The sequence below is a fragment of the Oncorhynchus gorbuscha genome, linkage group LG04 (assembly GCF_021184085.1).
Source record: "Oncorhynchus gorbuscha isolate QuinsamMale2020 ecotype Even-year linkage group LG04, OgorEven_v1.0, whole genome shotgun sequence".
Lineage (NCBI taxonomy): Eukaryota > Metazoa > Chordata > Actinopteri > Salmoniformes > Salmonidae > Oncorhynchus > Oncorhynchus gorbuscha.
The window spans coordinates 7,342,310-7,414,398 of record NC_060176.1 but is presented as its reverse complement, the minus strand read 5'-3'; the positions used below and the strand labels follow the sequence as shown (position 1 = coordinate 7,414,398).

The 72,089-nt window shown below is 43.3% G+C and overlaps 1 long non-coding RNA gene across 3 annotated transcripts; it reads left to right on the top strand.

Annotated features, from left to right (window-relative positions):
- The first annotated feature begins 28,808 nt into the window (after positions 1–28,808).
- LOC124033581 lies at positions 28,809–51,160 on the top strand. Of its 3 annotated transcripts, XR_006838417.1 has the most exons (4): positions 28,809–28,991; positions 29,294–29,336; positions 29,641–30,327; positions 50,450–51,160. It is a non-coding gene; the product is annotated as an uncharacterized LOC124033581 (long non-coding RNA). The 3 variants fall into 3 exon arrangements; XR_006838416.1 differs by having other exon boundaries at positions 28,987–29,336; positions 30,276–30,327; XR_006838415.1 differs by having other exon boundaries at positions 28,987–29,336.
- Positions 51,161–72,089: the final 20,929 nt, after the last annotated feature.

Genomic DNA, 72,089 nt, shown 5'->3' with positions numbered 1-72,089 from the left:
TGCATGTCATACACACACTCAAAAGATGTAGAACAATTTTTTTATCATGAGATTCATGATCAGTCATTAAATTACATTGTTTTTCTTATGAAAAATACAAAACTCAGAATATGATAGATATGAAACTGAGTAAACCCAAATTACAATTTTACAGCTACATTTAAAATGTTTACTATTCAGGAGCTCCTAAATATTCCCTTGAGTTATTGTCCCCACGTGTTACAGAACATATTGCACTGTATGTAAAAAATGAACAAACATGTTCTTTGTGTCAGCCATAGGAGGAGACGGTTTTGTTTTATCGTCTGTGCTTTATTACAGCTTGCCATCTGCACAGAGGTATGTTAATAGCTCGCTGTGACTATTTACACATATGAAAAAGCCCATCCATCCATCTGCTGCGTTGTTGTCGTCGGTCCCACGTGGATCCATCCCACCTCTTATACCAAACAACTGCTGTTTATGTCACAGGGTGACAGAGAGAGCGAGAGACTAGATGACACCTGCACCTTACATCCTGGTTAGTGTTGTATTGTACTGTACATATGCATCTTACGAACCTCACCTCAACATATTGTTTCATCCTCAACACAGCAGTAGGTTCAAATATGCAGTGCATTTGATATACACCCAATGGGAGATTGCCACTTTGTTTAATACTATGTCAGATTGTGTATTTGAATGTGTGAAAAGAAAGCTAGGGTTTATTTTGTAATGGATCAAAAATAGATATCTGGCATAGACCTTGGACTGAGAACAAAAACTAAATTTACTCAAACTCTGCAAGCAACTTATCATTTAAACATTGATGAATGACTACACATTCCTCCACACCATGGTCTAAGTGCATTACCATACAGATACAGTACAGTCAGAGAGAATTTACAGAGTCGGGACAATGCAGTTTCTGCATTATGATGCCTTTCCATGACACCTCAACATTCTATAGCAGCCATGTTCCCATGAACATTACATGGGGAATATTTCAACAATGCTTTGTAACTCAATGTCTAGAATTAGAACAATATAGAACATTGTAAAGGTTGGTCCAACTCTCTAAATATATGGCTCTGAGTACAGTACACTGCCCATAGTGTGGCAGAAGGAAGCATTATCCTCTGAGGGAGAATAACATGCTTAAACTCCAACAATAATAGGATGAAATGTGGTTATGCCTAGCTGTTATTCTCTACATACAACTATTGCTGCTCAGGCATATTCATATCTATAAATTACTGGAGTATACAAGTACATATCTATGAATGACTAATAAATGTAGAACAAGGTGCTTCATATCAGAGGTGAAACTAGAGTAAATGTTGATTACAGACATGGGATAATAAATCAGACAGCAGTGTACTATAAAGCCCTGTGTTTGGCTGCTGTATGTGAAGTCTAAATCAACCAGAGAGAGAATGTATGGGTCAGTCAACCATAGTAATAACCCTGCCAGACAGCAACAACAGCATTAACAACAACACAAGCAACAAACAGGAAGACTTAACCACGGTGTCAGCCTGGTAAACAGTAAACAGCCAGGCCAGAGACACATTATAGCTGCATGTTCTACTCTGAGCTCTGCAGTGATTGGTCCAGATCTAGCTCCAGACCAGGAAGGAATGCCCTGGTGCAGTGGAGGGCGGGTGGAAGGCAGTGTGCCAAATCCCCAGCCCAGGTACTGTAACTGTACAGCCATGTTGTGTCTGAGGTGAAGGAACATTGAAGCATTAATCCCCACTTGACACTAATACCTGATGTATGATTGACCTTAAAGCAGCAGAACACTAGACTAGCTACAGGACATGACAGTTAGAGCTAGTCTCAGTCAGTCTGGGCCATATGGCCAGGACATTAGCCCTTTAACCTCTACAGGGATAATCTCCCTACTCTGGCAATGCTTTTTCTTCACAGATTTCTTCTGGCAATAACTGCATGACAGCATTACCGTATTGAGAAAGATTTAGAAGGAGCCTTCGTCACAGGGATGAATGGGGGAGGAGCTTTTCTGCAGGAAGTAAGGAAGAATAATCTACTGTAATCTAGGAACAGTCGTACCAGGCAAGGGAGGGAGGGCCCTGATGGTCTGATGGTATGAAAACCTTATGCTATTTTATTTGTGTCTCTTTGATTCACACATGCAAACACGTCTGACCTAAATAAATGTTTAATGCTGCTGTAATACTAATATTAATATTGACATAATCAGATTAAGACATTAAAATTGATACCAGGCATATGGAGTTTTAATTCAAATGTGTAACTGTCTCTGTCCAGTAAACTGTATGCATGTGCTGTAGTAATGTAGATCATGTACACTAATAACATAATTGTCAAGACAAGATTCTTGACCACTTGAAGCAAGGTTATTCGTTAGAATGTTGTCTGTGAAGATGTCTGGAAAAGCAGAATCTCACCTGGGATACTCAGTGGGTCCATTGTCTGCCTACTGCCTACCTTTTAACAAGACCAAGAAACTCCAAACAAAGACTGGGAGAGTGTACAATCTCAGCCTGTGTGAACAGACTAGACTGAGTAATGACTAGTTTAGAGAGCATAGACGTCTTGTCCTGGCTGCTGCTTGAAATAATCCAATCTGCCTTAGCCTCCCATGACAGTTTCTCAGGGCAGAAACCAAACGGTGCCCTAACACAAAGCCAACTGACTGCTCTGCTCTCCAAGCTCCTTCAACCTCCTTGATTTGCAACCCCCCCCCCCCCATCAACACACACAAATACTGTTAAACCCTGTTCTCCAACAGCAGTGATAGTGGTGAAACCAACCCCACACCTCTCCTCTCCGCTCCTCTGCTTGGCTGGGTCCGGCTTGGTCACGTAATGAACAAATTCACTGCACATTACTCTGGACTTGATCTCTGGCAAAATAGTGCTGGAACAAACAATTTGGTTTGTCAACACCTTTCTCTGGACTCCTCCATCAATGTCAGGGGTCCAAATCTAAAAAGCAAAGTGCATTTGACTGCAGGACCCCAGGCTGATTAGACATCCCAGCTCAGCAGATTGTCTCAGACAGGACAGGCAGCTCTGATTGCTAACCCGGCCTGAAAATAGTCTGTGCTGCCCCGGGATTAGCATGAATATTTTGATATAAATCGATAAGCAATCTCCACTCCATAAGAAATGCCAGCAGCCTTCATTTGGCTGATCAAAGGTACATCAGCAGGCGGGCGACAGCTAGCTATTGTTTTCAGGCAGGGGCTGTGCGAAGGTGTGTGAGGGGGGATTCCATAGGAGGGATGGAGATAGATCCATGGCTCCACGGCTCTGGTTCTCTCCACTCCACCTAATCGTGGAAACAATCACTGCTTCACAGGATCCCATCTCACAGGGATGGACTGACTTAAATGAGGGTGGCAGAGGGCCGAACCACAGGGGGAACGAGTTAATTTGTTAACCATTACTGCTGTGGCCTGACTGGCCTTGACGCTGGCTGCTGAGGTGGCCGCCGCTGACCCGGAAGTAAAGGGCCAGGTCAGTGTATCTAGCCTATCTGTTTATACCTTCTTTGGACTTAAACAGATTTGATTGGATTTGACACGGCTTTACCAGTGGGTCTGATCTGATCACATTCTGAATGGTAATAAGGCAAGGAGTCACACAAACCGTTATAAATCCTTTTCATTTTCAATGTCAGGGGCTCAAATATATACTTTTTGTTGTGCACATACTCTGACTACTAAATGTTTCCTCCTCAAGAGCAAAGACTTGGGAAGTCTGGGAAAAGAAGAAAAGCAGACACTGTAGTTCTGATACATTACATGAAATCACTTAGACAAGCTGTCTTCATCAGGGTTTCACAATATCTAGCAAACAGCATATTACTATTTCACATTTGACACCTTCATTTCCACCTTTATAGTTCATTCATCTAACTGCAGGACTGACCACTCCCCTTCCTGCACACCCCTACCTCACCACCATCATGTCCCAGTCCCTATAAAAGGGTGCAGGTGTCATGCAAATGCTGAGCAGTTAACTAGCACGGAGTGAAGTGAGACCACACCATACACCACTGAACTAAACTAACTGTCTAACTGACTGACTGGGGGGGCTGCTACTATTAACGTTGGCCACATGGGACCAATGTTAACACACAGGGCTGTGGGAACCAGTGGAGGGAATAGTGGAGCAATTGTAAATTGCAGGTTTAATTCATTAGCAAGTGTCACTTTATTTCAGGGCAGGCCGAGCAGGGCGGTTAAAAAGTGGTAATCAGGATTAATTAGGAGAATATATATGTGAGGATTAGCAGGCCTAACCGTTGCACTGCCTTGGCTGCCTGCAGCTAACTCCCTCCCTCCCTCCCTCCCTCTCTCCCCACCTCCTTCTCTCTCTTTCTCCCTCTCTCCCTCCATTCATCCTTCTCTCATCACAGCTCTCCCACCCATATCTCCCTCTCTCTCTGGCCCTCCCTCCCTCTTTTCCTGCTACAACTCAGCTCCTGGACTAGGCTTTTGGCAATAGGCAATAGCCCTAGACATGCCTCTCTAAACTGACATGACTGGAAGACACGGGGACTGTCCACACAGAATAGAGCCAAGCTGACGATTCTGCTTAGTAGATGAACAGTTATACACAGACTTGAGGGAGACATAAGAGACACATGAGTATGTGGTTTAAGTTATGGAGACATTACAAATTAGGTTACGATGATCTATTTACAGTGGTGGAGAGGGGGTCTTCATAAATGAGGAATTACATGTGCAGCACTTGTGTTTATAGGCAGAGAGTAATTGTTTTGCCCAATCCTATGTCATCACACATTTCAGTCAGGCCTTCTATGGTCTCTGATTTATTATTGAAATCTTCCAAACTGCCGGTTATCACTGTGTTTATATTATTACTTCAACATGTTTCAGTTAACATAACCTTGAAACACTCCAGTTCAAGTGCAGGGATGGGGTTGTTTTGCTTGCAGTGCAGAGCACAGCATTGAAGTTAGCAGATGACGCATTGCCTCGTTCCCTGGCAAAGACTCAGACCAAATCGTTTATCCTGCCCGTCTCTCCAGTGCGGTCGGGATGGCCTCTTAATGTTGGAGCTCAAATATAAATTCAACAGCTGGGCTTTATTTTCATTTTGCTTCAATGAGAAAATAATACAGCACTGGCAGCCTTCAATGTTTCTGGAAAATCTATAAACAAAAGATAAGATTATATCATTTTTGTGGGCAGAATTTATCTGCTGACTTTCAGGTGGCCTCCTCTCAAAGCACAAAGGGTGAAATATAGGCAAGGCCACAGCATAAAAATAGCCTTATGATGGTATACTTAAGATTGACAGACACCCTGTAGAGGTTTTGAGATATAACTGCATTTCTATCAGTTATGAGTAAAAAGACGGCACGTTAGATTTACCACAGCTAAGAAAATATTTCTGTTTTATAAATGGTATATGAGAAACTTCTTAGAACACACCAAGCACAGACTATGCAGCACTCTGCCGAGTGGTTGAATAAAATGTGACTCAATAGTGTTTTCATATGCATTTTACATTACCCGGTTGGTCCATTAGGCAGATATTAGGTGGTCTGTTTTTGTCAAGGAAATTACAAACTAGAAAATGTAGATAATAATGAGGACACGGGCAATATTTTTACCCAAATGGCCAAGGTATAAAAAGAAAAGAGAGGAATATCCAGAGACCAGGAAGTATCCAGTAGATGCATACATCAGGGATACATTATAACCTGTTAAAATACTTCCTCCTCTCATCAGATACTTACAAACACAGTTCACTCTGTCGCCACTATCTAACGATTTCTGTGGATCTGAAAACAGGTTTGGGTGAAGCTGAGGACTTAAATAATAGCAGGAGTGGTATTGAACCTCTTCGGAGAAGATCAAATGCGGCTTTCATTAGTTTAGTATAGCGCCAGGGCTCATTGATGACTTGTCAGACAGTCTTTCCTTCAATACGCAGCGAGAGGCTCTAAAAATCATCCTTTTACTGAGCCCTCTCGGCTGTAAATTCAACACAGTTCGATACTCCCTCTCCCCTACCTCTCCCTCTCCGATAGCTCCATTATTTCTTCCCATGGATTAACCCCATGCTGCTGATCAAAAGGAGAGCTTCCCTGTATGTCTGGTCAGGCCGAGTCCACTAGCTCCATTAGACACTCATAATGAACACTTCCACATTATTATTATGGAAAAATCTATTGTTTGTCCACAGGTACCATATTTAGTGGGACAGCATGGTCTTCTGGAGGATTAAGGAAATGCTTTAGGGGTTTTCACTACTCTTCCACAAGAGAGAAGAAGAGAAGGAGGGAATGAGGAAGGGAAGGAGGGAGGAGGGGTGAGATTGCCTTACAAAAATCAAGGGCCTTGTGCACCTTTTGTGGGGAGACTGTTTCCAATTAAGACAGCATAAGGAGCACAATATCACATTGTCACGCAATAAACAGACCTCTGCTGCTTCCCACAGAAATACAAATTGTATCACTTCTTAAAGGGCTAATCAGTATCATTGTCCCAGTGCTCTACACTGGCCTGTGCAGCAGAATACAAACAAGTGAATTTGTATCTAGGACTAGCAAGATAACAATCATATTTATTTCTATGCACTTTATTGAAAAAGATGACCTGTTCATGACTACAATCCTTACTAATTCATGCTGCATTAACTTGTCTTTGTACTTGAAGTGTACTTACAGTAAATATGATATACACTCCTTGCCTAAAAGCCTTTACATAAAACTGTCATCAAAGAACATATTAACCCATCTTTGTTTACACGAGGCGAGTCACAGAGAAAAAGACAATTTGGCCGCAGCGGTCGTAAAGCACCCGGCTCGATCGTCTCCGTGGCAAGCATACACACTGACACTGGGCAGACAGAACGCAGGCCCGGGGCTAAATCACTGGGGACAGGAGCATTTAAGAAGGAGTGTCACATTTCTATGTAATAAATAGCAGAGATTGATTTGACCTCCCAGCCAGGTCTTATACCAGCCAGTTTACTTATACACAAGTTAAGAAAAATGGAAGCTGCCACTCTCTCTGGGGATCCATTGCAGGGAAATCAGATAGCCCCCATAGTGGTTTTAAAGGGATACAGTGGTCCACCAGCAGTGTCAATATGGGCCTACTCTGCTCTCAGTCCAGCCCAGCCCACACTCCTTCCACAACACAGTCAGAGGAACGGTGGGGGAATCAGAAAGAAAAGAGCCCAGCCACAAACATTTCCAGCTGTTACTATCTCAGGGTTGGATTCAGAGATGGGTCTGAGAGGGCAGGAGGGAAGGCTAGAGGGTTTCTGTTACTATCTCAGGGTTGGATTCAGAGATGGGTCTGAGAGGGGAGGAGGGAAGGTTAGAGGGTTTCTGTTACTATCTCAGGGTTGGATTCAGAGATGGGTCTGAGAGGGGAGGAGGGAAGGCTAGAGGGTTTCTGTTACTATCTCAGGGTTGGATTCAGAGATGGGTCTGAGAGGGGAGGAGGGAAGGCTAGAGGGTTTCTGTTACTATCTCAGGGTTGGATTCAGAGATGGGTCTGAGATGGGTCTGAGGGAGGAGGGAAGGCTAGAGGGTTTCTGTTACTATCTCAGGGTTGGATTCAGAGATGGGTCTGAGAGGGGAGGAGGGAAGGCTAGAGGGTTTCTGTTACTATCTCAGGGTTGGATTCAGAGATGGGTCTGAGAGGGGAGGAGGAGGGAAGGTCTAGAGGGTTTCTGTTACTATCTCAGGGTTGGATTCAGAGATGGGTCTGAGAGGGGAGGAGGGAAGGTTAGAGGGTTTCTGTTACTATCTCAGGGTTGGATTCAGAGATGGGTCTGAGGGGAGGGGAGGGAGGGAAGGATTCAGAGGGTTTCTGTTACTATCTCAGGGTTGGATTCAGAGATGGGTCTGAGAGGGGAGGAGGGAAGGTTAGAGGGTTTCTGTTACTATCTCAGGGTTGGATTCAGAGATGGGTCTGAGAGGGAGGAGGGAAGGTTAGAGGGTTTTGTTTCAGAGATGGGTCTACTAGGGTTTCTGTTACTATCTCAGGGTTGGATTCAGAGATGGGTCAGGGGGTTGGATTCAGAGATGGGTCTGAGATGGGGAGGAGGGAAGGTTAGAGGGTTTCTGTTACTATCTCAGGGTTGGATTTGGGTCTGAGAGGGGAGGAGGGAAGGCTAGAGGTTTTCTGTTACTATCTCAGGGTTGGATTCAGAGATGGGTCTGAGAGGGGAGGAGGGAAGGTTAGAGGGTTTCTGTTACTGAGAGGGGAGGAGGGAAGGTTAGAGGGTTTCTGTTACTATCTCAGGGTTGGATTCAGAGATGGGTCTGAGAGGGGAGGAGGGAAGGCTAGAGGGTTTCTGTTACTATCTCAGGGTTGGATTGGATTCAGAGATGGGTCTGATGGGTCTGAGAGGGGGGAGGAGGGAAGGTTAGAGGGTTTCTGTTACTATCTCAGGGTTGGATTCAGAGATGGGTCTGAGAGGGGAGGAGGGAAGGTTAGAGGGTTTCTGTTACTATCTCAGGGTTGGATTCAGAGATGGGAGGGAGAGATAGAGGGGTCAGGGTTGGATTCAGAGATGGGTCTGAGAGGGGAGGAGGGAAGGTTAGAGGGTTTTACTATCTCAGGGTTGGATTCAGAGATGGGTCTGAGAGGGGAGGAGGGAAGGTTAGAGGGTTTCTGTTACTATCTCAGGGTTGGATTCAGAGATGGGTCTGAGAGAGGGAGGAGGGAAGGTTAGAGGGTTTCTGTTACTATCAGGGTTGGATTCAGAGATGGGTCTGAGAGGGGAGGAGGGAAGGGAGGGTTTCTGTTACTATCTCAGGGTTGGATTCAGAGATGGGTCTGAGAGGGGAGGAGGGAAGGTTAGAGGGTTTCTGTTACTATCTCAGGGTTGGATTCAGAGATGGGTCTGAGAGGGGAGGAGGGAAGGTTAGAGGGTTTCTGATTTACTATCTCAGGGTTGGATTCAGAGATGGGTCTGAGGGGGAGGAGGGAAGGTTAGAGGGTTTCTGTTACTATCTCAGGGTTGGATTCAGAGATGGGTCTGAGAGGGGAGGAGGGAACTAGAGGGTTTCTGTTACTATCTCAGGGTTGTTACTATCTCAGGGTTGGATTCAGAGATGGGTCTGAGAGGGGAGGAGGGAAGGTTAGAGGGTTTCTGTTACTATCTCAGGGTTGGATTCAGAGATGGGTCTGAGAGGGGAGAGGGGGAGGGTTTCTGTTACTATCTCAGGGATTCAGAGATGGGTCTGAGAGGGGAGGGAAGGTTAGAGGGTTTCTGTTACTATCTCAGGGTTGGATTCAGAGATTCAGAGATGGGTCTGAGAGATGGGGAGGAGGGAAGGTTAGAGGGTTTCTGTTACTATCTCAGGGTTGGATTCAGAGATGGGTCTCAGGGTTGGATTCAGAGATGGGGAGGAGGGAAGGTTAGAGGGTTTCTGTTACTATCTCAGGGTTGGATTCAGAGATGGGTCTGAGAGGGGAGGAGGGAAGGTTAGAGGGTTTCTGTTACTATCTCAGGGTTGGATTCAGAGATGGGTCTGAGAGGGGAGGAGGGAAGGTTAGAGGGTTTCTGTTACTATCTCAGGGTTGGATTCAGAGATGGGTCTGAGGGGAGGGGAGGTTAGAGGGTTTCTGTTACTATCTCAGGGTTGGATTCAGAGGGTTTCTGTTACTATCTCAGGGTTGGATTCAGAGATGGGTCTGAGAGGGGAGGAGGGAAGGTTAGAGGGTTTCTGTTACTATCTCAGGGTTGGATTCAGAGATGGGTCTGAGAGGGGAGGAGGGAAGGTTAGAGGGTTTCTGTTACTATCTCAGGGTTGGATTCAGAGATGGGTCTGAGAGGGGAGGAGGGAAGGTTAGAGGGTTTCTGTTACTATCTCAGGGTTGGATTCAGAGATGGGTCTGAGAGGGGAGGAGGGAAGGTTAGAGGGTTTCTGTTACTATCTCAGGGTTGGATTCAGAGATGGGTCTCAGAGATGGGTCTGAGGGGAGGAGGGAAGGTTAGAGGGTTTCTGTTACTATCTCAGGGTTGGATTCAGAGATATCTCAGGGGGTCTGAGATGGGGAGGGGAGGGAAGGTTAGAGGGTTTCTGTTACAGGGTTATCTCTGAGAGGGGAGGAGGGAAGGTTAGAGGGGTTACTATTCAGGGTTGGATTCAGAGATGGGTCTGAGAGGGGAGGAGGGAAGGTAGAGGGTTTCTGTTACTATCTCAGGGTTTTCAGAGATGGGTCTGAGAGGGGAGGAGGGAAGGTTAGGGTTTCTGTTACTATCTCAGGGTTGGATTCAGAGATGGGTCTGAGAGGGGAGGAGGGAAGGTTAGAGGGTTTCTGTTACTATCTCAGGGTTGGATTCAGAGATGGGTCTGAGAGGGGAGGAGGGAAGGTTAGAGGGTTTCTGTTACTTATGGGCAAACATATCTGTTTCTGCATTATTCAAGAACAGACACTCGCTCACCATAAATACTAAATGTTGAATTTTTTGCCACTAGCTTAACATGTGAAAACGTAACAATCTCTCTCATCTAGGTGAAAAACAAAATGAAATCACTACATGAAAAAAATCATAAACATTTTTATATATGCATCGGTTCAGCAAAATTTCAATAACCCTAATCATTTAAACCATGGATAGACTACTAGCCGTAAATATAGGACAAGAGAACAGGAAACTAGCAGGTGTACAAAAGACTGAGAATCTCACTATAAGGCACTATAAGGCACAGATCCCTTGCCTCTCCTACAGCACAGCCCTGCAACCTGAAACAGGGGGTGGTGTTTCTGTGAGCATTAACAGTGACAGAGGGAGAGGAAATTGCCTGAGACACAGGGCGAAAATGTATGTAGAAGTCTGGCTTCCAGCTGCAAAACAGGGCTTAGAAACCCCTAGCCCGACGATGCAAACTAAGTTCTTCAGCTGCTCTGTCGTTCGCTACATACTTTAGTCTGAGACTTCCACCATTGAACTCGTTACTAGGTTCTGGCCTTTCTAGAGAGTTTTTCCTAGCCCCCGTGCTTCTACACCTGCATTGCTTGCTGTTTGGGGTTTTAGGCTGGGTTTCTGTACAGCACTTTGTGACATCAGTTGATATAAGAAGGGTTTTATAAATACATTTGATTGATTGATGGTTTGTGGTGACGAGGCCGTATAAGGGGCATTGTACAAAACAAAGTAATCAGCAATTGGATTGTCTCTAACCAATCGGAGTATCAAAGCCAATGACGAATTTTCAAATCGCTGCTTTACCCACGTGTGTTCTAGCTCTGCCTCAACCCATCGGTTTCTGGACCAATCAGACGTCACCGTACGTGTTCACATTTGGTGAAGGGTCGGGGAGGTACTCAGATTCAGACTCATTAATCTAACGTTCGTGGGTGTGGCACAATGTTTGCCAGATCAAGGAGTGTGGGTAAGTAGGCAAAGAAACCACAATGGCATACTGTCTAATACATAAAAGGGCTCACTTCCAAACTGCATATCCTTTCCTAACCTGCTCCAGTTCCTGTCATACAATGAAGCAGGGTGACAATGACAAGGTTGGGTATCTAAGGTATAGAAGAGGCTCACCTCTCCATGAGAGAGGAAATGATAATCCTTCACACTAAACCCAGGGAATAAACAGAAGCTGGTCTCAGTGGACTACATGTGGTGCCCATAAACACACTACCTATTTACTGTCATTCTGTTTTCAAGCCACATGAATGATCACTGACTCAACACGCCATGGCAGTGCCTTCAAATATGTCACTATACCAAACAACACAACAAAAATATGTAATTACACCAAATAGGAGCTACTCTTTGAAGATGATTCCATCTTTATGATGAAATGGTTCATGAGAATATTGTGAGGCTGTCGTGGCTGAGGCCTGAGCAGGCAGAACAGAAGTAAGCTGCAGTATGTGGAGAGGAAGTGCAGTTAATAAAGCATGATCATTTTTTGGAGGACCACATTGGGGCCCGGTAATTCTTTATCAATAAACGCATAATCAATTCAAGAGGGGGAGATGGAACCTTTTTAACCTCATTTAGGAAAATGAGTAGTGCAGAGCAGCACTGTCATTTATCCTCCTTCAGGTTGTCAAGGTAGCACCTTCTGGACATAGAGTAGGTTGGCGGGGTCAGTGAAACACAAGCATTGGGTCAACAGAACTAGATACTGTCATTCTGTATGTGGATCTGTCCTCTGTGGGTCAATCTACATGCCATCTCTGTAATTCAATGATGACCTCATAATAATACATGTATTTTGACCCCTCTGAGTATTTCTAGTTGCTTCCTCTCACTGTTACTGAATAAAACATGTATTTTTTTAAATAGTATACATAGTGATTGTACTGCAGAAAGAAACTGTGAATGCAGTGAAAACAGTGGGGATGAATATTGACTACCTAGCCTGGTTCCTCTCTCCTCAGTCAGATAGTCGTAGTGGAGAGTGGAGAGAAACAGGCCGGTGATGAACGATGGCAGCAGAGTCACTGAAAAATCAGCTGGGAAGCACAAAGCTCTTAATGCTTCAGCCATATTGGTTGCTGACTGGAGCAAATAACATCAGCATAGCACTTATAGAGACCAATCATACATTTCAACCAACCAACAACACACACTCCCAGGCTACGGAGGAACCGCAATAAATTCTTTAGCCTGATTAAACAGTAAATTCTGCATGCCTATCAGCCTCCCATTAAGCGTGGGAGCTGCTTTCAAAAACAACATTTATCAACGTGGAGATATGGCGCGAAATATCAGTCATCGATTGTAACTGCTTATGACAGTTTACACAGCTTTATATCTGCGGGGAACGAGCGCTGATCTATCAATTACAAGCAGACCTTGCAGCATGCTAATTGTGCATTTTCCCCTCTAATGCATTTCCAGTGTTATCACAAAGGCTAATGAAACCAAACAGATCAATAAATATAAATTATACATGCAGAGATGTACTGCTGTGAACATAAAGCCTCTAATTAATTGCACTTGATTAATTTATATTCTTTAATTATCTCTCCCAGCTGCAGATGGCATAAATATCTGTACAATCTGTGTATTGCCATGTCAGTCATAAAATGGCAGACACAGTGCAACTATTAGCGCTGGACTAGCTTTGTCCCTGGAAAACACACAGTATGCTGAATAAGAAGACTTACCTCTGAATCAGGGGAAAGACTTGATCACTATTTCTACTTTGCTTGTTGTTGTAATATGGTGAGTGGTCTGTCTGATGACCTTCCACGCACAAAGCAAAATTACCACTGCACTTACAATGCCCATTTTTTAGGACCTTTCTGTAAACATTTGGAGTAAAACATTCAAACATCACTCTCTATATGTACATTCCTGCAAACCATACACAGCTCTGTAGGGGCAGAGCAAAAATCAAATGAAAAAAATATGATATCGATATCTCATTTCTTGAACAATGCATTTACAAATTAATTTCTGGCTGCAAGTACTTGTTTTTGCATCATTAAATCTAATATATTTTAAGAACACAATTTGCTTTAGTTAAGTTTAACTCTACTAACCTCAGGCAACTCAATGTATTATTATTGTACACCTCAGTACACTGCAAGGTAAGGTATGAAATTAAAATGGCCAGAAAAGTACATCTCTGAAACAAAGGTGAGGTGAGGAAAGAGGAGGATGCTGGGGCTTTAAGGGTTTACATCTTGGTGCAGCGGCTAATTAGGGTTTTAGTATAATCACCCCAACAGGGTGCTTGGCAGAATAATTACCACAAAGACATTATAGTGGAACATTATCGTGTCCAGGTACAGTAAATATGTCGAGAAACAAGGTGACGACTCTCTCTTCAGTCAGATCTTTACTAAATAAGGTGTTCTACACCCCACATGTGCCAAATCCAACTCTGGAAAATTACAGTGCCCATTTTGTAACAATTGCAGCAATCACTGATAAAAAGCTACTTTCAAAGTTTCAGGATGTAGTAATTGCACGTTGGATGAATGTTTGTAACTTGGAACAGATAATGTGTTCTGTCCAGCTGTTTCGATGTGATGACACAGTGCCCTAGGCATACAGTACTGTACACAACTGGGGAGTTCTGAACAATCAACATGTTATATAAGTGACTCAAACTGAACCAATTCAGCTGCCTGCCGTTTCACTCTACTTTATGAAGTAAGTAATATCTGGCATGGGGTTGTGTGTAGCAGCATTGTGTAGGCGACTCCAGACATATAGTTTAGACCGCATAAATGCCTCAGTGTCTATAAAAACACCTGAACCTTTTGGCCACGACTTCAAACATACCCTGTGCACTATGTTTACCCTTACAGACCCTTTCATGTTACCAGATTCCTCAAACAAATGATCGTTCCAGCGGTCTGTTAACTGAATGTGTGGTGTCTGAATCTGGTATGGAGTTGTTAAATGCGTACTGCTTTCAGATTATGCGCTGGCTAGACGGATGGCGTCCATGTTTAGAATGGAACACCATTCAGACTGGGCATGGCTCAGAGCGTTTAGCAGTGTCCAGTCTGAGGCCTCAAAGGGCAGGGCAGTTTATTGGGAAACAGGAAAATATACATGAAGATCAAGTAGAGAAACAGGGGACAGACCACACAGGTAGTGAGATGGACGTTTACCTGAATACCAAAGGTTTGACAAGGTCTACTGTACTGTATCTCTACAAAGCAGATGTTTAACATTGGTAGATAAACAGCCATCACTCCTGCCTCTGTTCAGCTCTTCATTGTAGAACAACTGGAACTGGGAATACATTGTAGCTTCTAGCCAATACCAGACAAATCATTCAAATACTGAGTCAAATTTCCTAATTCATGTTTCTTTTTTCTCCCTCTCCCTCCAGAGGCTGGTTTTTAATCATCCTGATATGATATAGTCACTTTTAAACAATAATGATCACGGGAGGAGCCTCATTTGGGAGTATGTGATCAATCAGCCGCTCATTCAGATTTAATTCATGTAGATGCACACCTAATACTCATTACAAAGATGCAATTTCCAGCCAGTCAGCCCAGATTAATGGGATGCAATCTCTCTCCAGTGTTTCCTCCACACAGTGGCATGCCTTCAGAACGATAGATGGCTTTCATACAGACAACACTCAGTCCAAAAGACTCATTTATTCTGAGGACATGTTTATGACAAACTGCTTAGCTGACACTTTATTAATCGGAGATAGTTTAAAAACGATGAGGAGGACTATAGGAAAGTCAGAATGTAGTGGTTCGTTTTCACATTTCAAACTCTGTTACACCGACTTAAAACCGCAATGAACTGCAGTAAAACTGCAATGATGTGTCAATTAACCATTCTACCGACACAAGTACCTTCAGATGCACTGTTACTGTATAGAAAACAACATCTACAAATAATCAGTACATTTTGGGGACTAAGGACGTGACACACTGGATCGATGAGAGCTTCTCATTCATACCCATCCTGCCACCAGTTGTATGGAGCTTGACTGTTGCAGCATTCTATGTGACAGCTGAGGCACACATGTTGGGCTACATGTGTACTGTCTTGTGTGTGTGTGTGTGTCCTGTATATGTGTGAGCCCATGTCCTGTGTGTGTGTGTGTCCTGTATGTGTGTGAGCCTGTGTGTGTGTGTGTCCTGTAAGTGTGTGTGTGTCCTGTATGTTGGGCACACATGTTAGGCTACATGTGTACTGTCGAGTGTGTGTGTGTGTGTGTGTGTGTGTGTGTGTGTGTGTGTGTGTGTGTGTGTGTGTGTGTGTGTGTGTGTGTGTGTGTGTGTGTGTGTGTGTGTGTGTGTGTGTGTGTGTGTGTGTGTGTGTGTGTGTGTGTGTGTGTGTGTGTGTGTGTGTGTGTGTGTGTGTGTGTGTGTGTGTGTGTGTGTGTGTGTGTGTGTGTGTGTGTGTGTGTGTGTGTCCTGTATGTGTGTGAGCCTGTGTGTGTGTTTGTGTGTGTCCTGTAAGTGTGTGTGTGTGTGTGTGTCCTGTATGTTGGGCACACATGTTAGGCTACATGTGTACTGTCGAGTGTGTGTGTGTGTGTGTGTGTGTGTGTGTGTGTGTGTGTGTGTGTGTGTGTGTGTGTGTGTGTGTGTGTGTGTGTGTGTGTGTGTGTGTGTGTGTGTGTGTGTGTGTGTGTGTGTGTGTGTGTGTGTGTGTGTGTGTGTGTGTGTGTCCTGTATGTGTGTGAGCCTGTGTGTGTGTTTGTGTGTGTCCTGTAAGTGTGTGTGTGTCCTGTATGTTGGGCACACATGTTGGGCTACATGTGTACTGTCGAGTGTGTGTGCGTGTGTGTGTGTGTGTGTCCTGTATGTGTGTGAGCCTGTGTGTGTGTGTCCTGTAAGTGTGTGTGTGTGTGTCCTGTATGCTGAGGCACACATGTGTGTGTTTGTGTGAGCACGTGTCCTGTGTGTGTGTGTGTGTGTGTGTGTGTGTGTGTGTGTGTGTGTGTGTGTGTGTGTGTGTGTGTGTGTGTGTGTGTGTGTGTGTGTGTGTGTGTGTGTGTGTGTGTGTGTGTGTGTGTGTGTGTGTGTGTGAGCCCGTGAGTCTGTGAGCCCTCCCCTGTTTAACAGGACTGGCTACAGTGTGTAATCACATGGACAGGCACACTTCTGCCTGAGTTTGACTTTCGGGAACCGTGAGTGCTAAGAGTTCCACATACCGATGTGCTGAAATCACATCTACCCTACTGATCCTATAACAAAGCAGAAGGCTTGTGTGTGCCGTGTCCCCTCCTCTCCAGCTGACTGACATGAGGGGATGTTGCCCAAACTATTCACAGTGGGGGTACAGCTGGGTGGCATGAGGGGATGTTGCCCACACTATTCACAGTGGGTGTATAGCTGGGTGGCATGAGGGGATGTCTCCCACACTATTCACAGTGGGGGTACAGCTGGGTGGCATGAGGGGATGTCTCCCACACTATTCACAGTGGGTGTATAGCTGGGTGGCATGAGGGGATGTCTCCCACACTATTCACAGTGGGGGTACAGCTGGGTGGCATGAGGGGATGTCGCCCACACTATTCACAGTGGGGGTACAGCTGGGTGGCATGAGGGGATGTCTCCCACACTATTCACAGTGGGGGTACAGCTGGGTGGCATGAGGGGATGTCTCCCACACTATTCACAGTGGGGGTACAGCTGGGTGGCATGAGGGGATGTCTCCCACACTATTCACAGTGGGGGTACAGCTGGGTGGCATGAGGGGATGTCTCCCACACTATTCACAGTGGGGGTACAGCTGGGTAGCATGAGGGGATGTCTCCCACACTATTCACAGTGGGGGTACAGCTGGGTGGCATGAGGGGATGTCTCCCACACTATTCACAGTGGGGGTACAGCTGGGTGGCATGAGGGGATGTCTCCCACACTATTCACAGTGGGGGTACAGCTGGGTGGCATGAGGGGATGTCTCCCACACTATTCACAGTGGGGGTACAGCTGGGTGGCATGAGGGGATGTCTCCCACACTATTCACAGTGGGGGTACAGCTGGGTGGCATGAGGGGATGTCTCCCACACTATTCACAGTGGGGGTACAGCTGGGTGGCATGAGGGGATGTCTCCCACACTATTCACAGTGGGGTACAGCTGGGTGGCATGAGGGGATGTCTCCCACACTATTCACAGTGGGGGTACAGCTGGGTGGCATGAGGGGATGTCTCCCACACTATTCACAGTGGGGGTACAGCTGGGTGGCATGAGGGGATGTCTCCCACACTATTCACAGTGGGGTACAGCTGGGTGGCATGAGGGGATGTCTCCCACACTATTCACAGTGGGGGTACAGCTGGGTGGCATGAGGGGATGTCTCCCACACTATTCACAGTGGGGGTACAGCTGGGTGGCATGAGGGGATGTCTCCCACACTATTCACAGAGGGGGAACAGCTGGGCGGCATGAGGGGATGTCTCCCACACTATTCACAGTGGGGGTACAGCTGGGTAACATCCTGACTATGTCAGTTTCAGTTAGAAGGTATACAGTAAGCTAAATGATCATTTCCTGTATACCTTTAACACACAGGTATATTTTTTATGAAACATTGTTAAGTAAATAAAATATATAAAATAATTATTTATTATTATTACATATTACATATTAAAATATGTATTAATTCAAGCACAAGTAATAATTTCACAACAATAATTTAAAAAAACAGAATTTGATGTGTTAATGCCAAATCCTGTCTTTATTTCCATATCACTGCAAGGGAAACATAAGGCTTACAGAAATATTTAAGACAAATACAGGACAGAGAAAGAGATCGAGATGAAGAGATTGACGAAGAGACAGACGAGGAAGGTGACCAAGAGACAGCGAGAGAGAGAGAGGCAGCGGTGAGGAAGCAGAGAATGCGAGTTGAGGCAGGATGAACTGTGCAGTCAGGCAGTCAGTCAGGCAGTCAGGCAGTCAGTCAGGCAGTCAGGTAGTAAGTCAGTCAGGCAGGCCCACTCTGGCGGCCTGGAGAACATCTATAAGCTGTGCATTTTAATAGAGATATTTTTAGTCCCTAATAGTCATTTTCCTTGTGATGTGCAGCTTTGATTTCACTCTTATCAGCCGAGGCTCTTGGCGTAGCTGAGAAGGGTATTACTGAGTGTGTCCTCTAGAGCTCCAGGTAGCTCCAGGAGGTACAGTGGAGGAGGTATAGTAGAGAGACTGGAGAGAGACTCTGGAGCACAGCGCTAATAGTGGGCAGGAACAGGCGAGGCCAACCCAGCCTCGGCCCTCCATAGGCCCTCCCCTCCCCTCTGCAGCCCAGCCGTCCGTTTTGAGCATTAATTGGGTTTGGTGCTGGAATCCCCTTCTCAAGGACCACGTAGTTAGGCTCACTCACACCCAAACAGCCGGCATCCAGTCAACCAGGCAGGCAGCCGTAAAGACAAGCGTGTTTAGCAGCAACAATTATGATAATTGCTGGGGAGCACTCAGCTGAGGGAATAAGCAGATCTGATTAAGGGCCCTTCTGCATGATCAAATATTAATCTGATGTGTCTTCACCCCGACCTGCCTGGAACATAAGAGGCTCTTATGGTCTTATGCATTAACAGATTTAGCACAGGCTGAACTCATAGCACCTAATAATATTGGACAGGGCAAGTCAGAGGCAGTAAAGAGATCTTCCAGGAACTGAATCTACTTACAATAAACAACAGAGTAAAAATAGCACTGGAAAATAATGAGGATAAGCTTTATATGACAGTTCAATTATTTTAAACTAGCTATGACAGTAAATACCTATTAAAAAATATTCCCAGAAGGACCTGTTGGAATCTGTACAGATAGTTTGGCTAAACTTTTTACTGAACGATACGTCCTAAAAGGTTCCCCAAGCAGGTGCTGCCCTCTGCAACACTCATAGTTCATGGCTTAGGTTGTATGCTCTTCCCGATTATCCTCCTGGATAAGAGATAAGAATAAGACTTAGCTATGCATGTACCTCATAGACTTTTAATACACATTAATGACAAGACTCATTCTATAGAAATCATTTATGAAATAAAAAATGATGATTAATAATCAGCAGCATCATCAAAGGATGACAGAAAGAAGAAGAAGAAACACGGAGTGTTCAGAAGACATTTGAATATATTGTCACCTGATTACAATGCAAGTGGCGTGTTTCAGTCAGCATCCACAATTCTCAACATTCATGCATCACATCACACAGCATAATAACCAAACAGGATAATAACAAACCTTTCATGTAAAACATCCAGATTTGAAATGCACACGATAAATCTACAGTATTGTAACACAGATTAGTTCCCTAATAATTACTGAGCACTTCATGGTTTACGACACTAGCATTTAAGTTTATGTTAGCAATTCAAGAGCTTGGGACTATAATGTTCTATTTGCAAATAAAATATGATTCTGAGATCATTTGGTTTAAAGTGCCGATCCCTCACAGCGATTTGTATCTTGTATTCTTTTGAACTGAACATGAATTGTGTTTTTGGAGTATTATATAGGTAGAGAACAGTGAACAGAACAATGCTATGTCAGTAACAACATTTTGACAAAAAGCAGAAAGAACCTTACAGCGACCGACTGGCTGCTAAAGCAGATTAGGATGATATTAAATCAAAACAAATGCCTGGCATTTAACAACACAAAAAAGCTTGAAAGAATCATAGGATTATATCTCTGGATTATTATAACTCCTCTCCCCCTCGCAGCTCAGAGACAACATGGGAGAGACAAGCAGATTAACTCATCTACTTTAATCTACAAAGCATATTTAAATCAATATAGATTTTGTAAATAAGAAAGATAAGGCTTAATCAACACACATGATCTTAATTCAAAACATATTGTTTGCTCTGTTGAGCATCAGAACGACAGATGTCCCTGACCTCGTCATACATGGGATGAACATGCTTTAACCAATGGCCTCATATGACTCTGCTAGACAGTACATGTAATGCAATGTATCACTGAACACATGTCAACCACGGGATGAGCCAAATACAATCTCTTGCTTATCATCAATAAAAAAATATATATCTCTAGTTTGGATCTGCGAGGGACATTTGAAAGTTCTCATAGAAAAGAAACACAAAATGAGTCGATCAAAAAATCACTTTGTGTTCATCATTTTCAAAACCTCTATTTGTGACTTTAATAAGCTTCACAATCAATTGCCCATAGACTGCTTGCATGGTAAGGAAACTGATAATTTTGTCATCTGAGTTACCTATCCCTTTAATAAAATACAGTACCAGTCAAAATTTTGGACACACCTACTCATTCCAGGGTTTTTCTTTATTTTTACTATTTTCTACATTGTAGAATGATGACCTGGCCTCCACAATCACCTTACCTCAACCCAATTGTGATTTTTTGGGATGAGTTAGACCACAGAGTGAAGGAAAACAGCCAACAAGTGCTCAGCATATGTGGGAACTCCTTCAAGACCATTGGAAAAGCATTCCAGGTGAAGGTTGGAGCGAGTGGTCGCATCTGCACGTCGCTCCAACGGGTAGTATAACTTTTTCATTATATTTCATTATATCACAACGGTTTGATTTGTCTTATCTTAGCAATTTCTTCTCAGCTAGCTACATAGCCGTCTTTGTATCAAAGATAATTGCGTAATTATCGTATTTCGCCGTCCTAACGTAGTCTTCACTAGCCAGCTAGCTAACGTCCACTGATTAGCTGCACTGAGAAACTATTACTATTACACTCAACTGAACGACTTGATTAGTTTAGTGTTAGCTACCTACATAGCTGTCTTTGCTGTCTTCGTATCATCGTATCCAAGATAATTGTGTTGTTTAGGTTTAGAGTGTGTAGTCTTAGAGTGATTATCTTAACTTACCGAGGTTAGCTAGCCAGCTATTTGTCGTCCTTAACGTAGGTGACTCTGCTAGCTAGCCAACTCTGCTAGCTAGCCAACAGCTAGCCAACGCTAGCCAACGTCTTCTGTATAGAACTCAACTACCCGGTCGCATTCACAGGTTGTATCACTTTTTCACTTCATTTCATTACAGTACAACGGTTTGATTTGTTTGATCGTAGCTAGCTACTTAGCTAGCTACATAGCCGTCTTTGTATCAAAGATAATTGGGTAGTCTAGAGCGATTTTCTAGGTTCGCTAGCCATCTATTGTCGTTCTTTTAACGCAACGTAACGTAAACAACACTGCTAGCTAGCCTGCTAGCCCCGAATAGCAACACTGCAGAAACTATTACACTCAACGGAACGACTTGATTAGTGTAGTGTCAACAACGCACCCACTGCCAGCTGGCCTACTTCAGCAGTACTGTATCATTTTAATCATTTTAGTCAATAAGATTCTTGCTACGTAGCTTAACTTTCTGAACATTCGAGACGTGTAGTCCACTTGTCATTCCAATCTCCTTTGCATTAGCGTAGCCTCTTCTGTAGCCTGTCAACTATGTGTCTGTTTATCCCTGTTCTCTCCTCTCTGCACAGACCATACAAACGCTCCACACCGCGTGGCCGCGGCCACCCTACTCTGGTGGTCCCAGCGCGCACGACCCACGTGGAGTTCCAGGTCTCCGGTAGCCTCTGGAACTGCCAATCTGCGGTCAACAAGGCAGAGTTCATCTCAGCCTATGCCTCCCTCCAGTCCCTCGACTTCTTGGCACTGACGGAAACATGGATCACCACAGACAACACTGCTACTCCTACTGCTCTCTCTTCGTCCGCCCACGTGTTCTCGCACACCCCGAGAGCGTCTGGTCAGCGGGGTGGTGGCACCGGGATCCTCATCTCTCCCAAGTGGTCATTCTCTCTTTCTCCCCTTACCCATCTGTCTATCGCCTCCTTTGAATTCCATGCTGTCACAGTTACTAGCCCTTTCAAGCTTAACATCCTTATCATTTATCGCCCTCCAGGTTCCCTCGGAGAGTTCATCAATGAGCTTGATGCCTTGATAAGCTCCTTTCCTGAGGACGGCTCACCTCTCACAGTTCTGGGCGACTTTAACCTCCCCACGTCTACCTTTGACTCTTTCCTCTCTGCCTCCTTCTTTCCACTCCTCTCCTCTTTTGACCTCACCCTCTCACCTTCCCCCCTACTCACAAGGCAGGCAATACGCTCGACCTCATCTTTACTAGATGCTGTTCTTCCACTAACCTCACTGCAACTCCCCTCCAAGTCTCCGACCACTGCCTTGTATCCTTTTCCCTCTCGCTCTCATCCAACACCTCCCACACTGCCCCTACTCGGATGGTATCGCGCCGTCCCAACCTTCGCTCTCTCTCCCCCGCTACTCTCTCCTCTTCCATCCTATCATCTCTTCCCTCCGCTCAAACCTTCTCCCACCTATCTCCTGATTCTGCCTCCTCAACCCTCCTCTCCTCCCTCTCTGCATCCCTTGACTCTCTATGTCCCCTATCCTCCAGGCCGGCTCGGTCCTCCCCTCCCGCTCCGTGGCTCGATGACTCATTGCGAGCTCACAGAACAGGGCTCCGGGCAGCCGAGCGGAAATGGAGGAAAACTCGCCTCCCTGCGGACCTGGCATCCTTTCACTCCCTCCTCTCTACATTTTCCTCCTCTGTCTCTGCTGCTAAAGCCACTTTCTACCACGCTAAATTCCAAGCATCTGCCTCTAACCCTAGGAAGCTCTTTGCCACCTTCTCCTCCCTCCTGAATCCTCCGCCCCCTCCCCCCCCTCCTCCCTCTCTGCAGATGACTTCGTCAACCATTTTGAAAAGAAGGTCGACGACATCCGATCCTCGTTTGCTAAGTCAAACGACACCGCTGGTTCTGCTCACACTGCCCTACCCTGTGCTCTGACCTCTTTCTCCCCTCTCTCTCCAGATGAAATCTCGCGTCTTGTGACGGCCGGCCGCCCAACAACCTGCCCGCTTGACCCTATCCCCTCCTCTCTTCTCCAGACCATTTCCGGAGACCTTCTCCCTTACCTCACCTCGCTCATCAACTCATCCCTGACCGTTGGCTACGTCCCTTCCGTCTTCAAGAGAGCGAGAGTTGCACCCCTTCTGAAAAAACCTACACTCGATCCCTCCGATGTCAACAATTACAGACCAGTATCCCTTCTTTCTTTTCTCTCCAAAACTCTTGAACGTGCCGTCCTTGGCCAGCTCTCCCGCTATCTCTCTCTGAATGACCTTCTTGATCCAAATCAGTCAGGTTTCAAGACTAGTCATTCAACTGAGACTGCTCTCCTCTGTATCACGGAGGCGCTCCGCACTGCTAAAGCTAACTCTCTCTCCTCTGCTCTCATCCTTCTAGATCTATCGGCTGCCTTCGATACTGTGAACCATCAGATCCTCCTCTCCACCCTCTCCGAGTTGGGCATCTCCGGCGCGGCCCACGCTTGGATTGCGTCCTACCTGACAGGTCGCTCCTACCAGGTGGCGTGGCGAGAATCTGTCTCCTCACCACGCGCTCTCACCACTGGTGTCCCCCAGGGCTCTGTTCTTGGCCCTCTTCTATTCTCGCTATACACCAAGTCACTTGGCTCTGTCATAACCTCACATGGTCTCTCTTATCATTGCTATGCAGACGACACACAATTAATCTTCTCCTTTCCCCCTTCTGATGACCAGGTGGCGAATCGCATCTCTGCATGTCTGGCAGACATATCAGTGTGGATGACGGATCACCACCTCAAGCTGAACCTCGGCAAGACGGAGCTGCTCTTCCTCCCGGGAAGGACTGCCCGTTCCATGATCTCGCCATCACGGTCGACAACTCCATTGTGTCCTCCTCCCAGAGCGCCAAGAACCTTGGCGTGATCCTGGACAACACCCTGTCGTTCTCAACTAACATCAAGGCGGTGGCCCGTTCCTGTAGGTTCATGCTCTACAACATCCGCAGAGTACGACCCTGCCTCACACAGGAAGCGGCGCAGGTCCTAATCCAGGCACTTGTCATCTCCCGTCTGGATTACTGCAACTCGCTGTTGGCTGGGCTCCCTGCCTGTGCCATTAAACCCCTTCAACTCATCCAGAACGCCGCAGCCCGTCTGGTGTTCAACCTTCCCAAGTTCTCTCACGTCACCCCGCTCCTCCGTTCTCTCCACTGGCTTCCAGTTGAAGCTCGCATCCGCTACAAGACCATGGTGCTTGCCTACGGAGCTGTGAGGGGAACGGCACCTCAGTACCTCCAGGCTCTGATCAGGCCCTACACCCAAACAAGGGCACTGCGTTCATCTACCTCTGGCCTGCTCGCCTCCCTACCACTGAGGAAGTACAGCTCCCGCTCAGCCCAGTCTAAACTGTTCGCTGCCCTGGCCCCCCAATGGTGGAACAAACTCCCTCACGACGCCAGGACAGCGGAGTCAATCACCACCTTCCGGAGACACCTGAAACCCCACCTCTTTAAGGAATACCTAGGATAGGTTAAGTAATCCCTCTCACCCCACCCCCCCTAAGTTTTAGATGCACTATTGTTAAGTGACTGTCCCACTGGATGTCATAAGGTGAATGCACCAATTTGTAAGTCGCTCTGGATAAGAGCGTCTGCTAAATGACTTAAATGTAATGTAAATGTAAGCTGGTTGAGAGAATGCCAAGAGTGTGCAAAGCTGTCAGCAAGGCAAGGGGTGGCTACTTTCAAGAATCTCAAATCTCAAATATATTTAGATTTTTTTAACACTTTTTTGGTTACGACATGATTCCATATGTGTTATTTCACAGTTTTGATGTGTTCACTGTTATTTTACAATGTAAAAAATAGTACAAATAAAGACAAACCCCTGTATGAGTAGGTGTGTGCAAACTGGTAGTGATACTGGTACTGAACATGTACGCAACTTTATATATACATATATATATACAGTTGAAGTCAGAAGTTTACAGACACCTTAGCCAAATAAATTTAAACTCAGTTTTCACAAGTCCTGACATTTAATCCTAGTAAAAATTCCCTGTCTTAGGTTAGTTAGGATGACCACTTTATTTTAAGAATGTGAAATGTCAGAATAATAGTAGAGAGAATTATTTTTTCTGCTTTTATTCTTTCATCACATCCCAGCGGTTCAGAAGTTAACATACACTCAATTAGTATTTGGTAGCATTGCCTTCAAATTGTTTAACTTGGGTCAAACGTTTTGGGTAGCATTCCACAAGCTTACCACAATAAGTTGGGTGAATTTTGGCACATTCCTGACAGAGCTGGTGTAACTGAGTCAGGTTTGTAGGCCTCCTTGCTCGCACACGCTTTTTCAGTTCTGCTACACACATTTTCTAAAGGATTGAGGTCAGGACTTTGTGATGGCCACTACAATCCCTTGACTTGGCTGTCCACAACTTTGGAAGTATGCTTGGGGTCATTGTCCATTTGGAAGACCCATTTGCAACCAAGCTTTAACTTCCTGACTGATGTCCTGAGATGTTTCTTCAATATATCCACATCATTTTCCATCTTCATGATATCATCTATTTTATGAAGTGCACCAGTCCCTCCTGCAGCAAAGCACCGCCACAACATGACTCTGCCACCCCCGTGCTTCACCCCCGTGGGATGGTGTTCATCGGCTTGCAAGCCTCCTCCTTTTTCCTCCAAACATAACGATGGTCATTATGGCCAAACAGTTCTTTTTTTGTTTCATCAGAACAGAGGACATTTTCCAAAAGGTACGATCTTAGTCCCCATGTGCAGTTGCAAACCGTAGTCTGCATTTTTAATGGCTGTTTTGGAGCAGTGGCTTCTTTCTTGCTGAGCGGCCTTTCAGGTTATGTTGATATAGAACTTGCTTTACTGTGGATATAGATACTTTTGTACCTGTTTCCTCCAGCATCTTCACAAGGTCCTTTGCTTCAGTTCTGGGATTGATTTGCCCTTTTTGCACCAAAGTGCGCTCATCTCTAGAAGACAGAATGCGTCTCCTTCTTGAGCGGTATGACGGCTGCATGGTCCCATGGTGTTCATACTTGCGTACTATTGTTTGTAGAGATGAACGTGGTACCTTCAGGCGTTTGGAAATTGCTCCCAAAGATGAACCAGACTTGTGGAGGTCTACAATTTTTTGGCTGATTGGCTGATTTCTTTTGATTTTCCAATGATGTCAAGCAAAGAGACGGCATTTGAAGGTAGGCCTTGAAATACATCCACAGATACACCTCCAATTGCCTCAAATGATGTCAATTAGCTGGAATTGTGATACAGTGAATTATTAGTGAAATAATCTGTCTGTAAACAATTGTTGGAAAAATTACTTGTGTCATGCACACAGTAGATGTCCTAAACGACCTGCCAAAACTATTGTTGGTTATTAATAGAACATTTGTGGTGTGGTTGAAAAACGAGTTTTAATGATTCCAACCTAAGTGTATGTAAACTTCCAACTTCACCTGTATATACGCATAGGATGACGACTCTCTGCTCTCTGCTGGATTCCCCCACAAATATATGTTTTTCTGAAAATATCGGTTGTGAAATAGTTGTATCCACATTGAACCCAAGTGATAAATTCTAATGATTTGGTCAGCAATTCGTTGATTACCCCGCTATAAAGTTATTACAGAGCCAAAGGGAACTCCCTGAACAAGGCAGTTAACCCACTGTTCCTAGGCCGTCATTGTAAATAAGAATTTGTTCTTAACTGACTTGCCTAGTTAAATAAAGGTTAAATGAAAATCAAATAAATAAATAAAACCATCATATGCTTTTATTTTTCTCATATTGTTTTTTTATTTTTATTTGTGATACTGTACTATGCAATCCAATGAAATCACAGATTTGTTTACAAATGGCACTTTTCTTTCTCAGAGAGAAAATGATTCTGACTAATATGCGATTAGCTTAAATGCTTGTGTTACTTTTGAATAAAAAGTAAAGCAACTCAGCGCTAGTTATTTCAGTAAAACTTGGCTGCCAGAGGTTCTGAAACACAATATGACCACAGTGAGAGAATGCATGTATATACAGTGGGAAACAGCCAGGGATATTGAACCGACTTTGAGAAGCAGCCATATACAAACAAGTCTGAACATGTGAAATAGACTAAAGCAATGAAAGGCCACCAAGACCATATTCATTTCCAAATAAAGTTGCATGGCAGAGAGACCCTCGTTTTTAAGTGGCATTCCGACTGAAATGTTAGAAACCAGATTTATTTACTACAATAAATATGTCAAACATATATTTTCTTTTTAGATGTTATTTGCTATGGTTCAACAAATACGACATTCAGGACTTTTAAAATAGTACAATTGCTGTCTATTTCTGTTTGACTTTCATCCAATGATATGGCTACAATATATCATGCAACTGATGTGTAAAAGTTCAGTAAATTGGGATAGAAGGTTAGAAATAAAGAAAATGTATCCTATGCAAACTGTTGCTTTTCTGCACATCTCATAATTCTCTGTGATTTGTCCAATTTGCTTTACAAACGTCAGCACAAAACTAAGCAGACTTCAACTTCAGACTTCAGTACAATAAAATAATATTTCAAAAATGCATGAAGCTAATTGGGAACGGCTAAAATGAAACAAAACTGCCAGAGACGGCTGGTGTTAATGTGCATTTTCCAACTACTTTGTGACAGACAAAACGTAGCAGTGTGCCTATGGACTCCTTATAGGTGTGATTCTCTTTGGAAGTGGTGTTCACTACTACACAGGTGCTCTACCTGTGTTCTGCTGTAGCAGCAAGGTGTAACACAGTAGTTCCCCCAATCCATCTACTCTGCCCTGCACAACACTACCCTGGTCACCGTTGTGTAAATACTGGATCAACAGAGCTCCACAGGACCATGCAACTAACTGAACTAACTCATTACAACCTCATGACTAGATAGGATATAATGGAGACGCCCACACAAACACACAGGCAAGAGTTAGCACACTTATTCTAACAAGTGTGGGCATCTAAACACACGGACTAACACAAAAACAAACCGACATCTACTCTTGTCATATCGGAATCCTTTGATTCCAAGGTTGGTGATCGTCAAATATGAGGATGTTCAGATCAACCCCTTAAATAATGATTCTATATTTATAGTGAAATACAAAATATTGAATACATACAGCATATATGAATGTAATGTGTATTGTCAATGTCATTTATCTTTCTGTGAATGTCATACTTTTTACATTATTTTCAAACCTACAGTATTCAGTCTAATCCACATCCACGCATTACATAAACATGCATTATTCCGTTTATCTACAACGAACTATAATAAACACTCACAATACGAGTAAATAAAACTATAAACACCTCTATAAAGTTAACACGCTGTTCATATTCTATGTTATTCTCTATTCTATTCTATGGAATGTGCACCCCCAAAAAAACATATTGACATGAAATTGGGAGAATGAGGTCATGTATTTGTCTAGTGAAAACAGACCATTATTTTTGTCCTTTGGACAGAGAGAGCAGGGCCTTCTACTGTCAGTCTGTGGTCATTCCCCTGCCCAATATAAACACAGAAATGGGAGACCAGATTGAGTTTTTTTACGACACGCTGCATGCACCCTGACGCCCCTGACTGACTGACTGACTGACTGACCAGTGTGAGTGACCACAGTTTATCTGCCATGCTGTGAGAACGGAGGAGGGGAGTCCTCCTCACTGACTGCCCCAGCCCGAGTGACCAGATCAGGGTGGGTGAAACACATTCTGCCCATCCAATCTGAACAGGCTGTGTATACAGAGAGACATACAGACCACCTCTCGTCCTCTCCACTATGTCTCTCGCTGTGTCCTGTTCTACAATTGGATTATTGCACTCCCTGTCCCTTCCAATTCTAGATAGCTCTCATAGATTTAATATGCCAGTGGAATTTGGTATCTGAGTTAATTTAGATGTAAACCTCATGACATGTGGCTTGTGACATCCTGTCTGTCTGTAGAAACAGAGTCATTAACTCTTTGTGTGCTCATTAATGCCTTTCTGTTTAAGCAGAGCTGAGGAAAGCTGAGCTGGACGGAAATAAAAGACAAAGCAGGTATTATTGCTTTTCATTCTTCTTTGACATCATCATTCATATGATAGTAGGTGTATCAGTACAGTAGAGACATACAGAGGCACATGATTGCTCTTCAGAGCCCCACCCTGCAATGGTGGAATCTGAACACTAAATGGCATTAGCATAAATCATGAGGATTTATTTCACCACCTAATCAATCCAAATGTGCTTTATTTTAATATGCATAATCATATGTTTATAATTCTATTAACTGATAAATCAGGTATTGTTAACTGATGAATGAAGTTTTTTATCTATTTTTATTTCACCTTTATTTAACCAGGTAGGAGTAGAGTACAATGCAGCAAGCCAAAGTGGAAAGTTGGTGACAACAATCTTGTTCTGCAGACAGACAGGAAAGTAGATCAGAGTACTCTTCAGATGGAACCTGCAGTAGTTACTGAGGAAAGTCACATCAAAGAATGTCACGGGAGGTGTACTGTTCATACAAATACTGGGATGTTTTGTTTCCACAGTCTAACATGTAATCACACTCATCAGCAGCACTCTGACATGGATACTGTAATTCTGCTGGAGAGAGGAAAGTCTGCCTTTCCATGACTTAGAGAATGTGTTTATCATAGTTTTCTTGATAAAAGAAATAGAAAACAATTTGTGCTGTGTTATTCTGAATTTGTTATTTCCATATTTTTTTACACAACAATTATACTGAAACTTGTATTTTCTGAACGTATTAACATGTCGAGTGGTAAACTAACAATATTATTGATGGATGATTGTTCATTTCATACTTATACATTTACAATAACATTTACAATAACATTTACAATAAAATATACATATTTTACACGTATATTTAGCTGAAAAGATAAAGAATATGTAAATAAAGGTACTTAATGAAGCTGATGATGATACAGTAACAGTTACACAAGTTGAATCACTTCCTTTTCTTTGCAGAACACCCTTTCAATGGAAAATACACAATGAATATGAATCTATCAATTTCAATGTAAGTACATTTTAAAATACTTTTGAATTAAATGATTTATAACTTCAAAAGGATATTTGTTATTGTTGATATTATTGATATTATTATTACAACTATTTCCTATTATAACCAATTCTAGCAGCATTTCTACTATTACTATTATTAGCGTTAACATGATTTCCAGTGGCATGCACATGGAGCCTGGCCAGGCAGGTGCATGCTGCTAGCCCACAGTGTGGTATCAGGTATCCCCTTGGCCTTTCCCATTTGTCATGCTGAATGAGTGGTCTGCCTGACTGCACTTTCTCATTCCATTTCCTCCCAGGCTGTACTGAGGCCCTACCACCCACTGTAACGCTGTCATTTCTTCAACCCCTTTCCATTCACATCAAGTGTGAGCAATAATGCTCTCTCACATTCCTGTTCTCAATGCCTTACACGCTATGCCCTCTCTGCTCTGAACAGACCTACCTCACCCTTACAGGGTACAGACAAATTACTCGACAAAAAAATTTAAACTGTGTCACAACAATTTAAAACAAACATAAAAGCCATACAAGTTAGGATATCAAACAATTTAAGGATATCAAACAACAATTAACATAAATTAACATAAAATATAATTTATAATATTATTATTATAATACTATATTAAATATTTCACATGACAAATCCTAGCAAAATAGCATCTATGTTCCATCTGACAACAAGGCCCAGTGGCTGATGGCCTGATGTTCAGCTTAATCATTAGCCCTTAATATGAACAACCAGCATGCTCTCCTCTCTCCTCAGCCCAGACACCTCTCCTCTGTGTGCTTATAAAAATGTAAGTCAGTCAGTGTTGCTCTTACTTACATCCATAATGCCACTCAGCGCAGCCTCTCTACAGAGCTCTGATCTTTAGCCCATGCAGAACATCCTACCAGCTACGTTCCGTTCCATCAGAGTAAGCCCCTACACAGAGCCACACACAGCCCACCGGCAGGCATCCTCTCTGTAACTGGAACAAGTAACTGGAACGGAAAACATTATCTGAAAGCAAAGCAGCAAAAAAAGAAAGATCACAGCAGAGGGAAAGTAAGGTAATCACAGAACACCCCGAGCTCAACCAATAAAGACACTTTTTTTCTCCTTTTTTACTGCTAAAGAAAACCAGGAAATCTCCACTTATTTCAACAAACATTTGCTTCAACTCAGGAACTAAACCGGACTCCTTTTTTAAAATAAAGAGTGTGGTGTGTGCGTGAGCAGATGCAGCATGTGTTGTCTTGTTCATCCTCTTGTAGGGGGATTGGTAAGAGACTGCAGCTCCATCTGCTGGCAATCCAAGGGTCAGCAAAGAGGGGAAGGAAGAGAGAGAGAGAGTCAAACAGAGAGAGAGGAAAAGAGAGAGCAGCGGGAGGTAAACAAAGGGTGGGAGAGAATGAATCAGTTACTATACCACAGTCCCAACTTGTATAACATCCCATCACAAATGCTAAACATCCCTCTTCCCAGGTGCATCTGGGAAAAATCCCTGACCTCACACGACACATATTCACATTTCGAGCCTTCACAGCACAGCCTCACAGAGTTCCATAGAGTTTCACAGCTCCACACACCCAGCTGGCAACAAGTATGCCTGGGACATAAACAATCTTTTCTGTCTTGCCCTCATTTCCCTTCGGAGGATCCAGTTGGAAGTCTAATAATTAGTTAATCAGGCTGATTGCACATTCATCACTGTGATCTGTTTCTTTTTATAACTGAAGAGGGAAGCGTGTTTTACTTGGGAAATGAAATATTTAGCGACCTGTTCCTGTGCCCTCAGACTGGACAGAGAGAGAGAGAGAGAGAGAGAGAGAGAGAGAGAGAGAGAGAGAGAGAGAAAGCATGCAGCTGAGTAAACAGCAGCAGGGCCGGCCTGTGGTTGAGTGGACAGGTACCCAAGCCTCCTCCCTAGCCTCCCAACCTCCCCTCCAGCTCTCAGCCTCCTCCGAGGCTCCCCCTAGCCTCCTCCAAGCCTCACCCAGGCTCCTCAGCCCAAAAACCATTAGGTGTGTTACCTTGGAGAGAGGGTCAGAGTGGAGTATGACAAATTAATGTGTGTAATTCAGCTGTTCCCCTTTTACTGTTCTACATCAATTAGCAGAAGAGGCAATTAAGATTAAGTGCCGTGTCGTACGCATAATTGCATTAAATATGCTGTTAATATGTCCATTGTTGTAATTTCCGAAATAGGAGAACATAAATTGTGAACTAGGTAAATTACTCAAATGGCTTGTCTCCCATTCATTCATACTATAGTTTCAGTAGCATCACAGCTCTAATGTGTGAGGAGTTCACTGAAAGTGCTAGCAGTCTACACATCTTGATTTTCAAGCTAATTAGTTATGGAAAATGATGGCACATAAACCTGGGTGCTCTGTTAGAGGCATAATCAGACTGGGTTCCAGCTGTGCCTGTAACTCCTGAGATTGATCCACAAGGCTTTAAAGCAGCAGCATCCAATATATAGTATACACTGATTTACTACTGAATCCACAACTGTAAAGCCACACCACTGCCTCATGCTACCCATAGTTATAGGTTGGTTAAAACTCCAGTAGGCAACCAGTCTCTCAGTGTACTAAACACATTTAGAGAGAATGATTAGGAGATTCCTCTGTAGGCAGCTCTCCTCTGTAGACCCTCAACCCACAGTTATTAGACCTTGAGGATAATTAGCTAAAGGATAGTTCTCCATGCTTTACTGTGGCTCCGAACAGACAGCATCAAAGGCTGGTATGAAGACCACTTACTAGACCAGCAGGCTGGAGAGAAATGTTGGGAAAATGAAACAAATCAATGTTGAGAGGAACTGGGGGAATCATGTAAATATCTATATTCATCATGGGGGAATTGTCTAAGTAGTCTGCTTTCATTTTCTCTCAGTGATTTCCAAAAAGAAGCAAGATTAGGTCACCTTTGAGATTTGAAAAGATATTTAAGCACAGATCAAACGATACAAGGATTACTGACTCAATACAAATGGCGCTTTTTACGACGTTGTAATTGGGAAAGATGTAAGAGATATTGCATGTGTTAATTCAGACTACTGCTGCTGATGTACAACTTTTACTCTCACAAACATGACGACTGTGAAAAGGTAGCTAGCTATCATAGCTAACTGAAGCAGACAACAAATGACACCATACTAAAGAGCCTAAAGCACTTGCACCTAAAACGTGTTCAGTGTCAAAACACATGAATGCATGCCTCAGAAATCTCCTGTGTATATGTAATGAGAAAACACAACATTTTCTCAGCCATATGTTCATTGTCTCACCTTTGCTAAATATACTTAAAGCATTTATGCCCATTAATAAGGTGTGAGAGACTTCTGAGGGCAGATTGCATACAGTAGACTGTCAAGGTGGTAAATACATTAGTAGTCAAGTTTTGTTTTCCTCATGGACTACAGCACCTATTTAAATGCATCTTTCTTTCCCCTGATTATATTGATGTCATTGTTCTTTTGTTTAGTGAAAAAGAAAAACACCCGTCCCTCAAATTGAAGACTCAGGAGTTCAAACACCTTGGAAGTAAAAATCGAGTATGATTGACATTTCCTCATCTTCCTTAGCTTCTGCTTGCTATTAGAAGACTCAGGATAGATAGATCAAGATAGATTGGTTGTGCCTAATCACAGTCTATTGAAGTTTCCCTCCCAGACCCTTTTCAAATGACCAGCAGTCAGCACTAATGCGCCCATATTGTTTCTATAAGTGTGAATTGATTTATATTGCTGCAAAGCATCCCAAGACATTGAGAGAGAACCATTGGAACCCAATACCAATTATACATGTTTGTTTCTGGGGAAACGGCCACTCAGGACATTGGATCAATTGGGGGACATCAAATGTCAGAGCAATACATTTCTGCTGAAAAGTTAGCTATAGCTAATAGCGTACCATCAAGCAGTTTCTCTGCTGAAATGTTATCATGCTATCAAGCAGCTTCCCCGCTGAAAAGTTAGCGATAGCGTGCCATCAAGCAGTTCTTCTGCTGAAGAGTTAGCGATAGCGTGCCATCAAGCAGTTCTTCTGCTGAAAAGTTAGCGATAGCGTGCCATCAAGCAGTTCTTCTGCTGAAGAGTTAGCGATAGCATGCCATCAAGCAGTTCTTCTGCTGAAGAGTTAGCAATAAAATGTCATCTAGCAGCTCTGCACTGAAAGGAGTCTGTTTGATCTGTTCACAACTCTTCAGTAGAGGAGAAGCAGAGACGCCGTGCAGGGATCTGCCTCACAGAACCGACGAGGGATGTTTCCTTGGGTACATGATGCGTACCTGCTCTCTGCCATGTCTCCATATCTGCACATAGGGTCACAAATCCATGCACACTATGGGTGAGGTAAACGTGTAGGGCAGTGAAAATACTGGCACTACCATGGCCACTACCACCCACACTGTACTGTAAACAGACACATATAATATCAGAGGTATGCAGCATTAAAACAAACCTCTGCTGCGTGCCATGTCCAGGGCTGAAGGCTCTGAAGGCAGGATGAATGGAAGGTTTTGAGATCAAGCTGCTCTGGTCTCTGCATGCCTACAAGCCCCGAGTCCCCGGCTGTTACCCTCCCCACGAGGCGGGAGTCATCGATTTTCATATGCAGATCTAATTAGGGACCATATTAATTACCTGGCCCTCAATATCCCAACTGGAAACTAACACCAGGCCTGCAGAGAGGATTTCCTTCTGCAAGCTTGCTTTATAGATTGTTGCTTTTTATTTATTTTTTCCTTTTACTGCTTGAGTCTCTAAGGAGCATTTGAATCCATATTAATTTCCTCTCTGGCAGTTATGCAGCTGAGTATGAACTGCACTATTTCACTTTTAATCTGTCAGTAATTTACTAATGTGTAAACTAATTATGCACCGGTATTAATGTAATTGGTTCTGGGAGCTGTAAAAAAAATCTATGTGTTTGCAGGAGAATGCATTAAATTGAATTGAGTTATTATAATCATGTGTCAAGTGCTGATTATGTTATGAAACTAAAAAGTAGACGTCAGCCACAGGTCAATAACAGCAGGCCTCCTGGCTCCATAAAATCTATGCTGCTCCATTCGATAATGTGGAAGGAGGGAGAGAAGCACATAGCCTCCTCTCATCCCTCCATTTCTTTCTCCACCCACCCACCCACCCACCCATCTCCAGGGTATTTGCTAGGGTGGCAGCTTTAATACATTTCCCCAGCAGATCAGTCATAACCCTGTGTGGAGCGTGGGCAGTATTGATATGGTTTCACATGATCTGCCTCTCAGGGTTAGCCAGACTCATGACATCAGGGAAATTAGCCCTCAAACACTGACAGACGGACAGATTCAGGCTGGTTTACAGGTCAGACAGGCTCCCATAGACAGATCACAACCTCCCTCGTCTGACTATTTTGTTTCTCACCGCCTGTCTGTATGCCAAATCTCTATTATGGGAAAAACATCATCTTTGTCAGGGACAATGATAAAAACAGTGAAATGTAGAGAGATCAGAGCGGAGGCATATTGTGATTGACTGCTGCATCCTATGAGATATTCAGTGTGTTTCTGTTTGAACCACCACCACTGGCATGAAACATTATCCGGAACTCGATCAATATAGAACAACTGCCAATCAAAGTGCTTGAGGCATTATCCCTGAGGGGTTGAGAGAGGAGAGAGAGAGAGAGAGAGAGAGAGAGAGAGAGAGAGAGAGAGAGAGAGAGAGAGAGAGAGAGAGAGAGAGAGAGAGAGAGAGAGAGAGAGAGAGAGAGAAGAAAGAGAATAAGAGAGAATCTGCTGAACACAATTCGATGATAGGAAGAACACATTAACTCTGTTGTCTATTCTGTATTTAAATGAATGATTAAGGCCTTAGGACACAGAGGGAGGGTTGGTATAGTCTCTTCACACACAGCTTGAAGAACTCACTAGTAGACTTTCTCCACTGTTACCAGGACCATGCTACAGGGCTGAGGCGCCTTCAGTAATACTCTACACGTGGACTAGGGAAGAGGCACTGAGACCACACAGGCACACTAACACAACTGCTGATTCCACCAGGGGTCTTAGAAAGCATAGTAGACTATGGCAGGATGGATATATGAAAGATATATCCTGGTACATGAACTGTATACAAACTACTGTTCACAACCCCTACTAATATTCTTCAGACACACACAACAGATTGTCCTTTATCCCAGTCCTCACTTCAAACCTCAAAACCTTTAAAAAAGTATATTTCCAGAGCTTTGTATGATAATTGGGAAACAAGTTGTTTTAAACAGAATTTTTTTAAACCAATGAAAGAGTTTATACAATTGAAAATTACTTCCCCTTAAACCTTCCCAATTATTTTGTTGTTTGACAGTCAAAGCATCAGCCTGTGTTAGCCTAGCGCTAACAATCTCTGGTATCCATTATAGCTGTCAAGGTTTATGATTGATAGCCTTTGTTTACAGTGTTTTAAAAGAGACAGTTTTCAAAACATCCTTTTCCTGCTTCCATAAATAAGCAGGCTTAAATTGAACCCTAGATCCAGAGTAAAGCATTATGTAGTCGCCTCAAAATGTTCAATAATCAAACAACAACAACAGTTTCCATCTTTACCGTGAAATTATGTCAGTTTTAAATATCCACTCATACATCTTAACTTGACAGGTTTCAGCCAGCTGTGACGATTGCGGACGTAAATACTGTACTTATCCTGACTGTACGTACTCATCAAGGGAGTGGTTTGGATTGCCTCATAGGCCATTGATTAAAATGGCACATCTTGAAAACAAAAAAGTATGCACTTTTAATTACTAAGCATTACCACATACATAAACTCAACAAAACATTTTCACTTTAGATTGAAGTTTGATTTGAAATGGGGAAAATGTCATTTAGCATGAAAACGAAACATTACATGGGAATGTCTCTGGATTTTGATTATGGTTGAAATACAAGCGTTCATGAGAAATTGTAACTTTGCGGTAACAGCATTTCAATTTTTTTTTAACAAACTCAAATTACCAGGTTTTTAAAAACGTTTTACTTTCTAAGAACAAAGGCAGACATTTGGAAACTGTAGTCTGCCTCTCTGTCTGATCATTTTCAGACACGTCTAGCTAGCCTGTGACATGAGAGTCAATGAGAGTTGATTGAAGCTTGTATTCCACAGAGGAGGCATTAAGATGAGGTCTACCTTCTATACTGTGAACGAGGAGTGTATCTTCTTGTCGTACCTCCTACCATAGATTTCTACAAAGGCTGCCACAGCAAACCTCTCTCATCCTCTCAAAGGGCTTCTTTGTTATTTTGCTTATGACTCTGTCTGCCAAACACACCACTTATGGGACTTTTCATTAATTATAGATGCATTTTCCTCCTTGTTCAACCGTCGTTTACTCAAAGAAGAGAGGACAAGAAGAGAGAACGGTCCTTTCTCTGCATCTTTTTACAAATCCATACCCGATATCATTATTTAGGGTAACATGACATGTAGCTAATGCACACTGGACCCATCTGCTTTGATGAATGGCTATAATGAACTTGTCTTCTTCTCAGGGAAAAGAACAATGGCTATTTTCTGATCTGAGCAGCTTAGTATTGGCAACTTCAAAATCCACCCGGTGTGGATAAGACAGGGGATGTCTGACAGTGGTTACCACAATGATCACCTGTGTCCTGCTGAGGGTCTGATCTGTGGGTTAGCCAGCCCAGTACTACTGAGAAACGACATGCTCTTCCTGCCTCCCAAATCACTCTAAACCTCTCTCCTGTTAAACAAATTGCCTCTACTACAGATTCCTTGTCTGGGGAGGCTTGATCAGGCTTTGAAGTCTACAGGTCAGCACAGGGCTAGTTATTTGAAGTCACTGCTGACTGAGGTTCGACTGGGCATAGGCACAGGGCTTGCACACCAAACAAGATGAGGCACACACATAGTCCATGATTAGCTTGTGATATAGGTTCCTCAGATGTTCAAAAAGGTCCTCCTAACTTCAACTGAGAACGTATTTTAAAATGAGACAAAATTAAATATTTGGTAGATACAAGATCCACGTACTACATGTATGAATATCACATTACATAAAAATAAGCATTTGGATCAACTACACATGATAAGACTTTTGTTTTGTTTTGTCTCGAGAGCTCAGAGTAGCTTTTCATATCTTACAATGACACATCTGCTGTGGCCACCCATCTAGGCTAACTTCACCCTGCGGGCTGGTTGGTTGGGTTGGCCACTTAACTTACTCTCTCCCCGGTTGCCGGGCAGGGCAAGGAAGGGAGCATTCAGTAGACCCTGGTGAATGATTGGCTCATGGCAGAATAGGTCATGCAGCAATGATTCTAGAGAGCTAAGGTCACAGTCAGATGATGAAGCTAATTAATCCTGGTTTGCACTCTTGTTCGTAAATGATCTCCTTCCATAATTATGCCACACCCAACCCTCTCTCAACCCCTCACCACCCCACCCTATCCCACTGTCGTCCCGTCACCCCCTCTACCCCTGCCGCAACACTCCCAAACCGCCATGCATGGCAGATAAACTTCATATTTGAGAAGAGCTGTTTGGAAACGCCTCATTCTATCTGTCTCTGACATCTGTTTATGACACAGTGAGATGGAGAGAAGACGGCAGACAGCTGCACCTTCCCTTCACACCAGCCTGACCCCCCCTCTCTCTCCTCTACAACCTGTTCATACTCCTCACACTACATCCATTCCAGCTAGCAGGAAGTCAGAGAAAGTTGGAGGGAAGGGAGGAGGGAGGGAGGGAGGGAGGGAGAGAAGGATGGAAAAATAATAATTAAGGGACTCATTATTTCTACATAATCACTCTTTCTGACACACGTTTCCGACAGTTCCTCTGAGCTCAGCTCAACCCTGTTACTAAGCTGAGGCCAGAGAGAGCCTCAAAAGGGGGTGTATTACAACGGAGAAGAGACAGACAGAGGAACAGTGATGGAGACAGACCCAGAGACAGATTGTGAGCCTGAGAGAGTGAGACATCAACACAGCTAACATGTAACAACCTCAAATAGGGTGGTTAAATAGATAATATATAATAATATAATAATATAATAATAATAATAATAATAAATAGATGAGACTGCACAGACAGACAGACAGACAGACAGACAGACAGACAGACAGACAGACAGACAGACAGACAGACAGACAGACAGACAGACAGACAGACAGACAGACAGACAGACAGACAGACAGACAGACAGACAGACAGACAGACAGACAGACAGACAGACAGACAGACAGACAGACAGACAGACAGACAGACAGACAGACAGACAGACAGACAGACAGTAAAAGTGACAGACAGACAGAGTGTGTCTGGGGCCTTGGAGACCTACTGTAGCATGTGAAATCCTCATAGGGGGGTGCGTTACACTTGAGAAGATATTGCAGAGACAGAGGTGGAGAGGAGACAGAACGAGAGAGAGAGTGACAGAGACAGTGACACAGAGACAGACAGAGGGGCTGTGATAGGCCTCCTCGAGACCCCAGGGCGTTAACAACAGAGCTAGATTTACCCCCCATGCTCCCCACACTGTGCACTAGAGGAGCCAGAGCCATTGATCGTGGCTGCAGAGCTATGGAAGCCTCCATTAGGGCTGGGGCAATAGAACTGTACTGCTATTGATTCATGGGGCTGGCCCTGTTAATATTATTTATGGTGGAGGGCTACACAGCTCTCCGGCAGAGTAAGCCCCCCATAATAAGTGGTAATTGATGGCGGGGGAGGCATAGCCCCCCCCACTCTGACCCCGGCCCTGTGAAAGTCAGATGGATTGCCTCTAACACAGTTATGATTGATATGATCAGATTACATAACCTGCTACACAGGGCATGTGGGTCTCCTCAAGTGGGGCGCATTGATTTTTGATTAGGACGGCACTCAACACATCACAGAAAAGGCCAGGGAAAATACTTCCCGCAGGCCAGGCTCACTCTTCATGGTTTCCAAGGGGATTTCTACTCTTATATTTTCTGCTGCTGCGGTTTCTGTGATATAACAGTACTCCATAAAAGATAAACGGCAGGCTACACAGTTAATATCATTGGGGATCTTACATCACATGACAGCACAGAAGATCTTTTATCCATTTTGCATGGGCAGTATAAACCCCTAAATGTGTCTGTGTTAGCCAACACTCTAATCTTGATTCAAAATCATTCGAGCTGAGGTCGTTTGACACCTGAAATGCAATGACATACAACTCCTATTCTTGAGTTACCCCTTTATCAGTTGTCTTTCCTCCCCATCATCCCCCTCTTTCTTTGTCTGTTCCACCCCAGCGACCCCTCGTCCCCTGCATTGACCTGAGCAGAAGCAGCTGTAAGTTTGTGAACAGCAGACCACCATGACAACGGCCATTACTGTGTCATTTCCTCCTTTTATCTCAGGGAAAAGTGACCCTGGATTTGACCTTCCAATCAAAACATCCTTTGTTTGAGCAAAGAAATTTATTCAGCACAGAATAACAGTTATCAAACCAAACGCCCAAGGCCCTACTCATCAAATCTGATTATGAAGAATTATGATCCCATTACAATTTTTATTTTATTTTATCTTCCTAGTCAATCTATACAAACACAAAACAATGGTCTACATTAATCAAAAATATGGGAGGATGTCCTCATCTAGTCACAATGGACAGCCCATGAAGTGGAGCAGCATATTGGAGCACTCCATCCTAACAATATAGGCCCTTAGCCACATGACAGGAAGACTCTCCTGGAGTACCTGTGCAGTAAATGGGGATCCACAATGGCTCAACTGTTGCATGAATAACTTTTCAGCCCCCCTCCTGAAGATCTGCTCAATTACTCTAGACCGATGGGCTACGTCCAGCAGAACTCAATGGTTTTCTGTGAGCCAGACATCTTTTTCATTCAGGCTGCGCACTGAGATGAAATCAAAATGTGTATGAAAAACATATTAGAGTTTCCCTAGAGGTCTGCCATGGTTCTGTGCCTGGTGCAAGGTGTTAAAGAGAGGATCTCTGTGTGTGTGTGTGTGTGTGTGTGTGTGTGTGTGTGTGTGTGTGTGTGTGTGTGTGTGTGTGTGTGTGTGTGTGTGTGTGTGTGTGTGTGTGTGTGTGTGTGTGTGTGTGTGTGTGTGTGTGTGTGTGTGTGTGTGTGTGTGTGTGTGTGTGTGTGTGTGTGTGTGTGTGTGTGTGTGTGTGCATTGCAGGACTAGCTGTGATTAATGCCTCTTCATGACTTTTCTGACACCTCCGGCTGTAATGGCTCCCTATTTTAGAACACGCCTAATTATCATTTCATTTCATTTAAGAATTCTGCCAATGTGGTGATACAACTTTTTTTGTTGGAGTAATATTTAGTCTGCACACCACGGCAACTGCCTGCCTCGCAGGTTGGATGGAAAAATGTCAGGGATGCAGGGAGAACTAACAAGGTAGTTATACGCCTTAAGAGATTTTTAATTTAGCTGGTTCATGATGGTAATTGAATGCAAACAGCAGGAAGGTATCAGTACCGCTGCTGTGTTAAGTGACCCTTGGCTGACCAACTGGAGAGGAACAAGGCAGGAGTTATGTGGCCTGAGCCAGGGCACTATACACCTGAACCAAAGAGACCACTTATTCATAACCATAATATTTCTACATTCCACTGAGGCAACGTCAACTCAAAACCAAATAAAGCCAAAGAAAATGGAGCCGTTGAGGGAAATTGGGTGACCTTTTGGAAATGAGTTTAAACTGAGAGGATATAACAAGCTATACAGGGGTGGAAAACAACGCTAACATAATGTACATCATATAGTGGAAGAATACAAAATTAAAGGACAGGATATATAGTGCAATATAGTATATAATAATAATAATAATATGTACTGTATATATATATATATATACAGTGCATTCGGAAAGTATTCTGACCCATTGACTTGTTCCACATTTTGCTATGTTACAAGCCTTATTCTAAAATGAATACATTGATTTTATTCTTCATCAATCTACACACAATATCCCATAATAACAAAACAAAAACAGTTTAGACATTTTGGCAATTATTTTAAATAAATAAAAAAACTGATCACATTTACATAAGTATTCAGACCCTCTACTCAGTACTTTGTTGAAGCACCCTTGGCAGCGATTACAGCCTCAAGTCTTTTTAGCTATGACTCGACAATCTTGGCACACCTGCACTTGGGGAATTTCTCCCATTCTTTTCTGCAGATCCTCTCAAGCTCTGTCAGGTTGGATGGGGAGTGTCACTGCACAGTTATTTTCAGGTCTCTCCAGAGATGTTTGATTGGATTCAAGTCCGGGCTCTGGCTGGGCCACTCAAGGACATTCAGATACTTGCACGTGTGTATATATATATATATATATATATATATATATATATATATATATGGTTTTAGCTGTCTATATATATAGATATATAGATAGATAGATAGATAGATAGATAGATAGATAGATAGATAGATAGATAGATAGATAGATAGATAGATAGATAGATAAAAAACCCATATATATATAGACAGCTACAACCATATATATATATACACACACGTGCTAGTATCTGAATGTTCTTGAGAATATATATGCCTTTGTATATAGTATATATATGCCTTTGTATATATATATATATATGCCTTTGTAGAAAATACATAATCTAGACAGCTAAAACCAACAATGTGATGTCAAAACAAGTTTAGATGTAGGTTAAAGAAAGTGTGCTTTATCAATTTACCTGGTTTTGCTAACCATTCATTTGGACAAAATCAAGACACCAATGTTCCTGTAATGCTTTTTGTATAAAAAAGATTAAATTACAGCTCAAGATGTGCAAATTCTGAATTTGCAATTCATTGAGATTAATCATAGAAAATCATACAATTAACTCAATGGAAAACATATAGTTTGACAGCTCTAATATAATAAAATATGGTGTAGTTAGGAGTTCTTAAGTTACATAAAAAATTGCTTAATTCCTATTGCCATTTATGGCTTTATTGCATGTGTGGGCAACCTTCCAGATACAGTAGGATTGATTACTCTAATGGTTTTCAACCCACCCATCCGTGTTCTCGCTCTCTTCCTCTCTCTCTACCTTTGACCCCACAGCCATGCTCTTTATCCCATCCTCTCCCTCATCAGCACAAGGTTGTACAAAATATGAACATTATGAGGTTTGGGTTCAGATCATAAAGGTTCAACAAATCAACCACTATGGATTTTGTGTTAGTAGAATCCATAGCTGTTGGACAAGGGTCACGATTTCAGACTTTCAAATACACTCCTGCCTCTAATTCATACTACCAAGTTAAACCTCCGACTGTCTGTACTACGGATATTACAGTGATGGGGGAATGGGACAAAGAATGAAGGAAGGAAGAACACACAGCACTTAACAGTATACGTTCTAAAAAACATTTATCTCACTGTAATCAAACTTCTATTATACAACATGATTTTACAGAAAGAAAATGAATAAGATAAAGTCATATTGATTTGATTAAAGAGTCATAATTAGAGCTAATTGATCATTAAACTAACTCTGAATGTGTGAGCAGCACCGGGCTAAGCCCAGCAGGCCTAAGAGGCTTCACTCACACAGACAGATGCACACACGCATACACATCCACAGTCCACACACACCTCCACAGTCCACGCACACCTCCACAGCAGCCAAGCGGGCCTGCAGAGGTAAAACACATGTCTGTTCAGTGCAGGACAGCCTGGCATGATTAATGATCTCCAATTAAGGCCTGGATGGCAGGTTTCATGGATTCATACTACCGGCTGGTCAGTCCGTCCACCCCCCAAATATAATCTGTCTCAGGCATGCCTGAACAGCCCTATACTACATCTACATCAACAACAACACAGACATACTCAGCTTTCCTCCTCCCAATCCCTCTGCAGGGACAAGACTCTATGCTGTCCAGACTTTTTTATTTTATTTCACCTTTATTTAAAAAGGTAGGCCAGTTGAGAACAAGTTCTCATTTACAACTGCGACCTGGCCAAGATAAAGCAAAGCAGTGTGACAAAAACAACAACACAGAGTTACACATAAATAAACATACTGTCAATAACACAAAAGAAAAGAAAAATAGAAAAATCTATGTACAGTCTGTGCAAATGTAGAAGAGTAGGGAGGTAGACAATAAATAGGACCTAGAGGAAAAATAATGACAATTTGGAGCGGACTGGAGCGGACTGTGGCTTTCAGTGTCCAGAACCACGACTCTCAACACCCTGAAAGAGAGAGAGAGAGGTAAACTATGTTCACAGGTAATGAGACTTAGTCTTTGTGTATGTGACCCCTGTTAGCCTAATCTTCTGAGCCACCCTGCTGCTAAGCAATGGAGGAACTGAACAATAAAGGTTCAATTAAAATTAAATGTAAATAAAACAACAGAGCCTCATCTACATCTACCTACTGTACCAACATATCAGAACACAGGCTTTCAGCTACTGTATTTGTTAAAGGGATACTTTTTGCTTTGAAGCCCTTTATCTACTTCCCCAATCAGAAGAACTCATCGATCCCATTTTTATGTCTCGCTGTACAGTATGAAGGAACTTAGAGGTAGTTTTGCGAGCCAACGCTGACTAGCATTAACGCAATGACTGGAAGTCTATGGTAACTGCTAGTATGCTAGCTGTGGTAACTACTAGCATGCTAGTTGTTACCATACACTTCCAGTGATTGCTGGAAACTGCTAGCATCTTAGCTGTGTTAACTGCTCATTGTGCTAAAGCTAGTTAGCAATTGTACTAACGTTAGTTAGCAACTTCCTTCAAACTAGACGTAGAAACATACAAATGGTATCCATGAGTTCATCTGACCCTGGGGAAGTAAATAAAGGGCTTCATTGCCAAAACTCTGAAGTGTCCCTTTAATTAAATTAATATGCCATACCGTACTATACAGTAATAAGTACTGTATCTGTAGCAACTCCAATGGCACACATTTCCACATTCTTTCATTAATTTAATTTAGAACACGGATGGGCAACTGACAGTCCGCGACCCCTCTTTTGAAGGCCCGCGGGGGAAACTGTTCTCGAATTACTGTTCAGAGTTAGAATAGTATAAGGTGCAATTTAAAAAAAGTAGAAGGTGCAATTTAGAAATTTGGTTGTGCCTCTTCAGTTTTTCTTTTGATATGTCAGTAACTGACAGTCCCTCAATTAGCCCATGTGAGCTAACATATTTTTAAATTGGTAAATTAGTCCAGTGGCCATCTAAACGTGTAGTAATCATGGTCGAATCACCAACCGGAGGCCCCCATTGATTTTGTTAGCCACTCTCACTCAGATATCATATTAAAAACTGCATTAATTTCTCTCCACCCTATGGCAAAATGTGTAGAATTGCAGGAAATATGCTATAAGTGCTACCTTTTCTCTCTGCCCTGTGACAAAATTATCAAAATAGCATGAAATGGATTATAAAATGGCAAAATCTTCTATCTGCCCCATAGAGTTAGTTTTGCTTTAAAAACGCAACATGTTCTTTAAGCCCAATGCGAAAATGTGTGGATTTGCAGGAAATTTACTCTAAAAACTTTTCTTTCCCCTGTCAAGAGGAGGGCTGCTAAAATGATTTGCTTGAAAGGTTGGGGTATGGATGTATGTACGCAGACCCACAAGTTCAGATTTTTTTGTGGCCCCCACCCCCATCAAAGTTGCCCATCCCTGATTTAGAACAATTAGGCCAAAGCCACACATCTGTAAAGGAAAAGTAGATATTCCAACCAACCACATATCCTTGTTTATTAACCAGTTCCTTCCCCTATGATTTAATCACATGTTCTTCCCCTAGGCCTAGGCATTTGGGCAATATGCAGATCATTGGAATCGGCATTGGTTTGAGGAATCCAAGTGTGTTCATGGAGTTCTCCAAACCGCTCCGTTATTAGGGCTTGGAAAGCTTTCAATGGGAGGGGGAAGGGAAAATCTGACAACAATTAAACACAAACCGCGTTTGTACTTGGTAAGGAGTAGCTGTTGTATTCCAAGCCCAGACAGCCTATGGGATGCAGCGGAAGTGCCATTAAAAGGAGAAAGGATGCGTGAACAGCTGTTTTCTGTGACGGCTTACACTGCATGCCATGCTTCCCTTCTGTAGTTGTGGGTCAGAGTTACCACATGCCCCTGGCAAGCCTTCTAAACTCCCTTCACATGGCACACACATGACAGTGTGATTGCATCATGTGTGTGTGTGCGTGCACATTAGTGTGTTTGTGCGCACGTCAGTGTGTGTGTGTGTGTGTGTGTGTGTGTGTGTGTGTGTGTGTGTGTGTGTGTGTGTGTGTGTGTGTGTGTGTGTGTGTGTGTGTCTACGTGTGTCTACGTGTGTGTGGATGTGTTTGTGTGTACATGTGTGTGTTTGTGGATGGGAAGGCGCCTCCCAATCAAGTCTGGTAGCCCTTCAGGGTCAAGCGCCTCTGGACAAGGGGAGGCCGGTTCCAAAAGCTGGGAAACACACTGTTTGTTTTATCATGTGCTTTGCCTTAATGAAACACATTCTACAGTACACATTTACAGTGACGTAACATGGCCCTCACAGACATTTACAGTGACGTAACATGGCCCTCACAGACATTTACAGTGACGTAACATGGCCCTCACAGACATTTACAGTGATGTAACATGGGCCTCACAGACATTTACAGTGCCATAGCATGGCCCTCACAGACCTTTACAGAAACGTAGCATGGCCCTCACAGACCTTTACAGAAACGTAGCATGGCCCTCACAGACCTTTACAGAAACGTAGCATGGCCCTCACAGACCTTTACAGAAACGTAGCATGGCCCTCACAGACCTTTACAGAAACGTAGCATGGCCCTCACAGACCTTTACAGAAACGTAGCATGGCCCTCACAGACCATTACAGTGATGTAACATGGCCCTCACAGACAATTACAGTGACGTAATATGGCCCTTACAGACCTTTACAGTGACGTAACATGGCCATCACAGACCTTTACAGTGACGTAACATGGCCCTCACAGACCTTTACAGTGATTTAACATGGCCCTCACAGACCTTTACAGTGATGTAACATGGCCCTCACAGACCTTTACAGTGATGTAACATGGCCCTCACAGACCTTTACAGTGACGTAACATGGCCATCACAGACATTTACAGTGACGTAACATGGCCCTCACAGACCTTTACAGTGATGTAACATGGCCATCACAGACCTTTACAGTGATGTAACATGGCCATCACAGACCTTTACAGTGATGTAACATGGCCATCACAGACCTTTACAGTGACGTAACATGGCCCTCACAGACCATTACAGTGACGTAATATGGCCCTAACAGACCTTTACAGTGACTTAACATGGCCATCACAGACCATTACAGTGACATAACATGGCCCTTACAAACCTTTACAGTGATGTAACATGGCCCTCACAGACCTTTACAGTGACGTAACATGGCCTCACAGACCTTTACAGTGAAGTAACATGGCCCTCACAGACCTTTACAGTGATGTAACATGGCCCTCACAGACCTTTACAGTGATGTAACATGGCCCTCACAGACCTTTACAGTGATGTAACATGGCCCTCACATACCTTTACAGTGAAGTAACATGGCTCTCACAGACCTTTACAGTGATGTAACATGGCCCTTACAGACCTTTTCTCTCCGGTAAAAAAAAGGGACACTCACACATACAGGAGTGCTTCATTAAGAGTCAGTCAGAGCGGAGGTCATTTGCATAATGTGTGTGTGTAGTCAGTCAGTGTTGTAGGCAGATGGTCCCTGTCTGAGAGGAGGGTTATGGTTTGGGGCGAGACTGCATGGAAGAATGTGATTAAATCTGTTTATGGGCCCCATCACTGCCACACGAGAGTCGGACCACCTGCAGCCTGGAGATCATTACGCCAGGGTCACGGGATATCCTACATGTAAACCCTGAGTCACTTCACCTCAAATTGGGTGTAAAGATCCCATTTCCTCTAGCCATGGACAAACTGAACCACCTGCAGTGAGCCAGGGCCATTGAATATGATATCGTCAGGGGCTACGGAATCCATTACATTTACTTTATAAGACTATGATAAGGAGAGAGCAGAGATGGCAGGTCTCAGGGAAGACAACGGAGGATAGCAGTGGATGATGGCAGACTAGTTTGATCGTCCTGTATTTCTTTCCACAATATAATACATTCTAGGAATGGGTTATATGAGTGACATGAGAAATGTGTGTTTATAAAGTGTTTATAACTGGGCTATATAGTTTACCTTTCCAATGGTGGACTAATACTATCCAAGCTACATGTGTAATGGTAAAACGCCCAAATCAACAGTGTTTAGGACAGGATATTTTGAAATGGGAAAAAGAGTAAACAAATCTGCAACCCACAAGCAATGTCCAATGTTACCATATGTCTATCTCTTCATCTCCCCTGCTGCCCTCTAGGTTGGTGGTCTGTTCTGTGTTCAGGAAACATGCTCCTCCCACAGCCAGTCAGATCATGGTGCAGCACCTGCTCTACTCTGCTGGTGGCTTGTTGTTGGAGAGACGTCCCCACATCCACTCTAGATAATACAGTAGTGTCCTCTTATTACGGGAACACTGCTGTCTCCACAAACACTGAACAGACAAGACAAATCTGGACCTGCATGGAGACTGGGAAGGGTAGTGTAGTAGTGTCTCTGTGGTGAGATGTAAATGTAAATGTAATGTGTATACTGTATTCTGCAATATTCTTAAAATGTAATATTGTTCTTCACAATATGTTGGTAAGAATCTATATCAATTCAACATGAGAGCACCACCAGCAAGACCACATTTAACATCTGATAGTGGGAATGCTATTTGTAGTTAAAGATTTCACAAAAGCTTTTATACATATTTTTCATAATAATGTGTTTGGAATTGGGCAAAATTACAACTTATTACCATGAGGCACCTAATAGCTGGAGAGTCAGAGGGTTAGAGGCTAAGACAGCCTGGCAAATTACTTTCTATATTAGTATGGCAGAATACCGTTTCAAAAACTTCCAATTGCCAGGGCTCAATTATCCTAAGTGGTAGACAGGTGAAATAGCAGACAGGTGAATTAGGCCCTAATTTACCACTCATCGCACTGTGCCATAACGGTATATTACAGGTGATCCAGCCAAGACACTGAAACACCAGTTAACTCTGCTCTAGGAGAGGAGACGCAAAATAACGTAGGTGTCATAATAATACACAATAGAGCACAATAAAACACACAAATACTCATACACACCTGCACACATGCACAAGCACACACACACACTTTCCCCTGACTGGGAGTCAGATCAGCGAGCTCAGGCTGTGTCTTATATTAGATTGATGCATCCCATCTTCCAGACAGGTCTGAATCATGGGTCCAGCCACACACACAACCAGCAGCTCTGGAATGTCTGATAAAATGATATTAATTCCACACATTAATGAGATTAATGAATTTGTGGCGCTCAAAGCAAGAGGAACCAGGTTCTCTTTTTGTCTGGCCCTGAAATAATAACACCAAGGTAATTATAGAGCATCCATCAATCTAGCATACGCAACACCGCCACCGGACAGTCTAATTATCTCTCAGCATTTCTGAACTCCTCTCACTTTTCTCTCACCACTCATTTGTATTGTGTGATATGTTATTTTTTCATTAATGGAGGAAGTCCATTATGGCTCTGTGGCGTGTTACAGTGGCTGTCTGACAGAGCTAGGGGAAGTATGATGGAGAGCTGAGGAGCTGCAGATTGAGAGATCCAAAATTCACATGATTGATTGTGATGTCACCCAGTAAGAGTTCTGCATCACCTAGTTTGACAAAGTGCTCTTAGCTATCCTCTCTAAGGAAATAATGAAGATGTCTACAGCCAATATAGTCACCCAATATAATCACGATATTCAAGTAGGTAATTAACATTTCCCTCTCAATTATTTAATGTTGTTGACTTTGATTTACGGCCAATACAAATACAAACATTTGACTTAAGTTCATTGTGCTTCACTGCAAAACTAAGTAAGGCTTTAGTGTCATATTACTATGTTGTTTGTTTGCTGTCTGACTTGTTAAGCTGCCAAATATATTCATTATGGTGTACAGTATTCAAATAAACATTTACAACCCCTTTTTTTCACAGTAAGCTGCAGATTTGACATTCTGGTGCAAACTTCTGGATGTCTTTGGGTGTGGCCGCCAGTCGGCACAGGAACGCTTGCCACTTCCTGCTACCCCCTCACTTGCCTCTGCCTACTCCCACCCTCAATCGCCTCCATGCCAATCAGCCAAGGCAGCTGTACAAACACCCACAACAACACTGCTACTTCCCTCAAACAAAGTCTTCTGCCATGACATCCGTACTGGAGTGGATTTCCAAAACAATAATAATTAACCAAGCTAAGCTGAGCTGTGCTGACTGAGGGGGGAACAGAACAACGACAATGTTTTTCATTGGCTCTGACTGACTTCCATCCAATTCAGGCTAATTGTGAAGTGTACATACAGGCTGAGGCCAGGGAGGTGCTTCCTGGAGCGTCCCTCACTAATGGCTGAAGAGGATGGTCATTTCAGCGTAAAATGTAATGTCCCCCAGCTGTCCAAGCAACAGGGATCAAATCCCTCCTCCTCCTTCCTCCATTCCTCACCCCTCCATCTCTCATCCCTCCATCCCTCATTCTTTAATGACCACACTGCAGCCAGCAGAGATGTCAGCCCAAAGGGCACTCCTCAAGAATGGAAGCTATGATTGTACCATCTGCTTTATCCCTGCTCTCCAGTTAATACAGTATTCCAGGTACTGACTGACACAATACACTACTACACATGTACAAATCATATTGCATACTGTACAGTCAATAATAAACTTTCTCCAATATTGAGAGAAATGTTGATGATATGCACCCATCCAAATGTCCCTTAACAACCCCTGAAAATCTATAGAAAAATGGGTGAGTATCCATTAACCGCTGACCTTGCAACAAATCATGTGCTAGACAGACAGGGTTATGATGTGTATAGTGTTTCAGCAAAGGGTTGTCTTGGGGGCACAGCCATCCAGTCTGATAAACACTCTTTAGCCCTCCGTCACAGGCTATGGAAGCTGACAAGCTAACTTACAATGTGTATGCATCCCAAATGGCACCCCTTTCCCTATTCAGTGCATTACTTGTGACCAGGGCCCATAGGAAGGTCACTAGCTGTGCACTCTGTGTAGTAGACAGGGTGCCATTTGGGATGTAGACTGTGTGCTTGGGTTACAGCTGTGGAGCCAACCGCCAGACAGGTTAACAGTAATATCTCCAAGTGGTTTAAACTTTAATTTCAATAAACTCATTAACATTTTAGACTAGTCATTCTCCGAGCTCGTTTCAAGTACCTCACGAATGGCTCGTAAAAGCCTGTTTCTTTTTATAAACACTGTAGAAGTTATTTATCGAGCCTGGCATTGGGACACTTATTCAGAAGTGTGTTCCCCTCCTTTGTTTTTGCGCAGGAGCCTTACAGCGTTGACAGTCAGCTAAACAACTGGTAAAGGACATACAATGAGAACTGTGGGACGATTATAGCAGTAGGACCTGAGAGAAGACATCCATATCTGTAGAATTAAGGAAATACAACAAGTTTGATGAAGTATTTATATCAACGTACCAATGAGTATGAATGGACCAATGCGTAGATTACAATGTATTTGAATGCTATATAGAGAGCAATTACAAGACCAAATCACCAAACACTCAACAGCCATAAACCAACTAAGACCATCATCAACTACAGTCTTTGTCTACTTTTCAGACGCACAAGACACATCTTTCCATTCAATTTGTCATGTTGTCTCTGATCCTGACCTATATTTCACCACATCATTATGTTGTCCCCAGAGGCAGAGGGCTGGGTTGCCCTGAGTGCGAGAGAAAGCTCCTCTCACAGACAGACAGCTGTGGCAGACGGCACCATGACACTGGGAGTGGGATGAAGCTGTACACAATGACATGCAGAAGCACATCTTCTCTACAAAACAAATTACTACATGTCACCATAATGGAGGACCTCTCAATATAAGGCTCTGGTGTTCATTACTATGATGTCACCACCATGATCACTGGATGGGTGCAGGGTTGATTACAAAGTAAATATGGATTTCTAACTTATAAGAGAAAGTTGATACCATGTTGCACAATAAAGACAACGCACAACATTAAAAACAATGACAACTAATGTAGCAAAATATGATGTTAAGCTTGGGTAAACAATTAAGTCATTCTAAAAGATGGGTTTTTGCAGCCATTGTCAGCACCAGGCCACCAGAGCCTGACCTCTCATTACTCGTTGAAGACATAGGCCTTGACCTATCTGCACAATAAGGAGAGGCTTGCTCCCTTGGCTTCAATACTGCAATCCAGTCTATGTGGCGGTCCATGTAGCATCTTTAAACTGAGTTATTCTCCCAGGTCTCAGATGTATCACCTTGCCAGATCAACTTGTCTGGTTTGGGGCGATTCATTTTCCGACCCCTCTCCCAAGTTATCTAAATGGATTGTAGAATAATCTGCCGTGCCCTGCAACCATACCACCGAATAATGATTCTGTGTTCAAACAGCTTTGACAGGAAAAATTAGTAACAATCACCCAGAGAGCAGGTGTGTTTTTCCTTCCTCTTTTTTCCTCTGAGTGCCTGCAGCAGAAATGGTTGTGTACAAGGCTGGTATTGATTTTGAAACCATTTGACAAAGGATAAATAAGATGGGAGAGAAGGGAGGCCTTAGCCATGAGGTTTTTGATCAATCAACATGTCACAGCTGGAACAAAATTCAATTGTTATTTATCAAAATCCCCTGCTTGGTTAGGATACCATGAAGTGCTGCTATGCAGAGCTCTTAAGAACCCATGAAGCTAGCCACATACTGTACACACATCATTGCTTTTCAAATGGATTACATGACTGAAATATTTACTTGTGAAAACAATAGTTCTAATGTAATGAGGATTGTAAAGATGATACAGGACTAATCACAGTTGAAAGGTATAAGGATACTAGGTTACATAAACATACAGTATGTCTATAACATGGAGAGGCCGAAGCAGAGACGGTAGGAAGAGTATAATACATGTTTGAACTGAATCAAATTACTGATTTTATCCTTGAGGATCTGCCCGGACCATATGGTGTTTTACATATAATACACTCCATTGAACTTACTTATATGGCCTCAATAGACTCCATTTCTAACGACCATGATTTATACACATAAAATGATGGGCCAAAGGTCAGGACCGACCAGTCATTTCACAACCATACAGACTGATGAGGAGAACATACAGGTAACTGACAAAAAATAAACACTTAAGTAAATAAGGGATACAAAGTATATTGAAAGCAGGTGTTTCCACACAGGTGTGGTTCCTGAGATAATTAAAAAATTAACATCCCAAAATGACCAGGTGTTCATTGTTTTGGCTCCTATGACTAGAAGAAGAGATCTTAGTGACTTTGAAAGAGAGGTCTCAAAGGAGCATGGGGGTTTAAAGGATGTGTGTGTGTGTGTGTGTGTGTGTGTGTGTGTGTGTGTGTGTGTGTGTGTGTGTGTGTGTGTGTGTGTGTGTGTGTGTGTGTGTGTGTGTGTGTGTGTGTGTGTGTGTGTGTGTGTGTGTGTGTGTGTGTGTGTGTGTGTGTGTGTGTGTGTGTCAGTCACCAGATCTCAACCCAATTTAACATTTATGGGAGATTCTGGAGTGGCACCTGAGACAGCGTCTTCGAACCCGATCAACAAAACACCAAATTATGGAATTTCTCGTGGAAGAATGGTGTCTCGTCCCTCCAATAGAACTCCACATACTAAGTGGAATCTATGCCAATGCACATTGAAGCCGTTCTGGCTTGTGGTGGCCCAACGCCCTATTGAAAACTTTATGTTGGTGTTTCCTTTATTTTGGCAGCTACCTGTATAACTCTTTACTCAACATTTATGAAGTGTGTTTTTACGTCAACACTTCTGATTACTGAGGATAAAATAGATTTGAGTCATCTAGAAAAGTCATACAAAATGGAAGAACATAAGTAAAGCTGATTTCCACAGCACATTAGTTACTATGTTGTCCCCAATATGTAAAATATATATATATGTAAAATATATATATATATATATACAAATCTGGGTTTATTCAAAATTAACTCTGGAAATATTGATCTTGAAAATGTATTATGTTTAAAATCCCCCCTCAGCTATGTGGCGTTAAAAAGTTATTTCAAGGGAAGGTATTCCAATTCTGCTGCCTTGAAAAAATCCTCTGTGACACGTCTACTTAAGACAAGGGAAATTATGAACGAAAGCTCACTTCAAAATGTAAGACTAATCAATCTGAAATGCTTATGACAATTAACATAGTGGGGATGGAGTCAGTGCTGGGTGTTTTGACAGCTTAGATTTGTATTAAACCTGTACTAATGGGATCATTTTTCTCCTGAAAAAGGTACTCCTTTAAAGCAGCAGCAATCAATTATTATGAATTATGCAAACATTGAATTAAGGTCGAATGTCATTAATATGTCTCATTAGTTTGCATTGACTAAGGAGACTTCCACCCTTCCTCCTTCCCCTCCCTGCTATTCCATCAAAGGACGAATAGGAAAAAAAGATTGAAAGTAACATTATTTGCATTCAGCAGAGACTAGAGACTAGAAACGCGTTTGCCTTTATGTCAATGTCAAATGGAGGGTTTGTGATGCCTCTCTGTTGCAGGCAGGACAGGAGAGGAAGGGAATAGCATGCCAGGACTTCTTTATTAATCTCAAATATTTCTAGTGATGCATTAGTGTCAGGATGCGCCATTTTCATTTCTCAGCAGAGAGACGACCAGGCAGCGGTCTGACAGCCCAGGCAGATGTGTAAATACAAAGGAAAACACTTAACTATGACATCATTTGCGGTGGGTTATTAATCTTGCTTTTTAAGGGCCTGTGTGTCCTGCCTGGCTCCTCCTGCTATATCCACACGTGTATACACACATTCGCACAGATACTAGCGCACACACTTGTGCACACACACACACACACACTTGTGCAGACACACACACACACACACACTTGTGCAGACACACACACACGCACACACACCATTGCCAGTGTTGGTTCCGAACTAAGTTATCCAAAAAAATATCCATTAAGGAGATAGATGGATTTAACTGGGTGACGGTTGGCTGCTTTGAAAACAAAAGGAGCTCACAGAGAGGGTGGGTTATGGTTAGGGCTACAGTACATGTACAATGGGAGCCATTGTTTGAGTAGTGCTGTTTAAAATATACCACACAGGACATAATGGCTGCCTACTAGTAAAACCACTACGTCTCACGGCCTGGCTGATGACTGAGTCATCTGCCCAGTGGAACACAACAAAACAGCTAGCAGGCCAGGGAGGCAGCCACAGGGCTATTACCCAAGTGGCACCCTATCCTTATATATAGTGAACTACTTTTGACTAGAGGTCTATGGGTCAAAAGAAGTGCACTACAAAGGGAATAGAGTACATTTCAGATGCACCAGGGTTTTAGATGAATGTACAGTGCATTGGGAAAGTATTCAAACCCTTTGAAATATCACATTTTCATAAGTATTCACACCCTTTACTCAGTACTTTGTTGAAGCATATTTGGCAGCGATTACAGCCTTGAGTCTTCTTGGGTATGACGCTACAAGCTTGGCACACCTGTATTTGGGGAGTTTCTCCCATTCGGATCTGCAGATCCTCTCCAGCTCTGTCAGGTTGGATGGGGAGCGTCGCTGCACAGCTATTTTCAGGTCTCTCCAGAGTTGTTCGACCAGGTTCAATTCCGGGCTCTGGCTGGACCACTCAAGAACATTCAAAGACTTGTTCCGAAGCCACTCCTGCGTTGTCTTGGCTGTGTGCTCAGACTGGAGCGGAGTGCTCTGGAGCAGGTTTTTATCAAGGGTCTCTCTGTACTTTGCTCTGTTCATCTTTCCCTTGATGCTGACTCCGATCATTTTTCCCTCAATCCTAATCTCCCAGTCCCTGCCTCTGAAAAACACCACCACAGCATGATACTGCCACCACCATGCTTCACCGTAGGGATGATGCCAGATTTCCTCCAGATGTGACGCTTGGCAATCAGGCCAAATAGTTCAATCTGGGTTTCATCCAACCAAAGAATCTTGTTTCTCATGGTCTTAGAATCTATAGGTGCCTTTTAGCAAACTCCAAGCAGGCTGTCATGTGCCTTTTACTGGGGAGTGGCTTCTGTCTTGCCACAATTATTTTTTATACATTTGCAAAAATGTATAAAAACCTGTTTTCACTTTGTCATTATTGGGTATTGTGTGTAGATTGATGAGGAATCACATTTATTTTATACATTTTTGAATAAGGCGGTAACGTAATAAAATGTGGAAAAAGTCAAGAGGCCTGAATACTTTCCTAATGAACTGTATACTGTACCTACAGCTGACCTATTTCAAAACAAATGAATCTTTATTTGCCACATGTGCCGAATACAACAAGTGTAGACTACCGTGAAATGCTTACTTACAAGCCGTTAACCAACAGTGCAGTTCAAGAAGAAGAAAATATATACCAATTGTCAGGACCCGGTTACGAACCCAGGTCTCCGGAGTGAGAAACAGTCACTAAACCAACTGAGCCACGAATAGTCAGCAGAACCCAGAAGATGAGGCAGACACAGCAGTACTTGAGGCGGTGTATTTAATGAAGTAAAAAGTGAAGTTCTTCAGGAAAACATGTAACTCCACAACCTCAAAAGGAATTCCACAAGAACAAAGGCAATCCTCCAAGACAAAAAGGCAAATCCACAAGGTGGAAGGCACAGCACAAAAAGCCTCAAAAGATACTCAAAAAACAAACAAACAAGAACAAAAAAACAGAAGTCCACAAGAGAGTCCACCGGGATCTACAAGAGCTCACAGAGTACTAGGGCTGGGTGCTAACATACAAACACAGAGCAAAGAACTGAGTAAAACAAAGGGTTTAAATACAATCAGGGGAAACGAGGCACAGGTGCAAATAATAATGGGGATCAAGGGAAAACAAAAGGTCAAAAGGCACAATGGGGGCATCTAGTGACCAAAAACCGGAACAACCCTGGCCAAATCCTGACACCAATAAAAAGTAACACAATAACAATAACAAGGCTATATACAGGGGGCACCGGTACTGAGTCAGTGTGCAGGGGTACAGGCTAGTTAAGGCAATCTGTACATGTAGGTGGGGGCGAAGTAACTATGCATATGTAATAACTAAACAGCGAGTAGCAGTACTGAACTACCCTCTGTAGCGCCTTACAGTCAGATGCCGAGCAGTTGCCATACCAGGCGGTGATGCAACCGGTCAGGATCATCTCGATGGTGCTACTGTAGAACCTTTAGAGGACCTGGGGGCCCATGCAAAATCTTTTCAATCTCCTGAGGGGGAAAGGCTTTGTCGATGGTGTTGGAGTCGTGTTTTTCCACGCAGTTGTGGGTGAACAGGGAATTACAGGAGGGGACTAAGTACACATCCCTGAGTGGCCCCAATGTTAAGGATCAGCATGGCAGACATGTTGTTGCCTACTCTTACCACCTGAGGGCAGCCCGTCAGGAAATCCAAGATCAAGAGAGAGGTGTTTAGTCCCAGAGTCCTTAGCTTAGTGATGAGCTTCGTGGGCACTATAGTGTGAACGCTGAGCTGTAGTCGATGAATAGCATTCTCACATAGGTGTTCCTTTTGTCCAGGTGAGAAAGGGCGGTGTGGAGTGCGATTGAGATTGCGTCATCTGTGGATCTGTTGGGGTGGTATGCGAAACGGAGTGCGTCTAGGGTGTCCGGGAGGATGCTGTTGATGTGAGCCATGACCAGCCTTTCAAAGCACTTCATGGCTATCGACGTGAGCGCCACAGGGCGGTAATCATTTAGGCAGGTTACCTTCGGTTCCTTGAGCACAGGGACAATGGTGGTCTGCTTGAAACATGTAGGTATTACAGACTCGGTCAGGGAGAGGTTGAAAATGTCAGTGAAGACACTTGATAGTTGGTCCACGCATGCTTTGAGTACACGTACTGGTAATCCGTCTGGCCCAGCGGCTTTGTGAATGTTGACCTGTTTAAAGGTTTTGCTCACACCGGCTACCAAGAGCGTTATCACACAGTCATCCAGAACAGCTGGTGCTCTCGTGCAAGCTTCAGTGTTGCTTGCCTCGAAGCGAGCATAAAAGGCATTTATTTCGTCTGGCAGGCGCTCGTCACTGGGCAGCTCACGTCTGGGTTTCCCTTTGTAGTCCGTAATAGTTTTCAAGCCCTGCCGCATCCAACGAGCGTCAGATCTTGTGAAGTAGGATTCAATCTTAATCCTGTATTGACACTTTACTTATTTGATGGTTCATCTGAGGGCATAGCAGGATTTCAAATAAGGGTCCGGATTAGTCTCCTGCTCCTTGAAAGCGGCAGCTCTAGCCTTCAGCTTGATGCAGATGTTGCCTGTAATCCATGCCTTCTGGTTGGGATATGTACGTACAGTCACTGTGGGGACGACGTCATCGATGCACTTATTGATGAGGCCGATGACTGAGGTGGTGTATTCCTCAATCCCATTGAATGAATCCCTGTACAGTCCTGTAGTGTACCATCCGTGTCATCTGACCACTTCCGTATTGAGCGAATCACTGGTACTTCCTGCTTTAGTTTTTGCTTGTAAGCAGGAATCAGGAGGATAGAATTGTGGTCATATTTGCTAAATGGAGGGCGGGGGAGAGCTTTGTATGTATCTCCGTGTGTGGAGTAAAGGTGGTCTAGGACTTTTTTCCGCCTGGTTGCACATGTGACATGCTGGTAAAAATGTGGTAAAACTGATTTAAGTTTGCCTGCATTAAAGTCCCCGGCCACTAGGAGCGCCGCTTCTGGGTGAGCATTTTCTTCTTTGCTTATGGCCTTATAGAGTTGGTTGAGAGCGGTCTTAGTGCCAGCTTCGCTTTGTGGTGGTAAATAGAAGGCTACGAATAATACAGATGAGAACTCTCTTGGTAGATAGTGTGGTCGACAGCTTATCATAAGGTACTCTACATCAGGCGAGCAATACCTTGAGACTTCTTTAATATTAGACATTGCACCAAGCTGTTAATGACAAAAGACAAAAAGACACACACCCCCATCCCTCGTCTTACCAGAGGTAGCGTCTCTGTTCTGCCGGTGCATGGAAAAACCCGCCAGCTCTATATTGTCCGTTTCTTCGTTCAGCCACATCTCGCTGTAACATAAGATGTTACAGTTTTTAATGTCCCGTTGGTAGGATAATCTTAATAGGTGATCCATTTTATTTTCTAACAATTGCACGTTAGCAACGAGAATGGAAAGCATTGGGAGCTTACTCGTTCGCCTCCGGTTTCTCAGAAGGATCCCTGATCTGCGTCCCCTTTTCCGGCGTCTTTTCTTCACACAAAAGGCGTGGATCTGGGCCTGTTCCAGTGAAAGCAGGATATCCTTCTCCTAAAGAAAAAAGGTTCTTCCAGTCCGCGGTGAGTAATCGCTTTTCTGATGTCCAGAAGTTATTTTCGGTCATAAGAGGCGGTACCAGCAACATTATTTACACAATAAGTAAAAAAATAAGTTACACAAACCCCCCCACCCCCCCCCAAAAAACAACATTTCACAATTGGTTGGGAGAATGTAAAACGTCAGCCATGTACTTCAGAGCCATCCTTATTTGTATGTAATGTAGTGTGTATATTTCAAATGTTAAAGACAGTGAGGTGTAGTGTCCAGATATCAAAAGCTATCCAGGTGTCTGCTTTCCTGGTAAAGCACCAATCCTGGATGAGTATGCGTCACCTATTGAATGTATACATGTATACAAGTCGACCACAAGGTTGTTACAGGCCACTGCTGCCTTAGAGGTAGCTACAAATACACATGTTAAAGTGGTAAACGTGTTACACCTCTCTACGGCAGTGTTGGTCTTTGGTTTGAGTGAGACAGTGAGCTGGTGGTAACGGTAGTGGTGGTTGTGTTGCCTAAATAGCCTATACTAAAGTACACTAGAAGAGGGAGGGGAGATACTGACAGGGTCTTTAGAGTGCAGGGGCCATGTACATTCAGTAGGTGCGTGGGAAGTATTAGTATTCCCAGTCATGTCCCTCACACACACACACAAAGACACCCAGCCCTGGCTACTGCTTATTCATGGCTCATTCTCTCCAAACCCAAAACATCTACTAGGCATGAATGCAATGCATAAAATAGCCATATCTCACGTGAAAAAATAAATAGCTATGCCTCACATTACAGCAGAGTTTAAAAGGCATTAGCTTTGATTGTTTTGTCTTCGAGGTATTCCAAATCCCAGACTGTAATGACCCCACCAACATCTAAAAGCAAGGCCCTCCACTTCCTTGCTGTCCTCATTATATTCCAAACATAAACTAGACATCTACCAGGGACAATGACCCATGTATCATCTCTTCAACCACTGAATCAGGGGTGATGAAATATATCTGTTGCAGAGCCACGTGCAGTAACCACCAGCCGATGATGAGCTGTCAGTCTTTCATTACAGCTATCCATTTCAATTTCACAGCTCTGACATTTCTCAGTAAAGCCACAGAATACACTCATTATGCAACCCAACACAAACCCCATGGCCTAATGACCAGGAGAGAATAGACCAGCGTAACTGTGTATAAATACAGGACATGTTACCTACTGCTCTCCATTATTACGCAACGCTCCTCCATTCAGTACTAGTTGTCTTTAACAGATAGAGGACGGAGGGTCACACAGACTAGCCTTTAGTTTACAAGGAAGGGAGAGCTTCTCTTAAAGGAGGAATGGAAACCTTAGCCTCTCGCCTTGTTGAATTCTATCCAGGTCCACTTCAATTAATTACACCTAAATAAATAATGCGCAAGGAGCCTTTTTAGGGGTTTTATTCTAGAGACATAAAAGCCGTTAATTATCACTCTCAAGGTGAGAGAGGAAGATAAGGGGGAGTGAAGTGTGGATTGAAGGAAGGTAACAAACAGAATGTCAAATGAACTACTTTCAAAACCACACAGAGAACCAAAGATCAACAAGGAAAGTCTCATATATGTTTGGGTGGTTGTCAGACAGGACTTCTTGATATGGACAATATGGATGAGGTGCTCGCTGAACAGAGCATCGAGGGAAGAGCACCACAAGTCTGAATTACTCTTACTTGTTTTTGAGTGTCCAGGGGGGGGAAGGGAGGCAGGTGAAGTTTGTCCTTATTACCAATGTCAGAGATTCGATTAAGCACAAGGAAAGCAAATGATCCCAATGAACTAATGATTAATCCAGCAGGTCTATTTACTAATGTACCAGAATGCATTAGAGGCATAAGTTAATGGGGACAGGACATCAATTCAAATACAAATGAACCACATTTGCATCGGACGCTTATTGACTGGTGTAACAAAACGAATTACAAAAGGTAATCTACTTATAAACCTTAGAGACAGATGAAACATGATTTCCTACATATCTGCGATTTGACTCAGGTCTGATCCTTGCCTCCGGAAATGACAGACGTCAATGCAAACTGACTGGGCTAGTCAGTGGTCAGAATAGAAATATGGTCTGAGTAAAGAGAAAAATGGATAGAGAACAGCTTCAAATATCACCCACCCAAAAATAAACCACTGCAGCTGTTGGACAATGGTGATTCTCAATTCCTGCTCCGATTTAGAAAAATCCTGAGATGGATAGCTGGTCCTATAAATGAATGTGCAGTAAATCAAAATTAATGACATGATTAAACATGATCAATGCAGTGTGCCGTCTTACCATAGCAGTGCCTGTGGTGGGAACGTTCCCACACTCTCTTAGGGTAAGCGCTAAGCGCTAGTGCCACTATGGTTACTGTCAGGCAGGGCAGAGCTCCAGAGAAGGGCTCCTGGGGTGACAGTGCTGTGGCATCTTCAGAGATGGCGGTTATCTCAGTGCGATGTGGTGTGCTATGGCAGGGCCTTCGCAGAGGTGCTTTAAAACACTCCCTCCCTCCATCCCTCCCTCTCTCCCGCTCGGTGGATGAAAGCGGGCGACTTAATCCTCACTTTGTTCTGGTACACAGATGAACATGAAAGCCCCACTTCTGTGGATTGCTTCCCTCTGGGCCCTTAGGCACAACGCTGGACCAGGAGCACCAGTCTTATCAATAATGCTCTGCTCTTAACTGGAGCCTTCAATTGGGGGAAAATATGCCACAATTTCACAGGAATCTGTCCCATCCTTCCCTCCTCCCTCCCCCCATTCCCAGCGGTAATGACGCTTTTGCTAGCTTGTCTAATACCATCTAGTAAGTGATTTTTGGGAGGAAGGGACCTGTCCTCATATTACTGAACTTCTCCATTCTCTTGGAGGGGGAAAGGAGGGTTGAGGGTTAAAAAAGAGAGAAAGCAGCTATTTCTATTTGATGTTTCGATCTGGGATTGATCTAGGAGGAAAGGCCTGCGTTCTGAAAGTGGGATTATTGGCTTGGCTGGCTCTCCTCAGATGTCATCTTTGAACAGTCTTGTAAAGTGTGCTACTTCCAGACTGCTGCTGAACTGATTATGAACTCATCAAAAGAGAACCTGTCTCCATATTAATGAACCTCTCCGTTCTCTTGACACAGGGCCCGTCTTCTCACACATACCTGTCACACTGTGAGAACCGCTACTGCTGCTGCTTTCCTGGAAACAGCAGAACAAAGGTTTGATCCTCTCGGTCTCAGTCCCCCACCCAAGTGTCTCCTCCTCCTCATCCTCACATCTTGACTGTGATGCTTCTGGGGCATACTGCTTATCAGGGTATGGGAGGTGTCAGAACCCACATGAGTATCCTGCAGTATGTATTGTAGTGTTTTGTGGACATGATGACTGTAGTATACTGCAATATTTATTGTAGTGTTTTGTGGATGTGATGACTGTAGTATACTGAAGTATTTATTGTAGTGTTTTGTGGACATGATGACTGTAGGATACTGCAGTATTTATCGTAGTGTTTTGTGGACATGATGACTGTAGTATACTGCAGTATTTATTGTAGTGGTTTGTGGACATAACTGTAATATATTGTAGTAACACCTGCTGACTAGGGTTAGCTAAAATGACTACCAGACTATGCCAGTTCCTGTTCAATGAAGGGGACACCTCAACCAGAACATAAGACACAGGTTCATGACAGGCCACCTATTGAGTTGGTCAACAGTTCTGAGAAATGCAATGGGCCAGAAAGAAGCGCTACACAATTGAGGGAGAACCTCAGAGGAAATCCCCGGCATGAGATCCCCAAGGACAGCACGTTCAAATCAAAACATTATAGTAAGCCCTACCCGGTCGAGGGATACTACAATGTGTAATATAGCATTCTACAGTATACTACAAAACATTATAGTAAGCCATACACGATCGAGGGATACTACAATGTGCAGTATAGAATTTTCTAAATCCAGGATGAATATGATCATTTTCACCCAATAACAGGACAGTGACTGCAGGGCTTTGTAAAGAGAGACAGAATTGAGAAGGGAGGAGTAGAGAAGGAAACAGGACATCTGCTTTCAGATGAGCATGTCCCACATTTAGTGAAAGGCGGAGGGGATGGGTGTTGTGTTTTTGAGGGGGGTGTAGTGTTTCCTGGAGGTTGCAGGGTGTTGCTGGAGTTGTGATGTTGCCAGTCACACACACAGAGAGAGAGAGAGAGAGCGAGAGAGAGCGAGAGAGAGAGAGAGCGAGAGAGAGCGAGAGAGAGCGAGAGAGAGAGAGCGAGAGCGAGAGAAAGAAAGAAAGAAAGAAAGAAAGAAAGAAAGAAGAGAGCGAGAGATATGGAGGAAGAGAGAGAGAAAGAGGGAGTGATTTGAGAGAAAGAACAAGAGAGAAAGAGAAAGAGAGAACGAGTGAAAGAGAGAAAAAGAAAGAGAAGGGGGCATGGTTGGGCTGAACTGTAATTGATAATGTAAAGGCAGATGGGGGTCTCCAGGGAGACGAAGGGGAAGAATCGAAGCAGATGGTCTAATTGCCAACTTATTTATGTGTAGCAGAGAACACCCCCCATCCACATGGTATGATGGATCATTATAGCTCGCTGTGCATAAACACCAATATGCTTTTAAATCTGGATGGCAAAGCTCAACAAATCTCCACAAAGCCAATAGTATCATATTTCAAAGGCTGCTGTCAAGAGGTGTGCTGAACAACCATGCAAAAAATAAAGAATCCCATTAAAGACCATAAGGCCCTACAACCGCCACCTTCCCCTATCACATCACCACCAAACAGAAGAAATAGGACGTTTGCCAAGTGGAATATACAGGGTTTAGTTTTGTCCTTAATGAGTGGTGCTGTGATGGCAGATTCACAAGAGAAGTGCCAAGCTAAAAACAGTTACATACACTCAGGCCCAAGGAACATCCAGGACTTGCTGTAGTGTCTTCCTGCCTAACTCCCACACACACACACACACACACACACACACACACACACACACACACACACACACACACACACACACACACACACACACACACACACACACACACACACACACACACACACACACACACACACACACACACACACACACACACACACCATCATGGGCTGGTTAGTAGTGACCTCCTGATAGGGTTAACAGTGGTGCTGCTGTGGACAGGGACATATTGGTTAATATGGCTGTGTCTTCTGTGCTCCCACACTGCTCCTGGGTTAACTCTATTAATGCCACACCACTCCGGCTTCTTCATATTTACTAAGACACTTTCATCTCCACACTCTGTAATTGCTCTCCTAATGTGAATGCACTGAAGGCCATCCATTGGGCTGAAATTAAACAGGATCCTCCTCAACTCTGGCTCTCATAAAGACACTTCAATACTAACATGGTTGGATTCCAGGGTTGGATTATAGCTTTGAGCTACTGCACTATATCATTTGACCTGAATCATCTGTCTTTGTAGAAAAAAAATCACATCAATTTGATGAAAATATTGTTGAGAAAATGGAGCTTTGACCAGTGTGTCCAACTATTTTTGACCAGTGTGTCTTCCTCACAAAGTAGCACTACATTTTGCATGAATGGAATGGCTCTTTAAACAGAGCACTTTGGAGTGAGTGAATGGTTTGTGCATTCTTATATTGTGTGCCTGTCAGTGTCAAATCAAACTGTATCATTTTCCATTGACATTGGCTCACTTTCCTTATACAATATAAACACATCCATCAAGGTAGAAGTAAGCCAATACCATAAAAAAATAAAAAAATAAATCAATATTGACTCATGTGTGTCAACAATATCGGTCATTGAAAAAAGTGAAAAAACATCCACTAAGTCAGGAATATGTGTCATTAAATGTGGAATGTATAACCGACATCTCCCCGGGCCTCCCATATTCAGCATTCCTCTGCAACACCGGTCAGTGTGATTATTCACTAAGTCAGGAATATGTGTCATTAAATGTGGAATGTATAACCGACATCTCCCCGGGCCTCCCATATTCAGCATTCCTCTGCAACACCGGTCAGTGTGATTATTCACTAAGTCAGGAATATGTGTCATTAAATGTGGAATGTATAACCGACATCTCCCCGGGCCTCCCATATTCAGCATTCCTCTGCAACACCGGTCAGTGTGATTATTCACTAAGTCAGGAATATGTGTCATTAAATGTGGAATGTATAACCGACATCTCCCCGGGCCTCCCATATTCAGCATTCCTCTGCAACTCCGGTCAGTGTGATTATTCATATTTGCTTTTCATTTCAGCCAGCAGTGGCACAGTGTGGAGGAGTGAACGGGAGTCTAACTGTGGCTACTGTGACCTACAGAACAGTAGGCAGGATATTACACAGTTATACAGCACCTTCGGAAAGTTTTCAGACCCTGTGACTTTTTCCACATTTTCTTTCGTTAAAGCCGTGTTCTGAAATGGATTAAAAATAAATAAAGATATGACAATCTACACAGAATAACCCATAATGGCAATGCAAAAACAGGTTTTTAGAAATTGTTGCAAATGTAAGAAAATAAATAAAACTGAAATACCTTATTTACATAAGTATTCAGACCCTTTGCTAAACTGTACTGTTGGTTAAGGGCTTGTAAGTATGCATTTCACGGTAGTCTACACTTGTTGTATTCGGCGCATCTGGCAAATAAAGATTAATTTGATTTGAAATAGGTCAGCTGTAGGTACAGTATACAGTTCATTAGGAAAGTATTCAGGCCTCTTGACTTTTTCCACATTTTGTTACGCTACCGCCTTATTCAAAAATGTATAAAATAAATGTGATTCCTCATCAATCTACACACAATACCCAATAATGACAAAGTGAAAACAGGTTTTTAGACATTTTTGTAAATGCATAAAAAATAAATAGAGAAAGACCTTATTTACATAATCATTAAGACCTTTTGCTATGAGACTCGTAATTGAGCTCAGGTGCATCCTGTTTCCATTGATAATCCTTGAAATGTTTCTACAACTTGATTGGAGTCTACCTGTGGTAAATTCAATTGATTGGACATGATTTGGAAAGGCACGCACCTGTCTATATAAGGTCCCACAGTTGACAGTGCATGTCAGAGCAAAAACCAAGCCATGAGCTTGAAGGAATTGTCAGTAGACTTCCGAGACAGGATTGTGTCAAGGCACAGATCTGGGAAAGGGTACCAAAACATTTCATCAGCATTGAAGTTCCCCAGGAACACAGTGGCCTCCATCAATTTAATTTCTTTGGTACTTTTGACCCTTTTTTCTTCCCAATTGGTAGTTATAGTCTTGTCCCATCGCTGCAACTACCGTACGAACTCGGGAGAGACGAAGGTCGAGAGCCATGCATCCTCCGAAACTCCGAAACACGACCCTGGCAAGCCGCACTGCCCACTTAACCCGAAAGCCAGCCACACCAATGTGTCAGAGGAAGCAACGCACAGCTGGCGACCGGAGTCAGCGTGCATGCGCCCAGCCACCACAAGGAGTCGCTAGAATGCGATGAGACAGGGACATCCCAGCCGGTCTCCTGGTTGCAGCTGGCTGCAACACAGCCCAGGATTGAACCCGGGTCTGTAGTAATGCCTCTAGTACCGTGATTCAGTGCCTTAGACCTCTGTCCCACTCGGGAGGCCCATCCTTTTCAAGTGGAAGAAGTTTGGAACCACCAAGACTCTTCCTAGAGCTGGCCGCCTGGCCAAATGGAGCAATCGAGGGAGAAGGCCTTTTTCTTGTTCAGGGAGGTGACCAAGAACCTGATGGTCACTGACAGAGCTCTAGAGTTCCTCTGTGGAGATGGGAGAACCTTCCAGAAGGACAACCATCTCTGCAGTACTCCAGCAATCAGGCCTTTATGGTAGAGAGTGGCCAGATGGAAGTCACTGCTCAGTAAGGGGCACATGACAGCCCGCTTGGAGTTTGCCAAAAGTAATCTAAAGACTCTAAGACCATGAGAAACACAATTCTCTGGTTGATGAAAGTAAGATTGAACTCTTTGTTCTGAATGCCAATCATCAGGTCTGGAGGAAACCTGGCACCATCCCTATGGTGAATTATGGTGGTGGCAGCATCATGCTGTGTGGATGTTTTTCAGTGGCAGGGACTGGGAAACTAGTCAGGATCTAGGCAAAGATGAACAGAGCAAAGTACAGCGAGATCCTTGATGAAAACCTGCTCCAGAGCGCTCAGGACCTCAGACTGGGGTGAAGGTTCACCTTCCAACAGGACAATGACCCTAAGCACACAGCCAAGACAATGCAGGACAGGCTTCGGCACAAATCTCTGAATGTCCTTGAGTGGCCCAGCCAGAGCCCAGACTTGAACCCGATCAAACATCTCTGGAGTGACCTGAAAATAGCTGTGCAGCAACGATTCCCATCCAACCTGACAGAGCTTGCAAAGATCTGCAGAGAATGAGAGAACCTCCCCAAATAAAGATGTGCCAAGCTTTTAGCATCAATCCCAATAAGACTTGATGCTGTAATCACTGGTGAAGGTGCTTCAACAAAGTACTGAATAAAGGGTCTGAATAATTATGCAAATGTGATATTTCATACATTTTTTACAATAAATTAGCAAACAATTCCAAAAACATGTTTTTGCTTTGTCATTATGGGGTATTGTGTGTAGATTGATGAGGAAATGGTTTTTAAATACATTTTAAAATAAGGCTGAAACGTAAAGAAATACTTTCCAAAATACTTTTGCTGAATACTTTCCGAAGGCACTGTCGTTACAGTAACATACACTGAGTGTACAAAACTGTTACGCCCTGATCTGTCTCACCTGTCCTTGTGATTGTCTCCACCCCTTCCAGGTGTCATTTATTTTCCCCAGTGTATTTATCCCTGTTTTTCCTGTCTCTCTGTGCCAGTTCATCCTGTATGTTTCCAAGTCAACCAGCGTTCTTCCCGTTCTCCTGCTTTTTGCATTCTCCTTTTTCTAGTCCTACTGGTTTTAACCCTTGCCTGTTTCTGGACTTTGAACCCATCTGCCTTACCATTCTGCCTACCTTGACCACGAGCCTGTCTGCCACTCCGTACCTCCTGGACTCTGATCTGGGTTTTTTTCTCTGCCTACCCCTTTAGATTAATAAACATTGTAAGACTCCAACCATCTGCCCCCTGTGTCTGCATTTGGGTCTCACCTTGCGCCTTGATACAAAACATTGCTATTTCCATGACATAGACTGACCAGGTGAATCCAGGGGAAAGCTATGATCCCTTATTGATGTCACTTGTTAATCCATTTCAATCAGTGCATATGAAGGGGAGGAGACAATGAATTGAGGCTGTTCTGAGGGCAAAAGGGGAAGCAACACAATATTAGGAAGGTGTTCCTGATGCTTTGTACACTCAGTGTAAGTGGCAGTGACCTCACAAAGATATGTAGGGCGCTAATTTCAAACAATGTACAGTTTTTCTCTTCTAGTTCAGGCCGTCAAAAATATGTAGTTAATTGATTCAAAGCGAAAAGTCAGTGGTCAGTGCTTTCTTCGTGCTGTATGTAGGCGACGTGAGGGAAGACAAGACCATCAATAAACTGTTACATTAACTGTCATCTTCAGGCACATTAGATCAAGTGACACAGACACAGGCACTGACAGTGTCAATAGTGTTGTGAATTCTTGTTTAGCACCCCAGAATGCAATTCCAATCACATCTATCATCAAAGTTAAGAGTAAAAAACTATGTAAAACAGCTACCACGCACAGCACTCTGGGTCATAAACAAAGATGCTGCTGAACTTCAGGAAGCAAAGCCCTGAGCACCATGTTTGTAGAGTTGATATCCCAAGTATCAACGCTGTGAAACAGAGGAAACTAACTACTAATCACAGTCCCATGATCTCCCTATGAGAAAAGTGATGGATATACAGACTACATTATAGATGGCAGAAGAGAGGAAGACTTCAAGCATGAATATCATAAGCATCATACTATAGCATGTCCTAGCCATGTTGTTTCTCCAGGAGTCATTGGTACCAATATCTTCATATTACAGTATCTTGGACTTCAACATTCATTATCCATAGTAATAATAACTTTTACCCATCTTAATCCATTAATAGATGCTTTATAAAGCATGTGATTAGCTGAACATGTGTTGCATTAAATTGACTACAAATCACCCCAAAAATAGTAAATCATGGTATGCAGGATTTAGCTGCATTATTGAAAACACAGTATTCTCTTTGAAGAAACATTTAGTAATTAGTAACCAGAGAACAACTGCAAAGAGGATCAAACAAATCATTCTTAGATATTTCAGTGATCAGAAATCATTCCTGATCCTCCCCTGTAATTAAAGCCAAACAGACAACTTCTTCCTCAAATTAATGGACGGGTCAGTGGACTAAAAAGAGCAAGAGCCATGTTTGATTCAGAGGAGCACGTAGTGAAGCTGTTCTCTCCACACTTCAAAGTCTAAATGTATGATTGTGCTAAAATGGGTGTCAGTGTCTGCACTCAATTTTGGAAATAATTTGCTTTGAGGGAGGCAGAAAGAGAGAGAGAAAGATGGAAGCAATTTGTGATAGCACGGCCAAGTTGTAGTTTTCCTCAAAAGAAAGTTATTGTAACTATTGACCTTTCCAATGCTTGAATGGCATTTCCAACAACCATTCTGGAATGTCATTGCTGTTCTCTAGCATAACTTTTGAATCAGTGTTGTTTTAGGCCCCATCTCCAGAGCTAAACACTTCAACTATTACTGTGTCCTCAATGTACATTTATCACACTGTTTGGACAGTCCTTCCCTCTGTTAACCCTGTGTTGCTGCTGGACTCCCTGTCAGAAACCTAAAACACTTTGAACACAAAAGTATAGAGGGAAGATAGGGAGTTTCATTGAATTTCACGTATAACTCAACCGTTTTTTGTAATGAGTCGATAATGAACAAGTTTCATATTAAAGGCTGCTCACACAATCGTGACTAACATTTGGCTATCACATCTAAAATAGTTTGACTATCTGTTAATGAAGAGAGGTGTTCTAAGATGTTCTCACATAGTGCTATGATTCATTAATGCTTTGAGATCCCTTCCCATGTTACTCTGCTGCTCCCTTGTGGTGTGTCCAGATATCAGAGTCAGTAGATCTGTATGGGACTTAACGGCCAAGTAACTAGGCTTAAGTGAAAAAGCAGGTGCACAACATTCACTTATTAAAATACAACATATGAAAAGTGAACATATTTGCTGTAGCTCAGATCTTCTTACTCATTTTACCTTATTGTTTTCACAATAATATTTGAGCTGCTCCTGTCTGAAACACCTGATAGCCCTCTGGTAGACAGTGACGAGCAGTCTGGCAGTAATGATAACTTACAGTAACTGCACAGTACAATGTTTCAGACGTACTTGACCCAGTATGATCACCATCAGACACCTCAATAGCCTTCTACTCCTACCCAGCCCCCATCACCTTCCTCCAGCCACAGCCATGTGATCTCCCCTCCCCCTCCCTCCTCTAAAGCAATCAGGTAAATCCCACATTAACTCCTGGGGAAACGGGCCATTAATATTTCAGTTGTTTCCAGGCCTGTTTGCGCTATACATCAATGCCTGGCCGCTCCTTTCAGAGCCATACATTAGAACTACTTTCAAAATACTTAATTGTCAGCCCATGGCAGTCTCATTACTTATTAAGATAAGAGGAAAGATGTGCAAAAAGAGCAGTTGGTGGCTCAGCTTTCTTTAAAAGCTTCCTTCTACTGTGATGCTGCCAACCTCATCCTCATCTCCCACATCCTCCTCCTCGCCCTCCTCCTACTCCTCCTCCTTTCCCACCTCCTCCTCCCCCTCCTCCTCCTCCTCTTCTTCCCCCTCATTCCCCACATCCCCCCACCCTCCTACTCCCCATCCTCTCCCTCCGCCTCCTCTTCTTCCACCTCCTCTCCCACCTATTCCTCCTCTGTTACCTCCTCCTCCTCCACCTTTTCCTCCTCCTTATCCTCTTCTACTACCATCTCCTCCTCCATCTTCTCCACCTTCATCTTCCTCTTCCACTTCCTCCTCCACCTCATCATTCAAGCTCCTTGATGTGTTAAAAGGAGTTGCTCAGCTAAAATAAGTAGCAGTACCATAGTTTACTTAAAGACAAAAGAGAATAATGCCTGTCTGTTGTGCAGTGTAATGTAATGTGTAGTAAAGTAAGTGTTCAGCTTACCATTACCAGGATGCTTCAAAGACTTCTACCACTGCAAACCGGCCATGTTGACCCTTAATCTGTCAGAGTGATTTAAAACATCATTTAGTTGGTGCCATTCATTTACATCCACTGAACATCCTTCCATATAAACCA